The following is a 72,089-nucleotide window of genomic DNA, read 5'->3' as shown; positions in this document are numbered from 1 at the left end:
TGCGTGGCTATTGTTCACGAGGGAGCGGTAAATCAGCAACACCCCCCCTCTAACCCGGTTCCCCATCATCACTTGGACCTCAAGGGGACTGAACTCAGGAGGAGGGAGACAGAATATGCACTCGAAGGGCATGCCTTAGCTATAGGTATTTATAAAATTGGGAGGAATGAAGAAATCAAGAAACCTTCCTAGGGCTCCCACTGATACTTGGTCCTTTTAAACCAACAAAGAAGAAATTGGCACAGAAGCTGAAATATAAAAGTTACATCTTTATTAACCTCAAATGAGTCAGACTACGTCACACAGAAACCTTAGCAACTGAATGAGGCCGTCTTAGGAGTACAGAAAACTGGGGCCTTATATATGCTTAGGGTTACATAGTCAGTATAAGACCAAGGGGCAGTCCTGGCTCATGTAAGCATGCAAAATGACTAATATGGACATGCAAGATCTGCTTGATCAGCAAAGTGGGAGGAGCTAACAGTGGCTGTTTTTGGCAAACACATCCTGACATTTACATACTAGGAACAGTTGCAAGGACAGCTACAAGCTCAACTGAGCATGTGCGAAGGTGGAAGATGCTGAATATAGTTTGTTTCTAGGCAGATTATAAGAGCAGTCAACACTCAGGGAGGACAGAGCACATGGTGAGCACGTGGCAGCACATGGCAAACTAAAATGGCTGCCAGAAATACAAAATGGCTTTCAGCTCATGCTAACAAATCCGTCCAATATTTAACAGATGATCCTTTTAGCATGAGCTAAAAACATTCCGATGATCCAGTAGGAACATAGAAAATATTTGCATATTAATTTTCATAAAATTATCAATATCCTAATTCATTGCTAGATGGGCATTTTCCATTCTAAACACTTCATTAAGCGGGTATAAGCAGGAATACAAGGGGAACGGAGCATCAGGTCATAATTAACATACAGATTGCAGGAGAGAGTAATGACCACTATTACAAACAGAATTATCATCTTTCTAGTACTAAGCAAAGGCAAATCCTAAAATCATCTAGTAAACATTTTCAGGGCTCCTATGCATTGCAATGACTATCCATTTTAAAATAGCTAACAGGACATCTCTAATAAAATCATTTTCCAATTGACTGTTACATTTTCCTTTTATGAGGGCTAGAACATCAATCATATCTAAGACCAGGAGGACCACACAGGGCCATAGGAATTAGAACGAAGAGCTGCAAAGGGCTGCTCCTCCTCAAAAATGGGACGACTAAAGGGGTACATTATTGACAAGAAAAAGAAGAAGTCCTTGGGAAAATTTAAGCCGCTATACAACCATCCAGAGGGGAGTCTTCTCCCTGTGTCCGTTTGAGCCTCACAGGCAGGCTCTTGTGGTTTCCACAGTGGAGCTGCACAACTCACAACTCAAGAATCACAGCCCAGTTTCAAGGAAAAAGTCTCTTCTTTCAGGACAGGGCAGTCACCCACCAGGCAAATGCTCCTAGCGATCCTGTCAAGTGTCTCAGGCAGTGCACCAGTTTTCTTCACTTCATTCTAACAGGCACCAGAGACACAGCACTTGTACCCTAATCTCAAGTCCTTCCCTAACTCCTGTATTGCACTGCTGGAGCACTGCTCATTCGTTGGGTCAAAACAGTGCTTCCAGTGTGCTCTGGCACCTCTTGACCAACAAACAAAGGAGCAAACTTGTATTCACTTTTGGACCAGGATTCAGAGGCCTGATTTTAGGATCTCTGAAGCAACCCTTGTTTCAAAAGGGGTCACCTCAAGCAAAGCCTCCTCGCCATTCTGGTCGGTCTGTGACTCTCAGCTGGGCATGATCCATGATTTCTCCTTTCTGATTTGTGACCCCGTCTTTCGCCCAAGACAGTAGCAGGGGTACACATTTCATCACAGGGCTTCCGCCTTCACTGAGGTCCTAGTTGCCAGAAATGCCTGTGTTGGTTACCTTCACTTTGGCTTCAAGCTGGACTGATGCTGACGCTGACTCTCCAGGCTGAATCTGATGTCCAGGCCCCTCTGGAAATGGTTGTAAGGCATCAAATAACTATTGGTGGACAGAACAAAAGGTCTTTAGACAAGGCACAGAAACAGTCTATCAACAGAGAGGATAGTGTTAGAATACTTCCTGGTCTTAGGACGCCCCATATATTAGCAAGGCACCCAAGAACCACTTTCATCTTATCTATGAGAGAGTAAAAAAAAACAACAGCCTGGACCTATTGGCAAGTATAAAAGGAACTCTTTGGTGAACTAACAAGATTAATACATCACCCAATTCCAAGCAGCCAAGGAAGTCTGTATTCATTTTCTAAATTGTGAGGAAAGAGAAAAACAAAACAGACATACTCGAAATCCTTACATTGGTGTATTCCTGTAAGCTAATCTGAAAACCCTCAAAAAAAGGAAATGTTCTACACTTTTGCTCATAAAATTTACATTACTTGTACAGGACTGCAGACACTTCTAAAAAGATTCTTCTAAATAAAAGGCACCTGCATTGTACGTTTTAGGACCATGCTCTCATGTTATAGGAGCAGCAGGAAAATCTAAAACTGCTAATTTAACAGGGTTTCTTATCTATAAAACAAATTTTTCTTCAAAACATTTTTTGCTAAGGATCACATGGGCATCTTCCCTACGTTCTACTTTTCATGATCCAAACTATGCAACATCATCTCTAATAAGGACTGCCAGTTTATTTACACAGACTAGCTAATAAAAAAATTAGCAATGCCCTTGCAAACCTATGTTGCATGGAATAACATACAATAGTGGTGTTATCACCTAAGAATTTTAGAACTAAACTACCCACATCTGGCTCCCTTTAAAGGTCAAATAAGGGAACAACAATCTAGACTACTGATCCTGTCATAATTTCATCAAACAAGATGGGTAGTAACATAACATATATATTTTATTTATTTTATTAATGCTAACAATGTTTAAAACAGTATTACTGAATAGCCAATTAAGTGTCTCATTGCTATTTCACAGACAATTTAGACAGGCTAAAAAAATTGAGAAAAGGAGAGAGCAACATACATATTACCTAGCCTTAATTTGTAGAGGAGCTAGCCTCCTTCCCCCATTATAGGAGGTACATAGCACTTTTGAGGAGGTAAAGAATATGAATACCCAATCCTTTTAGCAAATGTACAAATGTTACATGAGGGCGAATGAAATCAAACTAAATCCCACTGGCTCAGCCCTAGTAAGCACCAAACTAAAAGCATTAGTGCTGTATATATGGCCAAGCTCACATATACAATTGTATTGTGGTATATTCATATGAGTGCATAAAACTTGCTTTTGCCAACAAAAAAAATAAGCACAACTCCTCCTTCTTTCCCTGCGCTGCCATCTTGTCTTTCAAAAAGTTTCAGATGTCAAAATGTCAAAGCAAACTTTACTCTGGTAGCCATGCTATGCTTCTAAATATAGAACTGACATTTAACTCTTTCCAGCTGTCCTATTCTGTGTGCAAATTTTCCATGCAGCTTTCCCTATTCAAAGTCACCCTGAAAACAGAAAACTGACCCATTACCCTGTTTGTCAGTTTAATAACTTCTGCTTATTTTTTATACATATTTTCAATTGTAAGCAGAGTGTAATATACTTGTCTAATAATATAATAGTCAGCTATTTGTATTATACCTAAATGTATGCATTTACTGAAGCCTAAAGCACTTTAAAAGCTGCTTTAAAGGGAAATAATGCTGTTTAAATAGTTAATTGTGCCCAATATCGACTTTGATATTTGGGGCCCTTAAAAATGAATATCCTATAATTTTGTTGTGTAATAGTCATCCTCAAAATTTTCTTTAGATAGCCCAGGAGTGAGAAATCAAAAATAATCATATATACAGTTATAAAAATGATTTTTTTACGCCTGCGCAGAGTGAAATTCCAAATGCAAATATCCTCATTATGCGGTACAACACAACTTAAATTTAATTTTAATGCTACAAGGTCACAGTATGAGTATTAAGCTTTATAAATATTAAAAAACGAATTTAAAAGCACTTATTTTTTAAATCATTTTTCATAATGATTTTAAAAAAAATAATGAAACCAATCATTTTTGATAATTCCACATGAAAAGCTAGCTGCATCCCTTGCCTATCATATTTAGACGCATTCATTCACAAGCCTAAGCACAGAAGCTTAACTTGAAACATGAAAATGTTTGCTCCACTTTTTTAAAAGGACAGTCATTATTTAACATCAGAACCACTAATATGCTTATAAAAAAGGCTTTAAGAAAGGAAATACTTACGTTAAACATTTTCCTGTTATCCAAAATAATGATTCAGATTTTTGTAACTTTTTAAAACAGCAGTTTGAAATGCAGGATTTTACCCCGTGTTTAACTGACAACAACCTGGCTGATTCAACATTCCTGTCTGTCCATGGCCTACAATCAAAACAACAGGTGCTGCTAAGCAGCAGTTAAAACACAGCTGGTAGAAAGCTTTTTTCAGTGTTGAAATGCAAGCACGGTGACTGTCTATTTAAAACTGAGGCATTTCAATGCATGTTCTATAATATGTGTTTAGTTCAGCAAACATTTACTCAGATGAAGTGTTTGCCTGGTAATATCTAATACAATGTATCTAAGAAAAATGCTGTAAGTTTATTTATTGCAAAACACACAATTTAGTTTTTGAGGCCTATTTTATTTCTATTGAATGTGAATTCTATTTTTATCTTTTAAGCATTGGTAGTTTGTACATGTGCATAATTGCTTACTCTTATCAATTTAATTATAACATACAGTTATTTAGCATATCATATGGTTCATTTCTGGATTTTTATTTAATTTTTATTTAATATTAATTAAATGACATTTTGCAGAACAGACTGATGACAGCAAAAAAAACACAAACACACACGTTGAGCTCATTCCAGACATATAAAGAAGGGGTCATACACTCAGAATCACATAGTACAGTGTGCTTAAGGCTAGCAATCCTTACACGAAGAGCGCAATCGCTATTTACTCACAGAAGTTGCAATGTAAAACCACGAACCACATAGACATTTAAACACACATTTAACCCACAGATCAACACTTAAGACAGAAACAAAGGACAGCCCACAGACTGTACTTAAATCAAACCATTTGTAAATACTAGTTGTAAGTCATATTAACAAGAAGCGCTTCTCAATAGTATTCCAAAAGACTGCAAACACAGCCTAACAGACTGTTTTATTTCCAAGAAGCCAAAATACACTCAATTCACTAGCTTTGGCTGGCAGAACACCAAAAAAAAAATAGCTCTGCATATCTCCATTCATAAAATTGCGCAGAAAAAGGATCCTTGTTTGTATTCTGTCCATATTTGAATTTCATGGGGATACAGAATCGCCAAGGAAGAAATATGTTTTTATACCTAACCCTATCTAGCTATTCCCTCAAGGGAGCCGACTAATTTAATTCACATCTCACTATGGTACCTCCAAAAAGCAACACATTCTTCGATGTGTGCTTGAAACAGGCATGCCAAAAATATTGCAAAATATGCAAATATTATAATCAAAGTAGAGCTTAAGGTACTCTTCGTACGTTGCGCCGTTCTAACAAAGTCAAACAGAGAAAAATCTCCTCATTACCTGCCTACATAAATTGCAATTTACATATTACATACATACTAATCAAAAGTTGGTCAACGCAAATACAAGCCACAGTAAGTGTTACTAAACTACCTTACCAATCAAAGGCATCAAAACCAACAGCAAGTGCCGCAGAACGATTCTTACCAAACAAATGGTTGTCTAAATTCTAACTGCCAAGTTCTGAATGACCTAACGGTCTTGTTTAGAATACTCACGCCAAAAAGGTTCTCAGTCAGGAGTGATATCATGTGGAAGATCAAAATCAGGAAGATTAGAAATATACTGGGCTGCAGAGACAGATAAACCCCAGAATCCCCGTGCACAGAGTACCTCCTTTATAGAATCTTGTCCTGTCCTCTTCAGTAGATTTCTGTCTCCTGACAAGATCACTCCCTCAGGTAGCCACTTCTCTGATGAGGTCCACGTTGGAGCGCCATTTGAAGAAATCAAGAAACCTTCCTAGGGGTCCCACTGATACTTGGTCCTTTAAAACCAACAAAGAAAAAATTGGCACAGAAGCTGAAATATAAAAGTTACATCTTTATTAACCTCAAATGAGTCAAACTAAGTCACACAGAAGCCTTAGCAACTGAATGAGGCAGTCTAAGGAATACAGAAAACTGGGGCCTTATATATGCTTAGTGTTACATAGTCAGTATAGGACCAAGGGGCAGTCCTGACTCATATAAGCATGCAAAATTACTAATATGGACATGCAAGATCTGCTTGCTCAGCAAAGTGGGAGGAACTAACAGTGGCTGTTTTTGGCAAACACGTCCTGACATTTACATACTAGGAACAGTTGCAAGGACAGCTACAAGCTCAACTGAGCATATGTGAAGGTGGAAGATACTGAATATAGTTTGTTTCTAGGCAGATTACAAGAGCAGTCAACACTGAGGGAGGACAGAGCACATGGTGAGCACGTGGCAGCACATGGCAAACTAAAATGGCTGCCAGAAATACAAAATGGCTTTCAGCTCATGCTAACAAATCCGTCCACTATTTAACAGAATGGAGGGAATAGCGCTGCTGTAAATCCGCAAAGGTTCTGATGTGGTCCCCAACCCAGACGTCCCCAAGAAGGGAGATCCCAATGTAGTCCCACCGACGGAAGTCCTGGAGAGACAAGGCCTCTCGCAGCCAAACACCACACCACAAATGCGTCTGTCTGGTAAGTCTCCCGTCCCATTTCGTGTGGCGCAGGGCTGTGCGCCAGGCCAAGAGCACCATCCAGGTGAAGGGGGGAGGACCTATGGTATGGGGGCCCCATACAGGTAGGCCTGGAGATGTGGGAAGTCCAATGCTCGGAGCTCTACCTGGTACGCCGGGTCGGACCAACTGCCTGTGAACCAGTCGTGAATCACAATGAGTCTTGTGGCCAGCTAGTAAAGTTGTAGGTTGGTTACCCCCATGCCCCTGTTCGTAGGGAGGTATGCAGCAGTATGCCAGGGACATTTGCGGTCTTCTGCCCCCCCCCCATAAAATCGGGTGAGGGTACTGTCAATTTCACTAAACCAGCTCCCCGGGATGTGTAAGGTTATATTTTTTAAGATATATAGAAAACAGCAGAGAACCATCATTTTAAAAAGGGCACTTCTGCCAAGGGGATTAAGAGGGAGGGATTGCTATCTCCTGAGGTCTGCCTTGGCCTTGGTAACTAAGGGCGTAATATTCAGGGCCCATTCGAGCTCTGGAAGCAGGGCGACCCATACACCCAGGTACTTGAATGACTGCCTGCGCAGGGGGATGGTCATTTGCCAATCGAAGCAAGCACGGGACGGGTGGAGGGGAACCAGAATGGGCTTCGCCGAGTTGAGACGGAGTCTTGAGACACGTTCAAAGGCAGAGAGGGCGTCCAAGCACCGTGGGCCAGAGCTCTCGGGGTCTACCAGGATAGTGGAGGAAGTCATTGGCATAGAGGGCGATCTTGTCGACCTGATAAGGGTCCCAATCTAAGCCTCGGATGTGGGGGTCCTGACGTATGAGAGAGGCCAGGAGCTCCATCGCTAAAGCGAATAAGAGAGGCGAGGGCGGACTGGCCTGGTGAGTGCCCCTCTGAATGGGGAATGTCTCCGAGAGCACACCATTAATTAAGACCCTCGCCTTAGGACTGGAGTATAAGACACGGATGAGGCGCCGAAATGGAAGGCTGAAACCCAACACCTATGGCACATCCCCTAGGTAGCTCCAGTCCACCGTATCAAATGCTTTTTCAAACTCAATGAAGAGCAAAGCCAGATACGGGTGAGACGATGACGGTGTGCAAGGGTGAGGTGGAGGCGGCGTATCCAATGACGGGTACCCCGGGGAGGCATAATACCGCATTGGTCTGGTTGGACCAAATCATGCAAATTGGGCAGAGTCGTTGAGCCACAGCAGTGGCAAAAATGTTCACCTCGGTGTTGATGAGGGAAATGGGTCAGTAATCCGCACAGGTAAGGAAAAGTGGCTGTGTCTTTGGGAGGACCACAATAGTGGCTATGTCTGTCTCTGGGGGAAAGGACCCCGTGTCCACCACATGCTTAAACAGTTCCCAACATGTCGCGATAGGTCGCATAGTATTCATGAGGATAGCTACCCGGACCTGGCGTCATACCGAAGTGCAGGAGTGAGATGGCCCCGTGTATCTCCTCCGGGGTGAAGGGGAGATCCAGAGTCTCCGAGACGTCTGGGAAAGCCGGGGCAGCTGGGTCCCAGTTTCTGGCAGCAAAGCAGCCAGGGAAGTTTTGGGAGGTCGGACCGCGTAAAGGGCAGTGTAATAGCCCGCAAAGGCTTGGGCGATAGCCCGAGAGGTAACATGGTGAACGCCCATCACATCACGGATCTGGGGAATAATGCGGTTGGCTTTGGGGTATGAAGCTAAATTATGAAGTAATTTGCCATTTTTATCACCCCAACCGTATAGGCGCGCCACCGAGGAGCGCCATAACATTTTAGCGGATTCTAGCGAGATCTGACAGATCTCTTCACGGAGCAGTGTAAGCTGCAGGGCGGAATCAGCGTTTTCAGTATACGCCTGGGCTGTCTCCAAATGTGAAGCACGGGCCTCCAGCTGTACAAGGCGGGCGGGTTGTGCTGTGCGTTTCACATGTACCATCCTCTAGCCGCCCCTCGTATAGAGGCCTTGCCGGCCTCCCACAATGTACCCTGCAAGGAGACTGAACCCGTATTATTAAAAAAATAATGCCTCAGTTCCTGCCCGAGGGATTCAATGAATTCCGCATCTTGCAGAAACCAAGCGTTCATCCGCCAAGTCGTACGAACGTCATCAGGGGAATTCCCGAGACGGAGGGAGACAGGAGAGTGCTCCAAGATGCCTCTGGGCAGGATAGTAGCCCCAGACATCAACTGACAGTTGGGGCAGGCAACAGGAGCAGGTCGCTACGAGAGTGAGTATGATGGGCCGCCGAAGTGTGAGTATATTGTTCCCGACGGGGATTCCACACCCTCCAGGCATTACAGAGACACCGGGTGGAGGACCAGTCGGATGAGCGCTTAGCAGAGGCAAGACGGAACACCGAGGTAGCACCTATTGTGTCACGGGAAGATTGCATAATGGCATTGAAGTCGCCTCCGATGACCGCCAGGCCATGAGGAAAGGAAGAAACTACGAGTGTGAGACGTCAAACGGCAGAGGACATTGTGGCGGGGGTGTGTATATATATACACAGGAGATTAAAAGGATGCCCTTCGATCTTGCCAGTCAGCACCACATAGCAGTCTTATGTGTCCATCTCAGCCTGTGCCAAAGTAAAGGGAAGCCCCTTACAAAGCAATATGGCAACCCCCCAGGAACCCCGTGCGAAACCAGAATGACAGACCCTGTCGAACCCATAACGGGCGAGGAAGGTGCAGTGAGTGCCCAGAAGGTGTGCTTGTTGTAGAAAAAGGATATCAGACGCATGGCGCTGTACATTGCGAAGAATATGCAGTCTAGTAGGCCATTGACGTTCCACGACAGAATGTGGAGGGGTCTAGTTAAGTTGCACGTCATCCGGGTGGGTAGTGTGTGGAAGGAACAGCACAAGCGCAAGCGGACCTGGGTCCCAGGGGAGGTAACATCCCATAGCCATGGCCTGTGGGTAAAAAATGTGCGGTCTGTTAAGTCTCATGTCGTCATCGACGGCATGTGTGCATAGAAGGCTACCAAGAAAAACAAAGAATAGCGACCAGTAGGCAGCTAAAAACAATAAACAAATGTGAGACAACGGTCTGCCCACCCTCCCACACCCCCAACACCCTACACTTCTGAAAATGAAGCATCTGTCGGCCTGAAAAGGAAACACCTTAAAACAACAACACATAAATGAGTCTGAGTGCTAAGCTAAAACGATTAGCAGAACATGAACGTGGCAGAGAAGGACCTCTCCATGTATTCAGATAGGAGATTCGTTAACAGCTGCAATTACCTTTGGAACAGTTTAGCAACAGAGGAATACAAGTATGTCTAGGAGCTAAGATAAGAAACAGATAGCGGATTGTGGTTTCTGTGGAGATGGCCCGCACTGATGTATGGATATGGTAGCAACCTCAGCTGCAGGAGCAATTTGGGAAACAGAATACGGACCCCTTGCCTTGGGCACTGAGTTCAAACTCCCTCGTTGTCTCCAGTTCCACGAAGCGCGGGGCTCCTCAACAAGTCAGAGTCAGATATGGCAGGGCGGAGTGTCTCGGATGGGCCTGGGATATGGCTCAAGTAAATCAGGGAGCCGGTCGAGCTGGGAGTTGCAGACCTCAGAGATAAAGCACTGCACCCGGCGAGCGGGAAGCTTCACCGCGGTGGTCAGCCTTCTTGCGGGACCTAGTCCGGCATCTCTGGGGTTTAGGCAGGGTTGGATGAGGCTGCGTAGGGTCTCTTTGGGCAGGGGAGGAGACCAGTCGGTTCAGGAGGGGGCACTCTTCCATGAGCCAGGTCCAGGCCGCCTGGGGACTATCAAAGAATAGTGCCTAGTCTTGAAAAACAACTCTGAGACCGTTGCGAAGACCCAGGTTACGGAACTTCTGCTTAACATCATCGTAGGTTCGACGTTTGGGCCTGCACCTCCCTGGTGTAGTCTGGGAAGTCCATGATCTTGTTGTTTTGGAACGTCAGAGGACCCTGCTCCTTAGCCGCTTTGAGGATGGGATCCCTGTCTGGGAAGTTGACGACCCTCAGGATAATTGGTCGGGCGGGAGCCCCAGGTAGAGGTCGGGGGCAGGGAGCGATGGGCACGCTCTAATGCAAACCAGGGTGAGAGGGACTCTTTGGGTATCCAGGATCGCACCCAAGTCTCCACAAATGTGTCTGCATGACCTTGTTCAACCCCCTCGGGAAATCCTATGAGGCGTAGGTTGTTTCTCCTCAACCTGTTTTCGGCGTCCTCAGCCTGACGGTGGAGTTCCAAGGTCAGAGTCTGGAGACGAGCCACCAGGGTCTTGAGTTGGCTTACGTTATCCTCGGCCATGGAGATACGCGATTCCGCTTCTGTAATCCGTGCCGTGGCATTGCGCAGATCTTGGTGTATAAGGGCCATATCTACCTTCACCTCGCCATTCTTATTTTAAACTGAAGCCTGTGATGTGCCTATCGCCTAAAGGATAGTGGAGAGATCACCCCCAGCTGGGGTAGAGTATTGGATGCCCCTCTTCCAGGATCCCGGTCATTCGTGGTGTATTGGCCCATTTTGGTTTGGGTTTGAGGGTTAGGGGTCTGCAGGGTGAGAGTCCTGCCCATCGCCACCAAGGGTGAAGTCCGTTCACTGCACGGGCAAGGGGGAGATCAGCAATCCCAGAGAGGAGAGGGGGCCCCCGACACCAAGACCGTCGATACTCTGGCCCGGGCGTTCAGGTCTGCCCCCTCCGGTCCCCGTGAACCTCCGGGATGTACCAAGACACATCCAAGGCCCCCGGGCCGTTGGCAAGCCCGTAAGGATCAGGAGACTCCACTGGGGAGCGGCCAGGCAGAGACAGACAGGCAGCAGCAGTGGATGGCCAACAGCTCGTTCCACCGCCTGACAATGGCGGTCGAAGACAGGCCCATAGCAGTAGGATGTCCTCAGCCAACGGATGGGGGTGCAGGGTGAAGAGGAGGGGTCCAACCACACAGTGCCAGGTAAGGACAGTCGGGCGGGCCCTCACACTCACATCGGCCAGCATTCGTCCAAAGGGGCACCACCAGAGATTCAAGCTGAACCAATGTCTCCCTCACAGCTACCAGACACTGGTAGCTGGGGTCAACACTTCTTAAGGAGATGTCCATGGTGGGCCCCCCCAGGCCGGGACCACCTACCAGTTGCAGGTAAGCGTGGAGGCGCAGAGCGAAGCTATGTGGGAGGGGGGCCTCAGCCATTACCTCAACCCCCTGCACCAGCCCCCAGATGGTCCAAAGACTCACTCCCCATTCACCGGAGGTCCAACGGCGAAGGTCGAACTAGGATTTGCCGCCTCTCCATAGGTCGACAGCCCTCGAGGGCCGAAACAAGGCTTCGGTGTCACCGCAGTGCAAGGCGGCCAACACAGGAGATGGTGCAACAGCAAATGGTGGCAGAGGCCCCTCAGGGGTGCAGAGCCTCGGGCGATCTCCGGCGACCCCCGGCAGGCCAGAGTAAGAGGTACCAGGGCGCAGTCCCCAGCAGGCCCAGTCACATAAAGGGGGCAGGCTAGGCCAGGCCACAGAGGGAGAAGTCGGCTTAGACACACAAAGGGGGCGTGAGAAGCCGGGCTGCCGGGGAGGGAAGAGTTAAGGCCCGCCCCACCTCGCCTTGCCCTTGCCCGACAATGGCAGCCGATCTTGGCAGATCAGGCCAATCAGGGTCCCGACAGTCTAGAACCCAAGGCGCCGGACCACGGCTGCCAACCGGCTCAGGGAATCCCCACCTCCAGCACTTGCAGGGGTGGAACAGGCCGGGACCGCAAGTAGGGAAGCAGGCCCCGGTCCGTCACACCACGCCACTGCCCGACAGCAGCAGCCGAGCCCCCAGACCCCGCAGACTCACTGCCAGGGCGATCCAGGCCCACTCCGGAGGTCAGCAGGCAGGAGCAGGCAGCCGGGTGGGAACTCCACCCATGGTCCTCCGCATAAAGGGCTGGCCTCGACCCGTGGCCCCGAGTCACAGCACTCCTTCACCCCACACCGACCTCAGGCAGCACCGAAAAGCAGGTGGGCACGGCTGCCACCTGGAGTTGCAAAGGGGGCCCGAGGGACGGATCGGTGGAGCCAAGGCCGCTCCACTCAGGAGTAGACCGCCGAGGGGGCCGCCATTTTACAGCTCACAGCCGCAGGGCAAAGGGGCAAAAACAAGGCAATAGGGGCTCCAATCTGCCCAGAAACTAGACCGGAGCACAGAGAAAGGGACAGGGGACCTCCTCCAGTGGCAAGCAGGGTGTGATGGCAGCTAGTAACGGGCGGATGCAAGGTGGATGATGGAGGGGGTCCTGAGCACTCTTAGAGTGCAACCGCCATCTTGACGCCTCAGGCCACCCCCCTATCAACTCACCTTAGATGGTTCCTTGGGGTCCCAGCGATTCTACATGCTCCAGACCTTGTCTCGACCCGAGTTGTGGTTGTTATACCACTATTTTAGTATATAATTTGCTCTCTCCTGGAGCCCGCTGTTGTAAATTGACAGCAATGGGTTAGCATTAGCAGAAGCCATCTTGTATTTAGAAGTTATCCTCTTTGTGAAAGCCATTTTGTATTTCTGGCAGCCATTTTGTTTGCCTTGTGCTCGCCATGTGCTCTGTCCTACCTTTCTGTTAACTGCTCTTGAAATCTGCCTAGAGACAAACTATATTCAGCATCTTCCACCTTCGCACATGCCCAGAAGGGCCTGGCTAGTAGAATGCACCTGCTTCTCTGGTATAACTGTCAGGCTATTTTTGCTGCTTTATGGAGAAGTAACACTCCTCCCACTTTGCAGATCTTGTATGTCCATCTTAGTAATTTTTGCATGCTTACATGAGCCAGGACTGCCCCTTGGTCTTATGCTGAGTATGTGACCCTAAGCATATAGAAGGCCTCTGTTTTCTGCACTCCTCAGACTGCCTCATTCAGTTGCTAAAGCTTCTGTGTGACGTAGTCTCACTCATTTGAGGTTAATAAAGATGCTCTTTTATATTTCAGCTTCTGTGCCAATCTCTTCTTTGTTGGTTTAAAAGGACCAAGTATCAGTGGGACCCCTAAGAAGGTTAATTGATTTCTTCAGTTGGCGCTCCAACATGGACCTCATCAGAGAAGTGGCTATCTGAGGGAGTGATCTTTTCAGGAGACAGAAATCTACTGAGGAGGACAGGACAGGATTCTACTAAGTAGGTATTCTGTGCTCAGAGATTCTGGGGATTCTCTGTCTCTGCAGCCCAGTATATTTCTGATCTTCCTCATTTTGATCCTCCACATGATGTCACCCCTGACTGAGAACCTTTTTGCCGTGAGTATTCTAAAAAATACCCTAAGGACATTCAGAACTTGGCAGTTAGAATTTGGACAACCATTTGTTTGGTAAGAGGCATTCTGCGGCACTTGCTGTTGGTTTTGATGCCTTTGATTAGTAAGGTAGTTTAGTAACATTTACTGTGGCTTAGATTTGTGTCGGCCAACTTTGGATTTGTATGAGATAGATATGTAAATTGCAATTCATGTAGGCAGGTAATGAGATTTTTCTCGGTTTGACTTTTGTTTGAACGGCGCAACGTAAGAAGAGTACCTTAAGCGCTACTTTGATTATATCATATTTGCATATTTTGCAATATTTTTGGCATGCCTGTTTCAAGCACACATCGAAGAATGTGTTGCTTTTTGGAGGTACCATAGTGAGATGTGAATTAAATTAGCCGTCTCGCTTGAGGGAATAGCTAGGTATAAAAAAATATTTCTTCCTTGGTTATTCTGTATCCCCATGGAATTCAAATATGGACAGAATACAAACAAGGATTCTTTTTTCTGCATAATTTTATGAAAGGAGATATGCAGATCGATTTTTTGGTGTTCTGCCAGTCAAAGCTAGTGAATTGAGTGTATTTTGGCTTCTTGGAAATAAAATAGTTTGTTGGGCTGTTTTTTTTTTGCAGTCTTTTGGAATATTATTGAGAAGCTCTTCTTGTAAATATGACTTACAACTAGTATTTACAAATGGTTTGGTTTCAGTACAGTCTGTGGGCTGTCCTTTGTTTCTGTCTTAAGTGTTGATCTGTGGGTTAAATGTGTGTTTAAATGTGTATGTGGTTCGTGGTTTTACATTGCATCTTCTGTAAGTAAATAGCAATTGCACTCTTTGTGTAAGGATTGCTAGCCTTAAGCGCGCTGTATTATGTGTCCTGAGTGTTTGACCCCTTCTGTATATGTCTAAAATGAGCTCAATGCGTGTGTTTACGTTTTTTCTTGTTGTCATCAGTCTGTTATGGAAAAATTTCATTTAATTAATATTGAATAAAAATTAAATAAAAAATCCAGAAATGAACCATATGATATGCTAAATAATTATGTTACTATTTAATTTATAGAGTAAGCAATTATGCACATGTACAAACTGCCAATGCTTAAAAGATAAAATTAGAATTCACATTCAATAGGAATAAAATAGGCCTCAAAAACGAAATTGTGTGTTTTGCAATAAATAACCTTACCGCATTTTTCTTAGATACATTGTATTAGATATTAACAGGCAAACACATCATTTGAGTACATTTTTGTTGAACTAAAACGCATATTACAAAACATGCATTGAAAGGCCTCAGTTTTAAATAGACAGTCACTGGGCTTCCATTTCAACACTAAAAAAAGCTTAGCAGCAGCTGTTATTTTGATTGTAGGCCACGGAGAAACAGGAATGTTTACTCAGCCAGGACTTTGTCAGTTAAACACGGGGTAAAATCCTGCATTTCAGAATGCTGTTTTAAAAATTGACAAAAATCAGGTTCATTGTTTTAGATACCAAGAAATCATTTCAATTAAGGATTTCCTTTTCTTAAACCTTTTTTTATAAGCATTTTCATGGTTCTGATGCTAAATAATGACTGTCCTTTTAAAAAAAAAAGTGGTGCAAAACTTTTCATGTTTCAAGTTAGGTTTCTGTGCTTAGGCTTGTGAATGAATGCGTCTAAATATGATAGGCAAGAGATGCAGCTTGCTTTTCCTATGTGGAATTATCAAAATGATTGGTTTTAATTATGCAATTATTATTATTTTTATTAATTATGAAAAATTATTTAAAAAATAAGTGCTTTTAAATTTGTTTTTTGAAATTGATAAAGATTAATACTCATAATGTGACCTCCTAGCATTAAAATTTAATTTAAGTTGTGTTGTGCCGCATAATGAGGATATTTGCATATGGAATTTCACTCTGCGCAGGCGTAAAAAACTCATTTTTATAAAGGTATATATGATTATTTTCAATTTCTAACTCCTGGGCTATGTAATGAACATTCTGATAATGAATAGTATGCAAAAGAAATATAGGATATTCATTTTTAAGTGCCCCAAATATCAAAGTCGAAATTGGGTAAAATGCACTATTTAAACAGCATTATTTCCATTTACAGTAGCTTTTAAAATGCCTTAGGCTTCAGTAAATGCATACATTTAGGTATAAAACAAATAGCTGACCTTTATATTGCTATGTATACTGCACACTGCTTATAGTTGAAAATATGTATTAAAAAACACCAGCAGAAGTTATTGAACTGACAAACAGGGGAATGGGTCAGTTTTCTGCTTTAACAGTGACTTTGAATTAGGGAAAGCTGCATTCGCACACAGAATAGGACAGCTGGGAAGAGTTAAATGTCAGCTCTATATTTAGAAGCATAGCATGGCTCTCAGAGCAAGGTCTGCGTTGCCATTTTGACCTCTGAATTTTTTTTAAAGAAGACAGGGAAAAAAAGAGAAGCTTTACTTTTTTTTGGAAACAAAAACCAAGCACTTTATGCACTCATGTGAGAGAAAATGATATAATGGTATATGTGAACTTTGATTCACAGATAAGCTTTGCCATATTTATACAGCACTAATGCTTAAAAGCTGAGGCAATGAAATTTGTACATTTGCTAAAAGGATTTTTAGCCCTCTCAAAAGTGCTCTGTACCTCCTATAACTTTGATTATGCCCAGTTGCTCCAAATAGGGGTTGATAGTGTTGACAGAAGTGAAATCTGTTTCAGGTTTCCTACTATCAAAATGGTCGGAAGGAGGCTAGCTCCTCTACAAATTAAGGCTAGGTAATATGTATGCTGCTCTCTCCTTTTCTCAATTTTTTTTAGCCTGTCTAAACTGTCTGTGAAATAGCAATGAGACATTTAATTGGCTATTCAGTAATACTGTTTAAACATTGTTAGCATTAATACAATGAATAAATATATGTTTTGTTACTGCCCATCCTGTTTGATGAAATTATGACAGGATCAGTTGTCTAGATAGCTGTTCCCTTATTTTGACCTTTAAGGGGAATTAGATGTGGGTAGTTTTGTTCTACAAATCTTAGGTGATGACACTATTATTGTAGTTTTGCAAGGGCATTGCTAGTTTTTTTATTAGCTAGTCTGTGTAAATAAACTGACAGTCCTTATTAGAGCTGATGTTGCATAGTTTGGATCATAAAAAGTAGAACGTGGAGAGAATATGCCCATGTTATCCTTAGCAAAAAATGTTTTGAAGGAAATATTGTTTTATAGATAAGAGCCCCTGTGAAATTAGCAGTTTTAGATTTTCCTGCTGCTCCTATAACATGAGACCATGGTCCTAAGCGTACAATGTAGGTATGTAGGTGCTTTTATTAAGAAGAATCATTTTAGAAGTGTCTATAGTCCTGCACAAATAATGTAAAGTTTATGAGCAAAAGTGTAGAACATTTCCTTTTTTGAGGGTTTTCAGATTAGTACACAGGAATACACCAACGTGAGGATTTAGAGTACGTCTGTGTTGTTTTTCTCTTTTCCTCTGAGTTTAGTAAATTAATGTAGACTTCCTTGGCTGCTTGGGATTGGGCGATGTATTACTTTTGTTCATCAAAGAGTTCCTTTTATACCTGCCAATAGGTCCAGGATGTTTTTTTTTTTTTACTCTCACATAGATAGATGGAAGCTTGGGTGCCTTGCTAATGTATGGAGCGTCCCAAGACTAGGAAGTATTTTCTAACTCTCCTCTCTGTTGATAGCCTGTTTCTCTGCCTTGTCTAAAGACCTTTTGTTCTGTCCACCAATAGGTATTTGCTGCTGTACAACCACTACCAGAGGGGCCTGGACATCAGATTCAGCCTGGAGAGTCAGCGTCAGCACCAGTCCAGTTGAAGCCAAAGTGAAGGTAACCAGCACAGGCAACTAGGACCTCAGTGAAGGCGGAAGCCCTGGAATTAATTGTGTACCCCTGCCACTGTCTTAAGCGAAAGACGGAGTCACAAATCAGAAAGGAGAAATTGTGGTTGATGCCCAGCTGAGAGTCACAGACCGACCAGAATGGCGAGGAAGCTTTGCTTGAGGTGACCCCTTTGGAAACACGGGTTGTTTCAGAGATCCTAGCATCAGGCCTTTCAATTCTGGTCCCAAAGTGAATACAAGTTTGCACCTTTGTTTGTTGGTCAAGAGGTTCCTGAACACACCAGATGCAATGTTTTGCCCCAACGAATGAGCAGTGCGCCAGCAGAGCAATACAGGAGTTAGGGAAGGACTTGAGAATAGGGTACAGGTGCTGTGTCTCTGATGCCTGTTAGTTTGAAGTGAAGAAAACTGGTGCACTGCCTGAGACACTGGACAGGATCGCTATGAGCATTTGTCTGGTGGGTGACTGCCCTATCCTGAAAGAAGAGACTTTTTCCTTGAAACTGGAAAGTGATTTTTGAGTTGCGAGCTGTGCAGCTTCACCGTGGAAACAACAAGAGCCTGCCTGTGAGGCTCAAACGGACACAGGGAGAAGACTCCCCTCTGGTTGGTTATACAGCGGCTTCAATTTCCCCAAGGACTTCTTCTTTTTCTCGTCAATGATGTGCCCCTTTAGTAGTCTCATTTTTGAGGAGGAGCAGCCCTTTGCAGCTCTTCGTCCTAATTCCTATGGCCCTGTGTGGTCCTCCTGGTCCCTTGGAGCTAGGATTGTTTTTGTAATAATTTGTTCAGTAGCTTTAATATTTGCATTAGTTATACTTATTATGCACGAAAAACATTTTTCTGAGCAATTGAAAAATTTAACTTTGCCCTTTCCTTGAATGTATTAAATTGATGTTCTAGCCCTTATAAAAGGAAAATGTAACAGTCAATTGGAAAACATTTTTATTAGAGATGTCCTGTTAGCTATTCTGAAATTTAAAATGAATAGTCACTGAAATGCATAGGAGCCCTGAAAATGTTTACTAGATGGTTTTAGGGTTTGCTTTTGCTTAGGACTAGAAAGATTATAATTCTGTTTATAATAGTGGTCATTACTCTCTCCTGTTAATTATGACCCAATGCTTCGTTCTCTTTGTATTCCTGCTTATAGCTCACATATACCCGCTTAATGAAATGTTTAGAATGGAAAATGCCCACCTAGCAGTCAATTAGGATATTGATACATTTATGAAAAATTAATGTGAAAATATGTTCTATGATCCTACTGGATCATAGGAATGTCTTCAGCTACTGCTAAAACGACTGTCTGTTGTAAATTGACAGCAATGGGTTAGCATTAGCAGAAGCCATCTTGTATTTAGAAGTTATCTTATCCGCTTTGTGAAAGCCATTTTGTATTTCTGGCAGCCATTTTATTTGCCATGTGCTCACCATGTGCTCTGTGCTACCTTTTTGTTAACTACTCTTGAAATCTGCCTAGAGAGTGAGACAAGCTATATTCAGCATCTTCCACCTTCGCACATGCCCAGAAGGGCCTAGCTAGTAGAATGCACCTGCTTCTCTAGTATAACTGTGAGGCTATTTTTGCTGCTGTATGGAGAAGTAACTCTCCTCCCACTTTGTTGAGCAAGCAGATCTTGTATGTCCATCTTAGTCATTTTTGCATGCTTACATGAGCCAGGACTGCCCTTTGGTCTTATGCTGAGTATGTACCCCTAAGCATATAAAAGGCCTCTGTTTTCTGCACTCATCAGACTGCCTCATTCAGGTGCTAAAGCTTCTGTGTGACATAGTCTCACTCATTTGAGGTTAATAAAGATGCTCTTTTATATTTTAGCTTCTGTGCCAATTTCTTCTTTGTTGGTTTAAAAAGACCAAGTATCAGTGGGACCCCTAAGAAGGTTAATTGATTTCTTCACCGCTACTTACAACTGTTCTATTGATCTCCTATTGTGTTCTATCCTCGTGTAGAGGATAGTAGAGAATGTTATATTATTAAATTCATATTTTTATATAACTGCTGTGTGGTTCTCATTTCATCAGCGCTTGGACGCCCATTGGGCAGCAACCGCGCTATATAAATAACAATACAATACAATACAATTTGATAAATTCAGGAGGTGATATTCTGGTAAAACAAGCTGCTTTACATTCCTTCAAGATTAAGCCTGAAGGCTGCTCTCCACAGCTACCACTAGGATAGCTTTCTAAAGGTTATCTTTGACCTCATACATCGTCATTTTGACCGGTGCAAGGTGCACACTTTAATTAGTACAAATAAGAAAAATTGATGGACAAAATGCATAACAATGTCATACATTCACCCCAGTACAGAAATCTGGGCCTATATACATCGTTTTTTTGCTCACCATGCCATTCCAGTTTGGACCCAGCCATATGCAAATCAGTCTTGACCCTGCACCCAATGGGAACAGTCAAGCCCAAACTGCCAGGGCAAGTCCCCTGGACAAGAAACAAGCATCCTAGGACTGGTTTCGGGCTTTCAGCCCTCATCAGGCAGGATAAGGGGCGTGGCTTGGACGCCGATGTAGGTGGCAGCGGACTCCAGAGCTCCTCCGCGGCCGCCCTTCTCCCATAATCATCCTGCACTCGATTCCGGGTCCCCAACCCCAGAATATACTCCTCTGAGCATCGTGCCCTTCTTGGCAAGGGGGGCACGAGACACCGGGACCCACAAGCGGCGTGGGAACACTTTTTACCGCGCTCGGTGAAGTCCGAGCATCTCCCCCACAAAATGGCGGCCGGAGCTAAAGAGGGGAGCACCTGACCGAGGCTCCCTCCTTTGACAAGAGACGGCTTCAACGGGCCAGCTACGTGAGCGGAAGGCACCGGACCCTTGCCCACACAGGCACGATAGGTGAGGAGTCGGTGGCATTGTCCGGCGAGTCTCTGCGAAGGATCAGGCAGAGTGTTGCCTGACCCTAAGATGGCGGCGCCCGCGCTATGCATCGGGGCACCTCGCAGCAGTAATTAAGAGGCAGTATCTCGGCCCCGAAGGAGAGATAACTGGATGGAAGCAAGGTTGCACATCCTGGCACTGGGGGAGGAAGACGGGCACTGACTCTGGCGACACTGTACCGCCTGAGAGCTTAACCTGGGGCCCTGCGCTGCACAGACACATGGAGCAGATCCGAACACTGGGTCCTAAAAGCGCTGGTCTATTGAGGGCCCACTGAGACCCCCCCCTGGAGCTGGACGAGGGGAGCGATTGGAGGAGCTGGGCTGCAGAGGAGCCTTGACTTGCTGGAGCGAGTCCTGTCATCGGGCGGCTGCGACTGACGATAACCACGGGGCTCCTCGTCGGTGTTCCCTGGGGAGCTGGGACCGGCCCGCGAAGGTGACAAAGAAGTGCAGGGCGCTGGTTCTACGAGGCACTAGGCTTAGGCACCTTAATATTCAAAAGGGGCTTCCCCGTGGTCTGCTCTGACTACTACCCCAGAGACTCCGGAAGGGTGCTCATACAGATTTGGCCGAGTCTGCGAGAAGGCCCTGCGCAGTGAGTGGGAAGGCGCTGGGAGGCCGGACAATCACTAATATACCCAGGATGGGCAGGGTGACCAAGAAGAAAGGTTTTCAGGCACTATGACTTGACGACCCGGGTCACGCCATGGAAGACAAGGAATCTGCGCCTGGGAGTAAAGATTCCACGCAGCTACGGGACCCTTCTCTGGGCGACATCATGCAGACTATCATGGCCTCGAGAGAGGCCTTGGAAAAAAGAATGGACTCCATCGGATCCGACCTCTCCCTACTAAAAGATGACCACCGGAAACTTAGGGAATGAGTGGCGTCACAAGAGACAACCATGAAAGACATTCCAGACACGGTTGATGCCTTGCGGAAAACGCTGAATGAGGTGGTGCAGAAGGTCCGCGTGCTGGAGGTATGGGCAGAGGACAGCGAAGGGTGCTCCAGACGCAATAATCTACGTATAGTGGGGATTCTGGAGCGAGAGGAGGGGTCCGACGCCGTTCAGTACTTGGAGACGTGGATAAAAGCGGAGGTGGCGCCTGAAGGTCTCTCCCCCTTCTACGCGCTGGAGCGAACGCACAGAGTTCTGACATGACCACCAAAGCCTGGGGCCCAGCCGCGCCCGATGGTGGTGAGACTTCTACACTACCGAGATCGCGACCACATCCTACAGAAAGCCAGGGAGCTGCCGAATTTACAAATTGGTAATAGTAAAATAATGATCTTCCCGGATTACACCAGGGAAGTGCAGCGCCAAAGAGCTTCCTTCTTAGCGGTGAAGCAGAAATTGAGGACCCTACACCTTCCTTACGCAATGCTGTTCCCGGCCAGGTTGGGGGTCACTGCTGACGGGGGAGCACACTTTTTCGTCACCCCGCAGGCCGCCTGGGACTGGCTGGAAACCCGTGGAGAGCCTGGCGAGCGCTCACCACCTGCGGTCTATCCTCGACATCGCTCCCCTGCCACATTGCCGGTGCAACGGCTGGGCTTTCCTGCGGATTGGCGCCAAGAACGAGACAGGGCGGTTTTGGCGGTGGTGGCCATCAGTCAAGGAGATCTCAGCCCAACCAGCGACACTTCAGAGCGCACGAAGAGCGGAGAGCAGAGCCCCGGTTCCTCCAGCAGCGCCCACGGGCTCTCGGAGACTGATTTACCAGTGGTCACTCCACAAACAGCGGATGGGGTATTTGGCTGACAAAACGCTAAGCACGTTATGACTGCCTTCACGAGGTACCTGAGTTGCCTGTTGGGCCTTGGGATCTGGAACCAAGTGGGGGGGGGGGTGATCTGAGCGTGCTGTGGGAATTTTGAGGGGGGGGACTGGGGTAGACAGTTGAACCCATGGGAGAGGGGGTGGGTGGGGGGGGTATCTGGGCTTATTGAATCGAGGTTCCAAGCAGCCTGAACTGATTAGACTTTCTCAGCGCATTTTCATTGTTTGGATGGGGATGCCGCGATGGATGCATGTCCTGGGGAGGGGAAGTTGGGGAGGTTTAATTGTTCTATTTGTGGGGTTTGGTTCGGGGGTCCTGGGCGTGTCGGGGGGGAGGATGACCTGGAACATTATCTAGATCAATGTCAGCAATTGGACCCGCCTTAGGATACACATGTCTCACATGGAATGTAAGGGGTATGCATACTATGCATAGGCGCCACAAGATATACTCCTTCTTGACACGTAGAGGTATTCATATCGCATTCCTCCAGGAGACCCACCTCCTTGCAAAGGAAGGGAAGGCTATTCAGTGTCGCTGGAGGGGTCAAGTTTATTACACTACATTTTCGGCGTATGCGAGGGGGGGTCTTAATTTGGGTAAGAGCTGGAGTCCCCTTTCAGTGCACAACATAATTGATTGACCAAGAGGGTGATACAGGGGAAATTAGATGGTAGAGATCTAACAGTGGGTTGTCTATATGCACCTAATGTGGACCAACCCGCCTTCTTCTCTTTACTGTCCTGCAAATTGACGTCAGTCTTAGTAGGGCCGCTATTACTTGGGGGCGATTTTAATTGTGTTACAGACATTGACCTGAATCGCTCACACCCCCCATTACCAAATGCACCAGCGGGCAAACTGGCAGTGGCGCAAACTACCTCGCAGCAGACTTGGGGGTTAATTGATACTTGGAGGGTTCAGCACCCATTGGTTAGGGATTACTCCTTTTTCTCGGCCCTCCACGAATTACATGTCCGTCTGGACGCATTTCTATGCTCCCCTGATGTGCACGGTGAAATTTGCAATAGCGAATATCTCACTCGCACTATTTCTGACCATAACTCGCTGATGGCCCAGCTGCGGTGGTCGCGGGCGCGCCCAAGAATCCCTACCTGGAGGTTGCGTCCGGAAGCGCTTGAGGATCAGGTCTTCTGAACCACTATAGCCACGGCCATTGAAGACTACTTTCAGCTTAATGAGGGGACTGCGGGGGTCGGTGAATGTTGAATGGGACGCCTATAAAACAGTTGTGCGCGGGAGGTGTATTTCGGCAGTGTCTCGGACCCGGAAGGCTCTATTGCAAGACATCCAACGGGATGATGAGCGACTGTGTGCTTTGGAAATAGAGCGCCCTGAGCGGCCAGATAAGCAGGATGGCTTATTGGAAGCCAGGGAAGCAGTTGCAGCAAATGTAGAACACCTACGGTGTTTTGATTACAAAGCCTATGTCACGCGGGCGCACTCAGAGCGAGATAAAACGGGAGCCCTTTTGGCCTGGCTAACTAATCCCACGCGTCGCGGCTCAATCATACTAGAGTTGAGGGACCAGATGGGAGTGGCCCGCTTTGATCAACAAGGGATTAATGAGCTGTTTTTTGACTACTATACGGAGCTTTACCGTAGTAGGGTGCTTCCGTCGGAGGCAGACTTACAGGACTTTATGGGGGGTCTGAACTTACCGGAGTTGTAGGATGGAGATGCAAAACAGTTGGGTAGGAACATCGAGGTGAGAGAAGTGCGGGTAGCCATCAAAAGTATGGCACGGAATAAAACGCCGGGGTCAGATGGCTTTCCGGCGGAATTCTATCTCACTTACATCAACCTCCTTGCTCCTCGTCTGACGTGGCTCTACAACGAAGCCAAGAAGTTGGGAAAGTTGCGGGGTCCACCAGGGAGGCGATCATTATCCCGTTGCTGAAACCGGGTAAGCATCCCTGGGATAGAACGGCATACCGCCCATTATCTATACTCAACCTGGATTACAAAATCCTGAGCAAAATCCTAGCGACTCGACTGCTTCCCCACATCCCCGCCTGCAACACAGCGCTTAATATACGACGGCTCCTACATATTCTGGAAGCAGATACTTATGAGGTGGATACCGCAGCAGTGTTTGCTGTTGACATCGAAAAAGCATTCGATAGTTTGGAGTGGGACTACCCCTTTCATGTGATGCGTCGGATGGTGTTGGGTCAGGATTTTGTGAGCTGGACGGCTTTGCTGTACAAAGATGCCATGGCCAGAGTTCGAACTGGGGGTGATCTCCGAGGCATGTGAGGTGGGGAGGGGCACGCGTCAGGGCTATCCCCTCTCAACGTTGTTGTTTGCTATGGCGGTGGAACCCCTCGCGGCGCACGATTGGTTAGGGCGAGCATATCAGGGGTCAGACGTATATGGGCAGGTCCACCATATCACACTTTATGCGGATGATCTATTAATGTTTTTGGCAGACACGGGAGACTCTCTGCGGGGAGCAAAATCTCTGTTGCGAGCCCTTAGTGTAGTGGCAGGGTTAAAAGTCAACTGGATGAAGTTGTGCCTATTCCCGGCTCGGGGAGGTAGAGAGTGCCCACGAACTACTGAGGAGGCGTCCTGGGAGGAGAGACGTCTTCCCTACTTGGGCACGGTGATTGATCACGACCGGGGAGACATACTTGAAGGAAACGCGGGGAAGGCGATCAGGGGCGCCAAAGCTAATTTTGAGTTCTGGAGCACACTCCCTTTATCCGTAGAGGGACGAGTGGCATTACTCAAGATGGTGACCCTCCCGCGATTACTCTACTTCTTTAGGACCCTCCTGATCTGGATCCTGGTGAGCTACTTTCGGAGACTTAAGGCGATGATCAGCTCCTTTCTGTGGGGTCCGGGCAGGCACAGGGTGGCGCTCAGGACGCGCATGAGACCCCAAACAGAGGGGGCACTAGCGATCCCAGACTATGAGACGAACTACATAGCAGCCCAACTTCAATGGCTCACGCAGTGGGTAGCGAGGGCCACGAGGGAAGGAGGAGAGTCAGGTGAGCCGGCGGGTCCCTTACTGGTGTTGTCTCGTATTCTGCGCCTCCCGACCGGAGACATGCAGCTTACTCAGGAGTTTGCCACAGCCCGAAAATGTTGGAATAGATACCTACGAAGGGGGGGTATAGAGATCCCTTACGCACCTGAGATCCCGCTAAAAATATGCAGGGCACTGCCACATGGAGGAACGTGGCGGAGGTTGGAGGACTGGGAACAACAGGGATTAGCGACAATAGGCGACCTGTGTGAGGACGGCACCCTGCTGCCTTTTGATGTCCTCATGGACGGATTTGAACTACCAGTGGGTGACTTTCTGGTGCATTCTGCGCTCACAGCAGCGGTCCACAAACACTGGAAATCGGGCATGGCAGAATCGCCTACATCTTTGGGGTGCCAATACGTTGTGGTTGCAGCGGGCACAGTCAAGGCGGTCACATGCTTGTACAAGCGCATGACTCAGGAAGGGGGCGTGGCTTGGACGCCGATGGCGATGGTCGCCTGAGAGCTCGGCTCCGGGACTGAGCCCACATTTATCCTGCAGATCCGGGACCACGGGGCACCCCGACCCCCACAAACCGAAGATCGGGTCAGAGGGGACCTGCTGGGACACCCGGAGACACTCGAAACCCAGTTGCTCCGACGAAAAAGCGAAGTTGTGAGGAATGCGGAGCGGAGTCCAAGATGGCGCCCGGACCTTCTCGATGGCTTTGCCGAGACCCCGGACCCGTGGACGCCTAGCAGAGCTACATGCATCTTCTCCGCATCCTATCTTTCCGAGAAACAATTGTCTGGTTGATGGTTTGGAAGAGTCTGGGCACCGTGGCCATCCCTGGAAGGATTGTTAGTCGAATTTTTTGGCGCAGGCAGATCGTGGATGGGCGGAGGCCCTGAGCGGAACGACGATGCCACGAGAAACGTCCGGCTGCCCCCCACTGCGTGCCTGAACTCGCCGGAGCCCCGAGCACTTTATGGGCAGCACGGCGACCTGGCGCCATAGAGTCTCCGGCAGCACTGGTGATTCTCATTCGAGGTCTTCCTCGACCCAACGGGCCTACCCGGATTGGCGCCGATCGCCCCCGCCTCCCCCTCGTTGGCCTCCAGTGACACGGCGGTGGCACGTCCCGAAGAGCCGGAGGAGTGGTAGGCCTTGGCGAAGACGATCGAAGGCCCTCTTCACAATGGCCACGTACCAGGAGTGCCATAGTCGACGCCCACACTTGGTAGTGACTCTGCCGAACTTTCCCCCACGAGACTCATCCGCCATGGGGAAACCAAGGGGACCCAAAGGGACCACCCCGGCCGCCTCGGACACGGAGGCGCCGGATAAGGACGATCGAGTTGACCCAGAGAGCTCTGGTGGTCCCCACCTACAACAACAATTCGACCGGGTCCTGGAGGCGATCGCAAATACGCGGTCAGCCCTGCAGCAAGACATCGCCCAGGTTGCGACGAGTTTGGGCCTCCTCAGAGCGGACCACGGCAAGCTCTCGGACAGAGTTAAGGAGGTAGAGAGCTCAGTGAAGGTTCTGGAGCCAGCACAGAAGACTCTGGCCGCGACAATGAAGGATGCCCTGTCCCGGATCGATGCCTTGGAAAAACGGGCGGAGGACGCTGAAGGGCGTAACAGACGGAACAATATTCGGGTGGTGGGCCTGCCGGAAAAGATCGAAGATGGCGACATGGTGGCCTACCTAGAAGCTTGGCTCCGGGACACGGTAGCTCCAGAGGGTCTGTCCTCCTTCTACACCCTGGAACGAGCACATAGGGTGCCGGCGAGGCCGCCGCAACAAGGTCGCTCCCCACGTCCGGTGGTGGCGCGTTTATTGCATTTTCGGGACAGGGACCTGCTCCTCAACGCCGCCAGGCATAATGGCCCTTATCAGGTGGAGAATAGCCAGGTGAACATTTTCCCGGACTATACGTATGAGACCCAACGAAAACGGACCTCTTTCCTGGCGGTCAAGCGTGAGCTCCGGAGCGAGGGTATCCAGTACTCACTCCTCTTCCCTGCAAGGCTCCGTATTATCATTGACGACAAGACCCAGTACTTTGATACCCCGGAGGAAGTCTGTAATTGGCTCGAACTATATAGGGCTGGCAAAGATGGTTTCGGCTCATCATCCCAGTTGGCTATGGAACCTGGACAACAACGTCGTTCCAAGAGACTCCGAAGCCGCCGCGGCAAACCAGGCAAGCCTTCGACTGTGGAGACTATGGCGGAGCGGCGGGGAGTACTGGAGATGGTTTTTAATCTGTCTGGTTCACAAGGCGGCCCCATTGTTGAAGAATCGGAGCCCGGTGGCGAAGGGGCGCAAACGGACACAGAGGAGTCAGAGACCGATAGTGTTCACTTGCCAGTGGTTACTCCAGGCTCGGCTGAGGGCATGCTGGACGGGCAGGGATGACTGGGTGAGCTACTTCCATTTGGGCGGGGGTTTGCAGCGGGGGTTGTAGGGGATGCGATTAATGCCATGATCCGCTGGGGGGGTTGGGGGGCCCCGATCGGGCTGACGCCTTTTTTGACTTAGGGCTCGAATTAGTCTCGGTAGTCCGAGACTCGAAGGCCCATTACTGGCGCCCGGCCCGCACCTAGCCCTTAAGGCTTCCCTGCGGTGGCGACCGCAGGATTAGTCGGGGATCGGGGGGTTGCTGGGGACACGGTTTGGATGGGAACTAGATGGAGCTATTTGGGTCCTGTTCTGGGGTGGATGGGATGGGGTTTGTTTCAGACGGGTGTTGGGTTTTTGTTGGGGAAGATGGCCGCCATCAGTGTTGACTTGACTGTAGCTTGTTTTTTGTTTGAGCATTGGTGGGAAGACCCGGGACAGACAATGCGGGACAATGGCTGAGATCGCTACTGTGAAATGCATCACTTGGAATGTACGGGGGCTTCACACTATGTCCAGACGTCACAAGGTTCACGCTTATCTAGTGCGTAGAGGGGTGCAGATAGCGCTGCTGCAGGAGACCCATCTCACCAAGGCGGAAGGGGCGGCGCTGCAACGTAGATGGAGAGGGCAGGTCTACTACACTTCATACTCAGCTTACGCGAGGGGGGCGCTAATATGGATAAGGGCTGGGGTTCCCTTGCAGGTTACAAAATCGGTGGTGGATCCGGAGGGTCGCTATGTAGCTATCTCCGGCACACTGGGGGGTAGGGACCTGAATATTTGTTGTGTTTATGCACCTAATGTGGACCAGCTTGCCTTCCTCTCCGGGTTGTCGGGCTCATTGGCCCACTTTCTCTCGGGAACCCTCTTGCTAGGTGGTGATTTTAACTCAGTGGTGGACGTGGAGGCCGACCGCTCTCACCTCCCCCTCCCGGACTCTCCAGTCCGCCGAGTGGCTAAAGGGAGGAAGGAATGGCAGACGCACTGGGGGCTCACGGACATCTGGCGAGCGCAGCACCCCGACTCTAGAGACTATTCCTATTTTTCTGGCCTACACGAATTGCACGTGCGACTAGATGGGTTTCTGGGATCGGCGGAGTTGGTGTCCGCAGCGGTGCGCTCTGAATATTTGACTAGGACCATCTCGGACCACAACCCCCTCCTAGCGGACTTCCGTTGGTTTCCCGGGATCCCTAGTGTGCCCACCTGGAAATTGCGCCCGGAGATCTTAGAGGACATGGTCTTTAGGGCGGACCTGGAGGACAAAATCTCTGATTATTTTGCGACCAATGGGGGCACCGCTGGATCGAGAGCGTCAGAATGGGACGCGTTTAAGGTAGTGGTCAGGGGCTATTGTATTTCTAAGAAGGTGGGTATGAGACGTGTCATCCTTGATGACTTGACCACGGCTGATCGGAAGCTCCGTGAGTTGGAACTTCGCCGCCCCGGCCATCCTGAACTCCAGGAGCGTACGGCGGCGGCGAGGGAGGCGGTGGCGGCGGAAGTGGAAAGACTGCGCTGCTTCGATTATAAGGCCTACACCACTAGGTCGCTCACGGAGGGGGATAAGTCGGGCGCGCTGCTAGCATGGTTGGCCAATCCCACGCGCCGGACCTCTCTGACGACGTCCATGCGCACGGCGGAGGGGTTTGAGGTGCACACCCAACCGGAGATATTAGGCTGTTACCAGCGCTACTATGAACGGCTATATCCCAGTAACCCGACCAGAGACCCCGCCCTGATTGATGAGTATTTGCAACCCTTAGAGATGCCAGCGCTGGAGCCCGATGTGGCGAAGGCCCTGGGCTCCGACATCGAACTAGGGGAAATCCGTAGCGCCATTAAGGGAATGGCGAGGAATAAGACCCCGGGCCTTGACGGACTTCCGGTCGAATTCTACTCCACCTACGTAGACCTATTGGCGCCCCGACTGTTGATAGTCTACAGAGAGGCGAAGCGTTTGGGACGTCTCCCCGGCTCGATGTGTGAGGCCTTAGTAGTTCTCCTCCTCAAACCTGGTAGAGAGTCAACAGACCCGGCGTCTTACCGACCGTTATCAATGTTAACGGTCGATTATAAAATCCTAAGCAGCATATTGGCATCGAGGCTGCTAGAACACATGCGCTCTTTAGTGCACGAGGATCAGGCAGGATTCATACCCAAGCGTAACACGACCATGAATATTCGCAGGTTGTTTCGTTTGTTGGGGGAACCGCACACGGAGGCCCTGTGCCCGATGGTCCTTTCGGTTGATCTGGAAAAGGCCTTCGATAGTTTGGAATGGGATTACATGCGCAGAGTGTTTCTGCGCTTTGGTCTAGGGGAGGGCTTTGTCAGGTGGACCACGGTGCTTTATGCCTCGGCGTCGGCCAGGGTGAGAGTAGGCCCGCTGATCTCCCAACAATATCCAGTAGAACGTGGCACGAGGCAGGGATGCTCACTGTCCCCATTGCTCTTCGCGCTAGCGGTGGAGCCACTGGCGCTGTCGATCCGGTCCGGAGTTTCTTTCGGCGGTTTGCAGACCTTATCTGGCCAGCATTATATCTCGCTGTATGCTGATGACCTGCTGCTCTTCCTCGAGGATTCGAATACCGCTTTGAATGGGGCTGCTGCGGCACTGACGTCTTTCGGGGAGGTCTCGGGCCTTCGGGTGAATTGGGCCAAGACTTGTCTGTTCCCGGTTCGCAGGGGAACGCCCGGACCTGACATCAGCAGAGAGATTAGGTGGGAACCCAGCTGCCTCAAGTACCTGGGGGTATACATATACCATGACCCCACCGACCTCCTGGATGGCAACATAGCCCACTGTACTCGCGCGTTGCGTGGTAGTATGGAATTTTGGGCTACCCTGCCGCTTTCGGTGGTAGGGCGGATTGCACTACTGAAAATGGTGGCACTTCCCCGGTTGCTATACTACTTGCGAGCGCTTCCGATTTGGATCCCGCCGGCCACCTTTCGGCTATTGCGATCCATGGTGGTGGGGTTCCTCTGGGGTTCGGGCCGCCGGAGAGTGGCTCTCAAGACGCTGATGAGACCAAAATCAGAGGGAGGCCTTGCAGTGCCGGATTTTGAGAAATATTATCTGGCAGCTCAATTGCAGACCTTCACCCAGGAAGTAGCGAGGAAGTTTCGTGGCCCGGAGATTGGGAGGGGTACGGGAATGCCTAGGCATGTTATTTCCTTCATCGCACTGCGCCAGCGTCTGGCCCTGCAGGACCTGACGCTCGAAGAAAAGACCATTAGATTATGCTGGAATCGCGCCCACGCCCGGGGACAGCTGAGGCTTCCGTATGCACCAGAAATACCGCTGGGGATGCTGACGGCCCTGCCTCACGGGGGAGACTGGTCACGCCTGGGACAGTGGGAAGAAGCGGGATTGCAATTGGTGGGGGACCTTTATGAGGACGGGGTGTTACTGCCCTTCCAAGAGATTCTTGACCGTTTCGATGTTCCCCGAGGCGACTTCCTCTTGCACACGGCTCTGGTCCGAGCGATTCAGACGTACTGGAAAAAAGGGCTAGAGGAACCGCCTACGTCTCCGGTGTGCCAGTACGTTATGATGTCCGCGGGGACGGTCAAGGCAGTCACGTGCCTGTATAACAGATTGATTAACGAGGGATTGCCCCCCCTCACCACACTGCGGAATCGTTGGGAGGCCGACATAGGGAAAGAGATACCGGAGACGACCTGGTCACAACTCATGCGCCAAGCCTGGAAGGGAGCACGCCATGCCCGGTTCCAACTGGTTCATTTTTACATACTCCACAGGGCCTATTTGACCCCAGCGAAGATTCAGCAGTACTTCGCCACGGATTCAGCAGATTGCCCCAGATGCCGAGCGCATGAGGCAGACCTCCTTCATATGTTGTGGTCCTGCCCGGCGCTGTCCTCATATTGGCTTTTGGTCGAGGATACTCTAAATAGGATAACGGGGAGAACTTTGTCGGTTGACGCGGCGGTGGGGCTCTTACACTGGTTCCCGCATACCCCTAAAAATAAAATTTCGAGTACATTTATTGATTTAGGGCTTGTCCTCGCTAAACGGGAGATAACCAGGAATTGGAAGGCAAGAGTTGGTCCGACAGGAGCTAAATGGCACAACGAACTTCTGAAGTGGGCTGCGGGGGAGAGCACTCTGCGATACCAACTGGCGAGGCGGCAGCACAACGAGAGAGCGCTAGAATCAGCACTGGAATGGGAGACAATAGTGCAGGCCCTTAGAGATTACTGCGCTTCCAGTGATTCCGAGGGTGATGAAGCAGCACAACCTGAGTCCCGATAGACGTCTACGATACGGATATAAATACAGTCATCTGGGGTTTTTCCCATAAGCTCTTCCTACATATACCACTACACACTGATGGCGGGGTTGGGTGGGGGGAGGGAGTTGAATCATTGAGCTGTTGGGGGGGATTTTTTTTCTGTTAGGTTGATCTAGAAAAGCAGATGAAGCCCGTGGGATTATCCGGATCAGCTTCGACGTTCTACCAGATCCCCACCTGTGTTCTCTATAAGAAGACGCCGCCCGACCCTTGGGTTGTGGGCTGAATGGCTGTGTACACATGATGTTTTCTCACGGGGATCGGTTGTATCTACCCTTTTATTCCTGCAAATGTGTTGCTGATCCGACATGTAACTTTGGCTAATTCCTGCAATAAAAATATATTAAAAAAAAAAAAAAAAAAAATGACTCAGGAAGCTCTAACCCCACTGATAACTTTGAAGACGAAATGGGAAGCGGACATCGGATGGATATACCAGATACGGCATGGGGTGGGATAGTGGAGAGGGCCTGGAAGAGTACGCGTAATGCGCGGTTTCAGCTGGTGCATTTTCACATCCTACATAGGGCATACCTAACCCCAGTCCGACTACATAAATACTTTCCAGCCCAGTCTGCGGCCTGTCCACGATGTGCAGTGGAGGACGCCGATTTTAAACATATGATGTGGGCCTGTCCAGCGCTCGACTCCTTTTGGCAAGAGGTGACGGCACTACTGAGAGATGTCACTGAAAGGGACCTACAATCCACCATGGCGCATTGCATCCTTCATTGGTTTCCCCACACCTCAAAGAACAAAATCACTAGTAAATTTATTGACCTGGGGTTCCTCCTAGCCAAAAGAACCATAACCTCTCAGTGGAAGGCGAACAAAGGTCCAAGTGTAGATAAATGGAAAAATGAATTTAGTAAGTGGGCTCGATGTGAGGGGGAGATCCGCCTCCAAATGGTGCATAGAACAGGTAATGAACAGACATTACAGAGGGTGAGAGCCTGGGAAAGATTAGTCATGGAACTCACGCTCCCCGCAGACGAGGAAGAAGGGACCCCTGCACATAGCCCTAGATCACACCGCCATAGAATTTTGAGATGAAAGTAATCACTTTGCATAGTTCGGCTGCAAACTGCTGCCCCTTCCTGAGAAGTGAGACGACTCAAACCACATAGTTTTCATTGGTTCAACTGCTAGGTACGACCAGAGAGGTCACTCCATTTCCGTCCCAATGGGGGCCGCACTACGACACGCCTGGGGGAGGGGGGGGTGGGGTGAATTGAATGAGTGAGGGGGCATATAGTTGGGGTAGAGTGTAGATGGTGGGGGGAGGGGACACTTAGGGGGTTTTGTTACATCATCCGCATTAGGTTGCTCTGCCATTACTGCCAAGAACATAAGGGATAGGTATACACATTTTCCTGTTGAATAAGGTTCTTCACTGAATACTTGACTTGTACTATTATGATGATTATGGCGGATATGCGGTCCTAATGTAATGGCTTTCTGTGCGGTAAACTTAATAAAAATTGTTTAAAAAAAAATCAGTCAGGATAACTTGACTCCAGTGGCATGGAGAGCACAGGACCCACACCTGGGCAGACCTATCCCACTCGGGTGACAAATGCAAAAAGAACAATTGATGGACAGAATTCAGAACAATGTCATACATTCACCCCAGTACAGAGATCTGGGCCTAAATTTATCACATGGGAACATCCAATGGGAACAGTCCAGGCCGAACTGCCAGGCCAGGTCCTGGACTATTCCAATGAGGCACAGGGTCAAGACTGATTTGCATATGGCTGGGTATAATCTGGGGTGGTATGGTGAGCAAAAGAACAATGGATTTAACCCAGATCTCTTGACTGGGGATGAATGTATGATTTATTCAGCATTCCGTCCATCAAGGCTATTTACCTTGGTTAACTATTGCATGTGCAGGTCTAGTCCCTTCGGTCATAGTCAGCGGCTTATCTGTTTATGCTGTCCTTTTGATCATCTACAATCTGCTTCTCTGGTTTTGGTATTGCTTTTTTCAGTGATGTTTACTATTTTGCTATTTTGAATTCTCGCCTCTTTTTGTGTTTACATGAATGAAGTACTGTATTCCTGCTCACGATTTTGTAAAGCGCTCTGATACCTTCAGGTCTAGATAGCGCTATATAAAACTTATAAACAAATAAATCAATACATTTGTTTGCGTATCACTTTAATTAGGGGACATCATATACCAGGCCAACTTCTCACACATGCCGTCTCCCATACATTGCAAAATATCCACACAGCGTGTCTTTGCAGGTTCCAAACTCGGCTGATTTGCAAATGTGGGCCACATTTTTTTGCTATCTCGGATCACTAATGCAGGTGCCTGAGCCTATTTTTTGTCTCAATCCAACCCTGACTCTACCAACGCAATACAAACATGGAATTATTGGAACATCAGTAAAAGAAAAGTTAAATATATTTAAAGAAAATATCCGACTGTCACCCAGATAATGGTGGAACATTTTTAAGACCCTTGGTTATAATGCAGCCGGCAGAGGAAGGTCAATGAGCAGCAGCATAGAAGTTCCTTTGAGGCAACAAATAGGTTAACTGGGAATCATGAGCAGTGTGTGCGCTGTATATTATTTGTAAAGTGTTGGGGCCCTAGACCCTCATCCGGTAATAGTAACGACACAGACACCTGAATATAGTTACTGGAACTGGCCCTGGTACGTGTGCCGGCCCCTTTAATTAGTAGGATTACATGTCCTGGGACATCTGTGTTGGATGGGTGTGGGGTGGAGTGTAAGCCAGCCTGCGGCAAGTGGCTGGCACAACAAACACTACAGCAGTGTCCAGCGGTCACTTCATTATTCTGACATTCGTGTGTTGTTCTCATCAGATTATAAAGAGAATCGAAGGGGACTGTTATCATCATATGAAACATTAAAAATGAATGTTTGGTAAGGAAAGTTTCAACTGAGTTTAATATCCCCTCGGTTTTCTTGAGGACTGATTCAAGGAGAGAGATTACATTTTTACGAGTCAGGTGGTCCTCAATATATCGAACAAGGTAAGTAACAAATGAGAAATAGGAAATAAAATCCCATCAGCACCTCTTTGTTGATCCTCGGAAAAATGATCACTCTCCTCAGGTGGACCAGAATAGAAATTCGAACCTGAACTGCTCTTCTCATAGCAGCGCGCTGCCTCGATGACTAAAACGTCTGCATTATAGTTATTACGTTTGCAAACATCTGATGCTACATCCAAACGTTTTTCGTTATTTGCAATTTCATCTTTAAGAGCTCCTCCAGTTTTAGCCATATCATTGATCAACTATGGGGACAATTAGATGTTCTTACCGTGGCACAGTGGGAGGTGCGGCTGCCTTTCTTTTGCTTATAAGTGTTGAAAGATAAAATTATGGACGTGTCACAGTATAATCAAAATTTGAGGGGGGTTACTGGACCTGGATTTGTCTCAGTGCAGTCCACGTTGCTGAGTTTCTGACGCTTTTTATACCGCTACAGCCTCCTCCATCTTCCATTCGCCTCCGTCACGGGGGAGCTCGGAAGATGAAGTCTCTGAAGGTCAAAATCTTGCAAAGGGGGGCGTGGCTTACGCGCCGGCAGCAGAGGACGTCTTCTCCGTGAGCTCCGCTTCGGACGAACCTGCAGATGCCGTGAGGACCCGTTTTACCGTCTTTTGGGAGGATTTCCGGATGTGTAACGGTGTCGGAAGGTGGGCAGCATACGATGAAGCGCTTTTGCACCAAAAACGAGCGCTAGTTTATTGACAATTTATATCGGCAATTTTCTCTTCAATCTGTAACGCGAACGGCCGCCATTTTGTCTGCCGCTGAAGAGAATGCTAATTTGCGCACCAGCCGCATTCACCCTTCCGTTTTGTCATTAGCTTGCTTTGGAAACAGAGTATGATGCTGGGTCATTTACAGACTGTTGTGAGTTCTTTTCTAATTTATGCATTTTATGCATTTTATCTATTTTGCATCTAATGCGTAGCTTATTCTCTGTGGTGAAACGACCGCCATTTTGAATTCCTGAATGCCATGATTTTTACTGCTACATCAAGGCAATGTGGTGACTGCCACACCGTCGTTTCAAGACTTTTGCTCTTCTAATATTCCACGGCCACCTGCCTCCTGCATTCTCTCATTACCCTGTTAATACCAGCGTGATTGTGTTTTGGCTTTTCTCTTTTTTTTTCTCATCTAGCCTTGCACTTTCTATTGGCACGAATTTCTACTACCATGTTCATATGCTCCTCTTTGTGGATGCTCCTTCTCTGGTGATGTGTGGCTTTTAGTGTATCTTCGCACTGATAAATAGTGCGCTACTACGCAACTCCTTTACTCATCGGCTTCTATTTGCCACACTGTGTGCCCCTATCATCTTTGTGCATCCACACTCTAGTTCGTATTCAACAACTTTATTGGTCATATCTCCCTTTTGCTGTCCTGCACCATGGCAAATGTTTCTACTTCACCGAAGCTGACGCAGACTGGAACAAAACCTAAAAGACCTAAAAATGACCCGCCATCCCCCATTAACTCTTCTACTAATCCAGTACTGGATTCCATCCTTGAAGAGGTGCGTGGTCTTCAGCCTTTTATGTCTGCAACCAATGCTAAACTTCAGCAGATTGAGGAGCGATGGGTGGTTATGGAAAATAAAGTTTTGAACCTAGAACAACGTGTAAGCGATGTCCAAGACCTCTCAACTCGGATTCCATTATTGGAACAAGAAATCCACAAACTCAAACTCCATACCGAGGATTTGGAAAATCGCAATAGACGCAACAACCTACGCGTTTATGGTGTTCCGGAAAATTTGGAGGGGTCTGACATGGTCTCTTTTATTCGAAAATTTCTCCAGGAACTTTTGGAACTCCCACCATCGACTCATCCTCTCAACATACAACGAGCACACCGTCTTGGCCGCCTCAACTCCAATGCCGCCAAACCTCGTGGAATCATCATGTTATTCTTGGAGTTCACAGAATTAATGGCTGTATTGAAGGCCGCCAGGGCCAAACGTCGTCTCCAGTGGTCTGGTCACAACATCTTCATTTCCCAAGACCTCTCTTCTGCTGCAAATGCTCGACGTAAGGAATTCCTGAACCTTCGGCCTACGATGAGACAACTCAACATTCAGTATGGAATTCTCCATCCCTGCTTCTGCAAGATCACACACAATGGTCGTACCAGGTCCTATGATGATCCCCAGAAACTTCGCGACTTTCTGCTAAGTGTCTCGCCTTCCACCATGGACACCGCTAGCTAATGCTTTTTTTGTTTTTTCTTTGTTTTCTCGATATACATCCACTACTCTAACCTATCTAACTTTTCTTAACTTATCTTCCTTCTTTATCTTCGTTTTAATATTTTCCTCACATCCTTGTGTTTTTTTTTTCTTCTTCATAATGTCCGTATCCTGTGTGCTCGTGGGACATGTCCTCTCTCTGGTGTACCCTCGTCTCACATGTTTCGGTTACTACCTTCTTCTCAGATCAAGCCCTTGCGCCTTGATCTGTTTCCTTTTTCTCTTTCTCTATTTATGTATCTTTCCTCTCTCTCTCTTTTCTATCTTTTTCTTTGCTTTCTTCTTCTTAAGTGGCCTCTACTGTTTTCTTTGTTTGTTCAATTATTCTTTCCTCATTTTTCGATTATTCTTCGTTTTCTTAAATTGAGCGTTCTACGATTCTACTGTTTAACTGTTACTTTTTGTCTTCCCCTCTGTAGTGATCTCCTCGCCTTGTGTCGCCTCCATTTGTCGCCCATCCTCCCCTCCTCCAAACATGTGTAATTTTGTCTCTTGGAATGTTCGAGGTCTTGGTCACCCTGTCAAGCGTCAGAAGGTATTGTCTCACTTAACCAAATTTCATTCACAGGTTGTTTTCCTTCAAGAAACGCATTGCTCTGATACTGAATCACTTAAACTGAAGAGACATTGGGTGGGTCAGGTTGTGTTTTCTCCTGCTGTTAACAAAAAAGGAGGGGTTGCTATATTATTTCATAAGGCTTTAAATGCGCAAATTATTTCCTCTCAGAATGATGATGAAGGTCGTTGGGCAATGGCAAAGGTTGTTATACACAACAAGACGATGGTTTTATTAAATATATATGGCCCTGTTCGTCCAGATCCCAAATTTTGGAAAGACATTAAATTGCTCATTGCATCTATAGATTGCCCTGATTTTATAGTAGCTGGTGATTTTAACCAATGGTTAGACCCTTTTTCAGATCGGTTGTCTTCGAGTAAATTTCAACCTGACAAATCTCATAAGAGTTTTCAATCTGCCATTGCCTCACGTCCCATATATGATTCGTGGAAAGTGTGTAATCCTGATTTATTGGAATATACTTTTTTTTCTAATGTCCATCATACACGTTCGAGGATTGATTATATTATGATTAGTAAGTCTCTTCTTCCCTCCATTCAAAAATCTGTTATTGGTTCTATTTTTATCTCTGACCATGCCCCTGTCTATACTACCCTTGATCTTTCCCTTAGTCCCTCTAAATTTAGCCGTTGGAAGTTTAATTCTTTTCTTTTATCTGATGCCACTTTTATGACAAAATGTACTGCGTTTTTTAATGAATATTTTTCCTTAAATAATCCCGCTGATACCTCCATTCCTAACACCTGGGATGCTTTTAAAGCTTCTTTTCGAGCTTTTACGATTTCCTATGTTTCTGCTAAAAAGAAGCTTAATAAGCAAAAGTATGAAGATCAACTTAAACAGATTAAAACTCTCGAACACATCTATTTCACCTCCAAATCCCCATCTGCCCTTCAAGATTTGATTCTTGCCAAAACAACACTTAATAAAATTATCACTAATGAAGCCTGTCACGCCCTCCTTAAAATAAAATCCAAATTTCATGGGGGTCAGAATAAAGCAGGGAAAATGTTGGCCAATTATTTGAAAATTAAGTCTGAGCGCAAGGCTGTCGGCCCAATTTTGAATGATTCATTAAACAAACTAGTTACCTCCGACGAAGACATTGCTGAAGTATTTCACAACTATTATCAAGCCCTATATACAGATGACACACACCCTTCTGATGCAAACTTAACAACATTTTTTGAAGGCCTTCCCTCTCCTCCATCCCTCCCTATTGACTTTTCGCATTTAGAACGTGAAATTACTCTCCAGGAAATCACCACGGCCATTCATTCCCTCAAGAAATCAAAAGCCCCTGGCCCTGATGGTCTGCCGGTTGAATTTTACTCCTCCTTCCATTCCTTTTTTGCTCCTAAACTCCTTCAGTTATTTAACTCTTTTATTTTGGAAGCTAAAGCCTCTGGGTCCTTTTTGGATGCCCTCATTGTAATTATTCCAAAACCTGATAAGGATCATTCCCAATGCAAAAACTACCGCCCCATATCCTTAATTAATTATGATTGTAAAATTTTTGCTAAAATCCTTGCCTCTCGCCTTGATTCCATTATCCCTCGCTTAATCAACACAGACCAGGTGGGTTTTGTTAAGGGCAGACTAGCTGCTGATAATGCTCGTCTTTTTTCCAATGTCCTTGCTCACAGTAAAAATGTTAAAACCCCGTTGGCAGCCCTCTCCCTAGATGCTGAAAAAGCTTTTGATCGTATTAATTGGCAATATATGTTCCGTACCCTTACTTGGTTTGGTTTTGGCCATAATTTTATATCGTTAGTTAAACTCCTTTATTCATCTCCCCGTGCAAGTATTTTTGTTAACAACCAATTTTCCAGATTCTTTTCTTTAACCAGAGGCACGAGACAAGGTTGTCCCCTTTCCCCTTTATTATTTATTTTATGTCTTGAACCCTTTCTACAGCGCATTCGTTCCAACCCCCATATCACAGGTATAAAATTTCCCTCTGTCGAAACTAAATTGTCAGCGTATGCTGATGATGTACTCATCCACATGTCCAACCCCGAAACATCCCTCCCACCATTTTTAAATGAAGTTCAGTTGTATTCCTCAATATCAGGATATAAGCTTAATTTATCCAAAACGGAAGTGCTTCCCCTTAACTCATTGTGTTTTCAATACATGTTTAATAATACTGATTTTGCATGGTGCCCATCTAAAATTAAGTACCTTGGTATATGGTTTTCTTCTTCTCTAAAAGATACCCTTAAAATAACCTTTGATTCGTTGACTAATAAAATTCAATCCCTTCTGCAGATTTGGTCCCCCCTATTTCTCTCTTGGTGGGGTAGATTAGACACCATCAAAATGATGATCACCCCTCATGTTTTGTATACAGTTTCTATGCTCCCTTTCAAAATTCCTAAATCCTATTTTTCTCGTATTAATTCTGTATGCACAAAATTTTTGTGGAATAATAGACATCCCCGCATTGGGTTACATAAGTTGATTCGACCTAAAAATGAAGGTGGTGTTCGTTTCCCTGATTTTGGCTCATATCACTCTGCCTTCTTGATCAAACAATCCTTCTCCTTGGCCTACAACTTCCTTGATACTCCTGTCCCTAAATGAGTTCTTCTGGAACGCTCTTTTTTAAAAGATTTCTCCTTTCAACATGTTACTTTTATGTCGAATTGTACCTTTGTATCTAAATATCCCATTCTGAAGTATTCCCAATCTACATTGCAAAATGTTTTCTACTCTACTCTTTCCCCTCTACAATGTTTTTTATCCTCTGTAGTTTGGTACAACAAATTTCTTAGATATAAGGGTAAATCATTCTATTTTAAACACTGGAAAGAAAAGGACATAATGTTTGTTCATCAGTTTTTCCTTGATTCCACTCTTCTTTCTTTTCCAGCTTTACAAAACATGTTTCATTTACCTCCCTCATTTCTCGCTGAATATTCTATTATAACATCTGCTATTCAATCTTACTTATCCTCTTTATCTTCTTCCTCCGAATCCTTTTCTTCTTTCACTCCTGTCACTCTACTTTATCCTCTCTTTTCTACTCAACAACCTAAAGCTGCTCTTGTATATTCACTTTTACTGTCCAACTCTTCTGTTCGCTCTAAATCTAAAGTAGAGACTGCTTGGGAAACCGATCTTGCTGTCTCTTTTGACATTGCATTATGGGATCGTTTATGGTCCAGAATCTTCAAAGTCTCTGTTGCTGCACGCATTACCCAATCCTTGCTTTTTATTTACCATAGAGTTGTTATTACCCCGGTTACTATTCATAAATTTTCTCCAACCTCTTCTCCTTTATGTTGGTCTTGTTCCAAAGTTACAGGTACTCTACAACACCAACTATACCATTGTTCCCCTGTTTTATCTTTTTGGAATGATGTTTGGAATATATGTATGAAAATGTTATCTCTTTCTTCACAATTATCTTTTTTACGCATATTTTTAGGTTCTTTATCTGATGATATTGATATTGTTACACCCTCTTCTGCTAAGTTGTTAGACCTATTTATTGCACTTGCATTTAAAGTTATTTTATCGTGTTGGAAAGACAATTCAAAAATCACGGTCCATACATGGTGGAATTATATTTGTGATGAACACAGAATTTCTATAGCCTCTTCTACCTCTGTTCCCTTGAAAATCAAATCTGATTTATTATGGCTTCCCTTCACTTCCTATCTTTCATCTAACCCCTCTCCCTTAACGCGTGCTCCTTGTCCCCTATGATCCCTCTGTTTACTTCCTTCTTCTCCTCTTTCTCCCCTCTACTCTTTCCTTCCCTTCTGCTTTCCTTTCTTTCTTTCTTTTTCCTTCCTTCCTCTCTCTATTTCTTTCTACCCCTCTTTTTCATATATAAATTCCTCTGGATTGATGTCATTTATTTGTATACTCATATGTTCTTTTTCTAATTTTTCATGACATGCTTCTTGTATCACTTTTCAATGCTTAATAAAAATTTCTTAAACAAAAAAAAAAAAAATCTTGCAAAGCCCTAAATATGCTTCTGGCCCAATCACTAGGTCCAGCCGTGGAGCTCGCTCCACCCCCGCACCCCAGAGAAATCTCCCCCTTACCTCGGGCGCCAGAGGCCATCAAGTGGAGTCGGGTCCAGCACCTGCTGTGCTCGCAGAGTGGATATATGTTCCTAGTACATATTGCACCCGGTTCGGTAAAATAAAACACAGGCATTCGGGATAGGGCATAGAAGTCTAACACATTTTTTATGCAAAAATAGCCGAGGCCATTCAAAACTAGGCAATTGCCTAACGAGCGAACCAAAGCTTTGCCTCCTTTCTAAAATGCTAAAATCTACACATATGCGTGCTACAGTTGAACACTTTTCCTGAATGCAAGTGAATGAGAGCAGGGACTTCTGATAACACAGAAACCAACAGGTATGCGCTAATGAGCACGTGCCAAGCACATCTCATGGGAAGAATGCAAAAAGGCCTTGGGAAGGAGGTACATGTATGCCCAACATGATCTGGCACATGCTATTTCCTACAGTCCTCGCTTGGGTGGGGTAGCTTTAGAACCAGGCTATGCGTCCCAGAGTAATTAAGCTAAAATATGCAGTCTGCGGGATTCCAAAATGGAAACCCATTAAAAGGTGTGTAAGTGGTCAATAATGCTAAGCTTAGTGGGTTTTAGGAGACATAAAAACGAAGTTACAATTGATTATTAAAACATACTAGGACACCCTACTACATGCGAATTTGTATTTTCTTAGTATAAAAGCAATTCGTGAGGCTTATAAGTGAGTGAATCATATTCTCAGGTGGCTGCCACTTGACTATAGATTCACCATTACTTACACAGCTTTAGGAACAAGATGAAGTACAATAAAAAAGTTAACATCAACAGTATGTGCTTGCCTTAATTATTCTATATTGTTTATTTTCCTAGATAGTGATGACGAGAAAATAACTGCATCACTCAATTTGAAGATGCTGATTTCTCTGGCCTAGTGTCTGACATGAACTGGATCCGATATTTTGAGGCGCATTATTCCGTGTCTGAGGGATATTTTCAACTTCACTGTATTATTCTTTCTTGGAAAACATTATTTATGATAGTATTATTTTATTATTATTCATTCATTCATTTATTGTTCGATGTAGTGCATTTGTGGAGGGCTTTAGTTCAACGGCTTGATAGTTCCGACACAGTTTGTCTGTCACACAAACATTTTTCAGTACTGCATTATTGGTTCTGAAGGAGCACATCAATTAAGTGGTGAACATATACATGATTTTTGAGCTGGAGATATCTACTAGTTGGCGCTGTTGAACATTGTGAAGTATTAAATTAATTCCAGGGGTGACAATCAAACTATCTTAAGTTGCGAAAAAATATGAAAACACTGATCTTAAGCCAATGGCAATCTGAGGTGGGTCTACACTGTTTCTTGTGATGCATTAGAACCAAACACTGTTTCCATAAAGAATGTGTCACACTTACATGCAAATGACCAACTGGCTAAATAGAGCTCAGTCAGCATGTTTTCGTAGAGTATTCCAACTGCCAAACTCGACTTCTCATGTCCAAATCCGAAAGGAATTCTCCCTGTTTTCCCAACACTGGATTATGAGTGCAAGATTTATCGCTTATAGTCTAAAAACAAAACTAGCCAGTTCTCACACTTTAAAGAGCTGCATATGGTCATTGTTCAGCAATCCCGACACATCCTGGAATAAATACTTGACTTTTTGCTTGGAAACTCTAAAGGCTCAGGATATATGGTCAATATCTCTACCCATAGAGGCGAAATCCAAACTTCTGAATAAACAAGCAAAAATTCTTTCCTATGAACATGACACACAATCAGTGTTAAAGCTCTCTCACGGCAGCTGGGCCTCTAAACTCTACGCTCCAAAAACATTACTGCTCTACCTTTCATCGCCCATGAAACCTTACGCAAAACACTAACTAATGAGACTATGTTTTGGCTTAATCCCATTGATGGCATATAAGTTTGGTCAAGGATACAAGAAAGCTGCCCCCACACAATGCCGCTTCTGTAAACAAGAGGAGGAAAATTTAATTCACATCTTGTGCATTTGCAGTCGTTTACTAGTCCAACAAACTTTTTGACTTCGTCCGATTTGGCTTTCTCTAACACCAGGACATGCCAAGAAGCACTGGAAGTATGCCTGAGGGGCGATTCACCCCAGATGGCGACTCGCTTTGTAAAATTTATGTCTGAAATTAAATCTTTGCTGCCATCAGATGACCAAGAATGAACTTTAATTCCCAAAAACAATTTTCTCTTTCCTATGTGCTTACTGTTTTTATTGGTATCTGACTAGTGTTTTTTTTTCTTAAACTTTTAATCAGTGTCTGTATAAATTGCAATGATTTTAATTAATTATGCAAATAATACTCCTACTTACTTACTTACTTACTTACTTACTTACATGCAAGTTTTAGGAACATAAGAATCCAATGACACTATTTGTGCAAAATGTCCGTAAGAAGCCCCCACTCGATTGTGCAGAAGGAGGTTGTGATCATTAGTGAATCTAGCTTTTTTATCGATCCAACTGTAATTGGCAAATAACAAGAAATTATTTGTGCCGATGCTGGGCAGCACCCCTAAAAGTTGTTCCAGCACCACTGCATAACTGTGGGTCAAGTAAACCCTGCCATTTATTCAACCTAACTAACTACACAGATACAGAGTCTCTTTACATAATTAAGGTAAGTGACTCATATTACGGGAGCTGCACAGAACTTTAACCTGAGGGAATCTGAGCCACTCAAGGGGTAAAGGTTGAAATACCTGTGCTACTGCACTGTTTATTTGCTGCTACTACATCCTCCGTCAATACACAGCCTGGGGTGATTAGGCAGTAACTGTTAAATGACAGCTGCAACCTATTTAGTGCTATTCTTGCATGAACCCTACCAAATATGGTTTCTAAACTACTGCGTAACAAACAATTGAAGGAGTAAACCTTGAGGACAGAAACTGTCCATGTGGTCTATGGGAAGATACACAAAAAGGGAAAAGTTTCTCCTTTTTAAGAAGACCCCTCACTCACCAACCTAGTTGGTGACATGCTTCATCATTGGGGTCCCACCCGAATAGCTGAATGCTATCCGGGTGTGCTTTAACACCTGATTACAGTGTAGCAGGTTTTGATTGCAACAGTGGTGCAGGTGAATGAAAACAAGTGAGTTAAAAATTGTCCCAATTTAACTCCCTAGAATACTTTAATATGGAGCAACAGAACAATATTAAAAAGCAGTGTAAGATAGTGTTAGGTTAATTTGGCCTCTGGTATCTTCGTGATAATATAACATGATAGTGGTCTACATGTTTCAACCTATCAGCGATATTACCAGGTTTTCTTCAGGACCTAGCTATGTGACCCAGGCGGTATACATGCACTAAGGTGTACCCAACCCTTGATCACTTTGTAACCACACTGTGTACTCCCTGTATGGCGACCTCTCATCAATTGCTTAAAGGAAAAATCTGAAAGAGAAATAAACAATAGCACGTAATTCAAATAGATTGCGAGTGTCTTGACCTTTAGGTAATAGTAGTGTACCTTCTGTATGGCTCAGAGTTTGAGTCGTTTTGATAAATGTGGTGCGCACAGTGATTCTGGCATTCCATGCACGGCGTAGCTTACAGTGAGAAATAAATGAATGGTAATTGCCAGTCATCCATCCACTTGGGGTTGGTAGTCTACCCATTTCAGTAAATTCACTCCACCACATATTTAGCAGTTGTTGTCTTAATGCTCGATTCAAGGAATGAGCGTTTTTTCACAAAAGAAAGATATATTAAAAAATCATGCATGCTTGTTGTGCGCTTAAATAGATGGCCAAATTGGACAGGGAACATGTTAGGCTTACTAGAGGCTCAATACGGTCGTGCCTCATGGAAGCCGGGGTTAAGGCGCTGGCTCTAGTCACACTCTGGGGAGAAAAACGAGACGTGAGAAGCCAGCGTGAATTCAGCACATACCTTGTTGTTGGTCCTTGCAGTAGTGGAGCCCACCTGCATGGTACCTGGTTTACTTACTCCGTCAAACCATGCCGCCCGCTTATCTGACTATTTTCAGAACCCTTTACGGCGACCCGATGAACACTGAGTGTGCACCTCCTCGGCGTTTTAACCCGGACCGGTTACCGCGTCCTTCTGGGTACGTCATGTGTAGTGTGACTACGTGGTCACGTCAGAATGTGACTATGCCACTGAGGGGCGTGGTTGGGCGTTAGAAGCAAAAGTATCGTAAAGCCAACAAATCAAATGCCCATGTGGTGTAAAAAGAGATAAGGCAAGGGGCATTTAAAATCAATCGTACTGCAAGGTATAAAATTCATTAACACAGGTGCTTGGTAAAGGGTGCACAAGGATTCGTGAGCGGGGCTGCGTGCAAAGCACTTTACATATCTATCCACAGATCTCTATCAGCATCAGGGTGTGCACATCAAGGTCTGCAGTGCTAACAAGTGATGCAATAGCACTGATACATGCGGAAAGACAGGGGGATTCACTATTCGGCAAGCAAAGACAAACATGTGTCTAGCCCAAAGGTTATTGTTTAAAATGAACCAGAAATTTACGGTATGGTGTTGTGTATCTGAAAGAAATAGAATGATACGAGTAATAAAAAGTGTTAAAAAAGTGTGGTCCCACTAAAGGACCATAGGTACGTGTCGTGTGTCAGTAACTATCCTGAGCATGTAGTGGGTAGCTTGTTGCGTTCTCCCCCCCCCCACCCAGTATTTTTCCTCCCCATCCCCACTCTGATACTTCCCCGGCCACCTGCATCCTCCTTCTCTGTCATCCATTGCTTTTTCTACACACCCTCATTGCTTTTGCCACCCTCCATGTCGCATTCTCACACCTTTGCCATTCCTGATGCTCCCCCCCCCCCATGGCACTTTCTGTGTTTCTCCCACCTACACACGCTTCAAAAAGGTGATTTCGTTTATTCTTTTTCTTTTTTAGTTACTGATCCAACTCTAATGGGCCAAACAAAAAGAAAAGAAGTGGCCATGTCATTTGGTAGACAAATTGGCTGATTGCATCGTAGGCATTTTTTCAGATTTAACCATGCAAAGTCAATAGGTCTTAAAGGCGAGACCTATTGGTTTTGCCAATGTCTGTTAACATTAGAGGTTGTCATATGTCATATTTGTTACAGTATGGCCCGTCACAATATGTAACACATGTGTTATTTTCAATTAACGCCATGGGATGTGGCACCCTTCTCAAAATTGTTTTATGTGTTCTAAAAAAAAGCTTCTTGTTCATAATACACTTCTTGGTATGTGGCAAGTAACTAGAATTCCAAACTGCTTAGTGTATGAATCTATTCTCAAAAAGTACATTGTTACTAGTTTGTCATCAAAACACATTTACTATCCAGAATAGCATGATTTATCGACCCCTAGATCTATTGTAGTCCGCTTGTTTCCTTTTGTGATTGTCAGAAGTAACTACTGGCATTCAAGCTGTCACTTATCCCTCAACCTCTGAATTTATTCATTTATTTATCCTGTAGTTTTCTCTTAATAGTGTTTTGCTTCATTTCCCACTATTTTCAAGTCTCTATACGATTTACAGCACTCGAAACCGCTATTGACTAATATTGTTGGCTTCATTGGAATGCGTGGTTACAGATGGATTTTTCTTTTGTTTGTAGTGATACAGCTTTTGTGCTCAGATAGGGGAACTTTGATTTGCCATTCCCTTTTGGCAACATAAAAATATCAACGAGAACAGTTTTTAATGCATAAACACAGAATGTTTAGTCACACGTTGCAAACTCTCTAAAACATAATTTTTATCTTGTTTGTGGATGCATTACAGAATTGCCTTTGAGTACACTGCAAGCATATCAGACCTGGAAAAGTACATTTCTGTTGATTTTTGAGTGTTGACAGTCTAATCCTCCCTTCCATACTGCCATTGGGTAATTGGTTTTGCAAGGAGTAGAAATAAAAAATATGAATGAAAGCAAACATAGGATGTTCTGTGAACATTAGATTTAATTCTTGATGCATTGTAATCAACCATTGTTTATTGTTAATCCATATAATCTGTTTGTTTCGGACAAAGTATTTTTTCATGACGACTGGGCAATTCCTTTTCAAATTAATTTTTTTATGTAAACGGGTTGATCTAGAACAGTGATACTCAAAGTACGGCCCTGGGGCTGCTTGCGTCCCTCTTGACCTTTACATGTGGTTCCCTTTGAAAACAGCAGCACGAGCTGCTGTTTAGTTGCTGAGCACTATCATTTAGAATTTTTTTTAAACAAACAGGCAAGCATTTATTAACCTGCAAAAAAATGCTTGCCTGTTTATTTAAACATTTTTAGACCTCCTCACACACTCCCTGAACCACCCAGACCCCCTACCGCCACACTGGTGGCATCAATGCAGCCCTTGATCACACCACAGACTGTACTTTGTGGCCCCTGGGTAAATGTTTGTGGGTACCCATGCTCTAGAAAAACAACTTGCTTATGGTATTTTCCAGGTGCACTTTACTGCAACTTCACTGTGCATTTATTCGCCACCCGTTTATATTCTTGCCCTAATCTTAATCACAAACTTTGTGTGCTAATGATACAATTTTCAAAAAGGGATGTTTTTGTAAGGAATCTGAGTGAAAACTAATTGCATGTAGTAAGTTTCTATCCTTTTCTTTGGTGGATTGATTAGTTACTAGTTCACTCCCTCGGACTGGTTGGCACTCCAATCTTCTAAGCTTACATTGGTATATTGGTTATCTTGTATATTGTCATAATTCATTCATGTGTTCCATTTGTTATACTTTCCAAAGTGTTTTTTTCTCTTCCTAACCAAAAGAATGTTATCCATAAATTATGAAAAACGCTTTCAAATGTTTCCACTTTAAAGTACTGAACAGCTGTCGAAGTGCAGAAATAAGTAGGAAAACTCTGATCCTGATCACTATAGGAGTGGGGTCAGTGAGTGTGGGGAAAGGATCAACTGTATAATTAAAACTTATACCATATACTTTAACTGTATTGTTGGACCTTTACCTAGAGGTAACAGCATCTAAAACAAAAAGCATACAGCTTAAATTAAAAACAAATCAAAGTTAAACTCATCATCACAGTGCTTGGTGCCTTCTCCTTTCCGTCCAACATGAGACAGCTCATAGTCATCATTTACCACACGGAAATAGTTATTTTTTGCCTAGAATTAGAAGAACTTTTTTGATAAGAAAAATTACAATCATATCTATTTCTTATAGTTTCCACCTATTTGACTAATCCATCCATTCTGTCTGTATTCTAACTATGCCTTATGGTCATGAAAATGGCCTGGGCCAGTCCTTCTAATTCGATTTTGGTCAATAGACCGTTTTAGTAGCATAAGAGGAAAAGGGGTTAACAACAATTTAGATCTTAAGGTACAATGTGATCATGAGGACCACACAATAAAAGACCTAAGGCCAGATGTACGATGGCCAAAATAGCGCCTCTCAAATTGCGAGTCATTATGGATGTACAACAGTGTGTTTCACAATGGAGTCGCAAATTGCGAGGCTCAAGAATATTAATGAGCATCTCGCAATTCTCAAGCCCATTGTGAATGACAGGTCCTCCCAGGGATGGTGGCCTGCTGGACTCAGCAGACCACCATGTCTGGAACTGCTTTTTTAATAAAGCAGTATTTTTTTAAATACATTAAAAAAGAAAAATGAAACTTTTCAGTTTCTTTCTTTTAAGGGCAGGCAGTGGTCTCTGGAACCACAACCTGCTCTTGTTTCCAACATACTCAAAAAGGAGAAGGGGTCCTCTGGTGACCCCTTTCCCTTCGCGAGTGGTTTACCACCTACTTGAAGTAGGTGGTAAACTGCGAGTGTTTTGCGGTCGCAAAACACTAGTACATAGCAAATTGACTCGTTAACAGGAAGGAACACCCCTTCCCAATTGCGAGAGTCACAAATGCTATTTTGCGAGTCAGTGGCTCGCAAAATAGCATTTGTACATGCTATTACCCTTTTTTGCGGCCGCAAACGGGAGGTTCTCCCATTTGCGTCTGCAAAAAAAGGTCGTACATCTGTCCCTCAGTCAATATCTTGAAGATAAAAGTTTTATGACAAACTTAAAGCCAGACTGATATAGATCAATCCCAAAAATATAGTATAATGGTTTAAGATAACCAGACAGACCAACGTGTCTTACAGTATTTGCTTTCAACAGCAAAGAACATATAAGAATTTCAGTGGCAGAGATACAAAACATTAGTAAAAGGATTTGATGACTAGACAAATGGTTTTAATCCTTCTCCCCATACATGAAAAAGAATCACACCATCTACTAAACCCTACACTAAACTAAGGATAGGGAAAACCCTAATGAATCATGGCAGCAAGAAAGTTGTCACTATCGGAACCTCTGTGGAAGTACTTTTAGTGAAGAGTGATGTATAACATGAAGACACACAATCAAAGATGTCAAGAGAGGTCTGTACCTCCCCTTGTCTAAAAGGAAATCTGAATAACCCAAGTTAGGTTTACTAATTGAAATTCACAAAGAACATTCCAGAAACATGATCACATACACATCACAATACTTTTCCAGTTGCTAAGAAAGAACTTGGCGCTTTAAACACTACTCACATATTCCCATCTCTGCTTCCAAAGTTTCCCTTGATGCCTCCCTTTGTCTGATAATACCAACTGGTAACACTTTCTTTGTTCTTCAGAAAAAACATTTAACTTTGCCACTTCTTCCTCGCCTCACTATCTCTGAAATACAGTGTGCTTTTCACTAACTAATGAATGCAGTTGGTCTCCACATGCAGGGAGAAAAACATGCAGAAAAACAACTTTCATGTTGGTATTAAATGTCTCATCTGTAAACTTAAGGCCCACAATCAAGCTAACTTAACTACTTTCTTTAAATGCATTTTAATTCTACAGCCTACATATACATGATACTGTACTCTTATATGTGGCAAAATAAACAATTTCATGTATTGTTAAACAGAAACAGCACCTGGTCATAATTCATAAAGAAAGCATTAAACACACAAACGATTCATTCTCACCAATCCCTGGAGAACGCACTGCATGAAGTGTATTTTAGCATTCCATGTTCCAATCTAAAACTATAGAAGATTAGTATCGGCAATCCAAATGTTTCTGAAAAGGAAACACTTCAATATGCACACACACACATATATATCAAAACACATAATAGATGCACTTTCTATACCTTTAGTGCACCTTATTTATTTAGTATTATTGCATCAATTGACTGCATAAGGCCAAATGTAAATATATATGTGGCTATACCAACGGAAATGAATGGATCCAAAACTATGCTAATCCAATCACCCCTCTGATGGCGATCAAACCATCACAATTACAATCAGGTCATTATCAAACTAAACCATCAAAATCTAGTGGATTTGAGAATCTTTTATGTAGACTCCTCTAGACACTTTATACCATCATCATATCTGCTTCTTACTCCACATCTCTCTTTCTCTTCATTCCCTGTCTAATTTGTGGATGCTGATCAGAAATAGGAATATTGCACAAAGAGCAATTATCAAAAGAGGTTTCAAAATGGTGCCATAATTCCACTTCCCAAGCTTCTAAACCATCTACCTATCAAAGCAAACCCATTTCCAAGAGCTTACCAAAAGCCTGTTGCTACCAACTCTTTAAAATCCTTCATCACCCAGATATATAGTTAATATATTTCTCCTGGTCCTTACTTTTGACCCTACCATAGGAACAGAATTGCTGAACTTTCAACATCCTGCAGACTCCGCCATCCTTTGCATGTAAAGAGTCTAATACAAATCGGTTCTGCAAGACCCTAGTCCTTATCTTAATAATCTCAGTATTTACAAGTGATAAGGAATGTGCGGTACTGGCAACCAATTTGTTCACTATTGCAGATAACTTTCTAATATTCAGGTCATTCAGAATCCCACCTACAGAGGAGATTATAGTGCCAAAAGTACCTCCTACTACTTCTGCTGCACAAACACCTTGTTTGATTCTGGATTTCTCTTCCCACACAGGATCATTATATTCATAATAATAATTTGTATATGTAAAGTGCAAACATATCACCCATAAGGGTTTCAAGGCGCTCGGGCCATCAGGAGATTAAATTAGCTATTTCCCAGAGTCACATGATTCTGAGCTGAGCTGCGCCGGTGATTGAACCGCGAGCCTCATGGTCCAGAATTAGCTGCTGTGGCCGCTGCGCTACACCTTTCCCATTCATCAAAATGTTCTCCATGATAAATCTTCGGGAAAATGATGTCAAGATAACCAGGGCCATGAAATATGCATTTTGTCCTCAAATAAAATTCAGGATCCTGTCCCTCCAGGAAATAAGAGTTTTTCCCTCTTGCTTCAAAAGTATGTTCACATTCACTCTCCCTTAAAAACAGTATACCTTTATAACTTTGATCAACATGTATAAACAATTCCTTTGTCTTTCCAACCTAAAATTTAGGTAGGTAAATTTCCTTTTTCCTGATATTCAATTTCTTTACTACTCCACTTGAGATTTTTAAAATCCTTATCAGTTTCAATTTGAGATTTTAAGTCTCTCCATCTGTCCTCCACCAAATCCCCATAATTATTTTCCACATTTGACATCAAGCAAGTAAAATTATGTCTGTGTACATAATTCTTATCTAATGATTTAGGGGATATAACAACTTTCCTGCAATCTCTACACCTTTAAAATAAAGATTCCTATTTAAATGTTTGAAAAGGAACTTGTGAAAGAACTACATTATAATTCAAAAAATAATATTAAAAGCTACATTCTCCATAAAAGATATTTAATGGGAAACCACAAGAAATACCATATGTCAGAGGGAGATGGTGATACGTCATTTCCTCTGAAGCAGAATTGCGCAACTGAGTACAAACAGAACATCTTCTAGCATTCATCGTGCCTATATACTCATAAAGTAACCTAAAATAAATATTTGAGGTATAATCCCCTCTTGATACAGCTGTAAGTAATTTATTAACCCCCCACAACTGCACGTTACTATCAGAAGAATGTGGCGTGGTAGGGGCAACATTAGACCTACATTTCACTGAGCTATCTGTAGCCGAGTATAACCATACAAGCACTATAACTAATACTACCATAAAAGACATTAGTGTGCCAACTATGACTTATCTATGCCTATTAGTATTAAGATTGGTTTAAATTACTTCACTACAATCTCAACCTTGGTTGGAACGTAACAGCTTCAGAGACCTTCTCTGTCTATTTCCACCTGTGCAAACAGCAAAACGTAATATCAAACTATACACAACCAAATATTTACAGAAATCTACATAAATCTTCCTTAGCCATTCTCAGTATTCTTCTAAAAGACAACCTTAGGCTCCTTTGAATCCGTTGAGCCTCTATACTTTTCATTCTTCCCTACAGTCTATAAAATGTTGTTAATAATAAATGATTCTAATTGATTCACTATTAGTCCCAGCATAAATACTAGCACAGGAAACATGTTTTGATCCAAAAAGGGAAATTAAGCCACATCTAAGATAAGATATCTCAAAGCACTCCCTCTCAAAGGAAATTCAAAGGTAGGATCAAACTGGAGATCAAATTCCCAAAGTTTCAATTGAACTTTCACAGTGATCCCAAAATTCCCAGAACTTGTTCTCCCTGTTATTTGCATGAAATTACGTCCACTCAGGGGATGAGTACCTGTGGCAGGGTACTCTAGAATACATTGATCTTTTGACTATTGTCTCTTCTCCTCCTTCACTCAGGTTCGAAACCTAAATATCCTCTGGGATATCTGGGAGATTGCTTTCTTCTTGTGGAACCAGTCTCCCTCTGTCTTGCCTTCTCAGCCAATGTTCTTCAGAATGTCCCTCATGGTTCTATAGCAATAGGCTCTTTTTCAGGGTCCAAGTCTATCTCTGTTACAACCACTCACCTAGCCTCTCCTTCACCAGTTTTGTCAACCAACTCCCCAGAATCCTCCTCAGGCTGATCAAGTTCTATTTCAGTTTCTGACTGTTCACCTACAGCTTGACTGAAATGCTCCGGTGATCTCTCAACCACCACTGGCTCTTCTGAGAAAGGTGCTGTTATTTCATCAAGGGGACATGGAACCCTGCGAATATGTGCAGCATGGATCCAAGTGGGATGAGCTCTCACTTCATAGCAGTTGCAGACACAAGTATGGCTTGATATGACCCTCTCCAACGAGGCTCCAAGCACAACTTCTGTGCATGCTTCTTCACCACCACCAAGTCTCCAGGACTTATGTTAAGGCACTGCTCCTGGTGTGGTAGGGCTGCAGAATCTTCAACTTGATGAGACATAGAATGCACCATGTCAGGCAATATTTAGCAGTAATCTAGTATCAGATCATCAGTAATGTTCACAAGTGTGTTTCCAGGTACAGCTGGCAATCTCATTGTCCATCCCATGATGATCGCATGGGGAGACAGTCTAGTTCTATGATTGGGTGTGCTGCGCAGATTCATCAACACCAACAGCCAAGCATCTGGCCATTTCAAAGACATAGAAGCACACACTTTGGCAAGTCTTGATTTCAGCGCCCTATTGACTTGCTCCGCCAGACTTGAAGCCTCAGGTCTGTAACTACAATGTAGTCTCTGTTCACCTGTAAAGCAGCACTCCATATTCTCAGTACTTCAGTATTAAAGTGCATGCCTCTGTTAAATTCCAGAGAAGTCGGGAAGCCGAACCTTGGTATCAACTCCTTCAACAACAACTTTGTTACTGTGAGACTATAATTGTGGGATATGCCTCAACCCATTGTGAAAAGATGCATACAACGACCAACATGAATCTCAGCCATTTGCACACAGGTATCTCAATACAGTCCATCTGCGTCTTGTTGAAGGGACCACCTGACCTCCGTAAGTGGCTTAATGTCACGGCAGTGCTTTTCCCTACATTGTTCTGTTGGCACACAACACATCTGTGACATAAGCTTCCGCCATCAACCTGAACTTTGGATTACACAATGTTTGGGGAAACAATCTGACCCTCCCTATATGAGTTGGACCATGGTAATGTCTAGTCATTGGTGGGAGCAAACTATTTGGCAACACAGTCTGACTATCTCCTGAAACCCATATTTCATCCTTATCTCTTTTAGCACAACCTGCGGTCACTCAACTCTATTGTTCTGCTTCTGCCACCTCTTCCTGTAACCTCTTCACTTCCTCCCAAGTATCCGCTGCTGTAAGCAAAAGCTTACAATTGGTCTCATCTGCTCCTTCATTTACATACTTGCAATTAAATGTACAATCATTGTAAGCTCAAACCTTGCAACTTTGTCAGCATATCTGTTGCGAACAGTCACAGTTATCTCCCTTGCAATGTGTGGAATGTTCTACAACTTGTGCAAGTAATTGCAAAGCCTCAAACAGTTTTCTCACCTGCTCACCGTTGTGAATAGGGGATTCTGATGATGTCATAAAACCCTCTGGGACCATATCTGTCTGAAGTTGTGCACCACACTAAACCCGGACTGACTATCCGTAAATATAGACACCTGTAGTCGATCTGAAACATAGTATGCTCGGGTAAGAGCAATCAACTCAGCCCCTTGTGCTGGGATTAGCCCTTGAAGCCAAGCAGCTTCTTCTACTCCTGAAACAGTACATACTGCATACGCAGCTCTTCTTTGTGATCTTATAAACACAAGCCATCCACAAATAGTATGTAATCAGATTCAGGTAGTGGTTTGTCTTGTATGTCTATCTGGTCTTGGCTTGTTGCATAGTTCAGTGATATCAAGACAGTCATGCTCCACTTCACCATCATTACTGTCATTCTCAGGACGGAGTAGCAAAGTGTTAGGAGACAAAACAGAACACCTTTATAGGGATAAGTTCTCACCCACCAGTATGAATCGCTCATACTGGGGCAGGCAGCTGTTTGTTAGATGCTGTGTCTTTGTTAACAGAATTTTGACATAATGAGGAACATTCACAGTCAAGGGATGACCCAGTATTATACTTTCGCTCCTTTATTGCTGAGACCTGCCACTGACACCGCTTTAAGGCAGCCAGGCTGAGTTGCAGTCACTGGATCTACTGTGGCTGAGAAATGGGCAACTGGTCTTTGGGCACCTCTGTGGTTCTGTATTAACACTGAAATATCACAGCCCTCTCTATCACTGCAGGAAAGCAAAAACACTTTGCTGTAATCAGCCATTCCTGTTTTTGGGGCGCAGCAGAGGTTTCCGCTCAACAATAGGAAAGCAACCAAGCAGTCATTGTCCCAAGCACAGGATCCGACACATCCAGATGTGTCGGCCTTTGTAATGGCTTACCCACTAGGGAAAAGTGGGGTATCCACTGGCGACAGTAGCCTACCATCCTCCAAAACATCCTGACTTTTAACTGTGTTGTTGGTGGATTCATTTGCATTATCGCCAACATTCTCTCTTGTGACACCCTTCCTGCACCTTTTGCAATATGATGACCAAGATATAGGACTTCTCTCAAACAGTAATGTATCTTATTCAGGGACACCTTATGTCCATTCTCAGCCAAGTGGTTTAGCAATGCAATAACATCAGTTTTACATGCTTCCCAAGTATTTGACACAACCAGCAGGTCCTCAATATGCTTGACCAGGACATAACCAAAGACTCCCAACTCTTCTATAACCTCGTGGGCTCAGCATCATGCCAAAATCCAATCCTGAGCCTAAAGGCAAAGCGGAAGTGACTGTCTTCATGTAAGGGTTTAGAGAATAATGTCTGGCACCAATCAATAATAGTAGACCACTCAGCCTCACATGGAATTTGAAGCAATATTACAGCAGGATTCTGTACCACAGGACAACAAGGCATCATGATATTATTGATTTTGCGAAGGTCTGGCACTATGCAGTACTTACCGCCAGGCTTGTGGAGGTCCATAATGGATGAGTTAAATGAACTCCCCATAATTTCCTTCTGTATACCTTGTTGAATCATTGTCTCAATCGCCGGAGTTATTCCAGCAGTCATTTCAAGAGTCACATTATACTGTGGTGTTCTGGGATATTCCACATTCAGTTTTATATGTATACGACAGTCGAAACTCCTTTGATGAGTCCAATGTCCTTTCCTGAAAAATCCAGAAATTTTGGTCTCACTGAATCTCTAAGATCTAAAGGCAAATCTTCTTCATCATCATTGGATACATTCCAATAATTAGATTCTGATTTTCCAACTTAAAGACAATATTCTCATCATGAGTTTGCAGTTCCATTCCTTTCAGGGTACACTATATAGTGCAATTTAGTTTGGACTACAAATAGTGTCATAACAAACTCACAGGACTCAAATCACAAACCACAAATTGATGTTTATCTTCAAAACGTCCTATCTTTACAAGGATATCCTCAGAAATAAGGTTTGACATGTGTTGATTAGCAAACCTATCAACTTGGCTAGTTCTTCCCGAAAGGGGTAGGCTTGGAACTTCTACTGATATCACAGTAGAACGGGTAGCACCAGTATCAACAAAAAATGATACGTCATAGCCATTTACCTCAGCATCTACAATGGACCACTCTGGTCTTCCTCCAAGACTGCCATGCACTCGTTCTTCCTCCCCCCTCAGGCACCGCCAGGAGGACTGATCCATGCCGAAATTTTTACTTGTCTCAAACATGGAAATTGTTAGTAAGAATTATTTGTCTGGAAAGCATTCAGATTCGAATTCGGAGCCTGATTTGAAGAAAATCTGGGAACATTAGCAGCTTGCTGTGTCATTAGAGGTTGAGGAGCATGCATCACTGGTGCTTGTGGCACATAAAAATTCTGAGATCTATTACTGGGTACATTCTGTTACTTCATGGAATTACTCTTCTGAGGTGGTACATACCATGAACATTGACCCTGATTTGCAGGATTAAGACAACATTCTCACTTCTAATGCCCCAGCCTATTAGAGTAGCAACATGAATTATACTTCTTCAATGTAGCTACATCAATTCTGGTACTTGGATAAATAGGGACACCCCAACCTCTACCTTGTGACTGAAATGTAACTCCACCTTGCCTTGGCGGAGCTCCCTGTTGATACATACCCTGCATTAGCGGGGCATTCCCTACAAACAGTGGATTGTGAATCTCTCTCTGAGCAGCTTTCAATTGTACCATCATCAATGTTTACTTTAATTTCTTTGGTCACATTTCAATCTCATCATTGCAATATTTAGCATATCGCAAAATCTCACCAACTTACTTATTCTGCCAACAAATCAAGTGCTTTTGAATCATCATACTAATGTCAGGCCTCAATCCTGTCATAAACCTGGACACAAAATGCCCCAAATATTTAGACTCTCATGTTTCTAGTCCGCTATACTGTTTGAATGCCTGTAACAATTTCTCACAGTACTCATGAATTGTCTCTTTCATATCCTGGGTCGTTTGATCGATCTTGACCCAGTCAATATTTTGGGATGGCACCTTAGGCTAGAACCATGTCATCACCTCATCGTACTTCCTCATCACTATAGCTGAACGACCATTAGTCACATGATCTCTTGTCAGCTCTCTCTGGCAACTCTAGGCTATTTTGGATGCCATCCACAAATCACTTGGGACCACAATATCAAACAAGGTATTCAAATCAGTCCACAAAACCTTTGAAATTTCACAAATTGCTTATAACACTATACAAGCTTCTCTCCTAATTTGGGGAATTCATTTGTAAATGGTGAGAGATCACTCCTACTCCAAGATTCATATATGTAACCTCAATTAGGTACCTCTTGTAAAGAAATGTTTGAAGCTCCCGGCTCCACCCCTCCGGGAGGAGGCTGCTCTACCATCATTCTCTTGGGAGTTGTCCTTTTGACTATTTAACTTTCTACTTCTTTAATTCACTCCAAATTCAGATGCTGTGGATTAATTCCTAAATTTGCATCTTCATCCCTGGTGTTTTCCTATGTTCTAGGTCCTGATTGCTAAAAGCGAATAGGTGACTCTTCTGTAAAGCCTTTGTCCTCTCCAAATCTACCTCATATATCTGAACTAATTCATATAATTTGTCATGGGCTGGTCTTGCACTCCTAGTAACAACCTTGCACATGAACAAAAGTTCACTCTGCTGATAAGTTTCTATTTAATCCAATGCAAGACAATTTATAATTTAATCTAATTCCAACTTCAATTGTCCCACATCCACCAAGTTTAATTTCAAAATGGGCTGAAGAGTTTCCCGACTCACTTCCTCACTCCCCCTCTTATTTGATGTAGCATTAAGAACTTTCAAAAAGTCGTGCATTGCCTGGACATTAGGAAAGGATGTACCTTAGCAGTTTTACTTACTGCCTTTACTTCAGGTGTTCTGCTATACATATTTATGGTTTAAATCTTTTATTGAGATTTCAAAAAGGCCAAAACAATAGGACCTCAAACTTTCCATCAAGCGTAGCAGGGTAAGCTCTGATGTAATAAAGACAAGCATACTCGGTGCCGTAAGGAGCTGAGCAACAATGCAGGTCACAAATAACACCCTTAAACAAAGCAACGTGGCCCTCCCCCCTCTGTCCACAAATCAAAAGGATAACCCCACTATGAGAAAAAAGGAAAGAAAGTGAAAGAGTCATCAGTGCGTGGCTTTTTGTTAGCGAGTGGGTGCCTTCTTGTCCAGAGTTGGGGTATCTGCCAGACGCAGAAGGCGCAGATAGCGGGGACAGCTCAGTTCATGGAATTCCCCTGTGAGCAGTGTCAAAAAGGGCCGCCATCACTCGGGGAATTCCACCCCCCTGCCATCCCGTGCTAGGGACAGTTTCTCCATGCCGAGCACCATCCACAACCTATGCAACCAGCCTGTGTGTGGGGGGGCTTGTGGAGTCCTCCAGTGTGCCAAAATGTTTTGCGTGGCCGCCCCTAGAGCGATAGCGATGAGGCGGCCTCTCCTTGATTTCAAGGGATACATCAAGGCATTGGGCAGCCCCAGCAGAATGTAAGCAGGGAATCGGGGGAGTTGGGTGTCTAAATGGTAATCTATGTCATCGAGTATTGTGCCCCAGTGCCCCTGCAGGCGGTCTCAACTCCTTAGCAAATGTTCTAGCGTGCCTTTCCCCCCACACCCTCTCCAGCAGCGGTCACTAATGCGGGGAGCAAATTGATGAAGGCGCTCGGGCGTATGGTACCAGTAAGTGGCCACTTTGATCAGAGTTTCAGTCAGGCTCGCATGATATGCGGAGTGTCTAGCTCTGGGGTAGATGCCGCTCCATTCTTGTGTGTAAGGACCCTCCCTAGCTCCCGCTCCCACCGACACCTACCAGTGCTGTGTGTGTAAATGTTCATGAGGAGGAGATGTTGGTACAGGTCAGAAATAAATTTTTTATCGGAAGTGCGAGTGACTAGCCACTTCTCATAGGAAGTAAGATGTTGCTGCGCTCCTGGTCTAACCTCTGGATGAAGCGCCCAGTGCCGCACCTGCATATATGGTAGCCTATCACCCTCTGCGATGCCATAGTCCTCTCTCATCTGCGGGGGTGCTGCTCCCAGCTTGGTCCCCAGCAGATCCTGCTGCTGCTGCAGGCGTACTTTTTTTTTGCTCCCAAAAAACGTGGCGGGCGGCACACCGGCCTCCTTGGTAACTTGCTTCTTCTGCTCCTTACTAGCAACTTTCTTGCTAGAGGAGCTACGGAGACCTTTTTTTGGGGCCATCTTCTTCAGAGCAGGTCAGACAGCTGGCCGCAGTTGCACGAATTGTAGAGTTGTCTGAGGCCAGACGTGACGTCGCGTGACGTTATGCTGCACGCACACACCGCTGCAGGACTTCTTCCTGGCACTGGTGGTTCTCTTGAGTCTTGTGCACCTAAAAGCAATGGAAGACAGAGGAACATCAGTTCAGTTATACACCCCAAAAAAATCGAGAAAAAAAAGCAGAAAAATCAGCACAATCCCATTCCATCCATGCCCTCCATGATGTTTAAGTTCAAGACACCCCACAGAAAGACTAGGCCCATGCAAGACTCAATACCCCTGGTGAAAAGGCCACAAGTACAGCCCCCAAAAACGAAAATGACTGAAAAATCAGCACAATCCAATTCCATCCATGCCCTCCATGATGTTTAAGTTCGAGACACCCCACAGAAAGACTAGGCCCATGCAAGACTCAATACCCCTGGTGAAAAGGCCACAAGTACAGCCCCAAAAAACGAAAATCACTGAAAAATCAGCACAATCCCATTCCATCCATGCCCTCCATGATGTTTAAATTCAAGACACCCCACAGAAAGACTAGGCCCATGCAAGACTCACTACCCCTGGGCATAAAGGTTGAAAAGTAGGCAAAATGGTTGCAGCAGGCCTAACAACAATGCCTGCATTCAAAATGGCCACTTGCCTCCCAGCACATGGCCAGGGCCTGTAGCAGCACTCAAAATGGCCCCCAGCCACATGGCCTGTCCCTCCCCATGAACACCCCCAAAAAACGAAAATCACTGAAAAATCAGCACAATCCCATTCCATCAATGCCCTCCATGATGTTTAAGTTCAAGACACCCCACAGAAAGACTAGGCCCATGCTAGACTCAATACCCCTGGTGAAAAGGCCACAAGCACAGCCCCAAAAAACGAAAATCACTGAAAAATCAGCACAATCCCATTCCATCCATGCCCTCCATGATGTTTAAATTCAAGACACCCCACAGAAAGACTAGGCCCATGCAAGACTCACTAACCCTGGGCATAAAGGTTGAAAACTAGGCAAAATGGTTGCAGGCCTAACAACAATGCCTGCATTCAAAATGGCCACTTGCCTCCCAGCACATGGCCAGGGCCTGTAGCAGCACTCAAAATGGCACCCAGCCACATGGACTGTTCCTCCCCATGAACACCCCCAAAAATCGAAAAACACTGAAAATTCAGCACAATCCCATTCCATCCATGCCCTCCATGATGTTTAAGTTCAAGACACCCCACAGAAAGACTAGGCCCATGCTAGACTCAATACCCCTGGTGAAAAGGCCACAAGTACAGCCCCAAAAAACGAAAATCACTGAAAAATCAGCACAATCCCATTCCATCCATGCCCTCCATGATGTTTAAATTCAAGACACCCCACAGAAAGACTAGGCCCATGCAAGACTCACTACCCCTGTGCATAAAGGTTGAAAAGTAGGCAAAATGGTTGCAGGCCTAACAACAATGCCTGCATTCAAAATGGCTACTTGCCTCCCAGCACATGGCCAGGGCCTGTAGCAGCACTCAAAATGGCCCCCAGCCACATGGACTGTCCCTCCCCATGAACACCCCCAAAAATCGAAAAACACTGAAAAATCAGCACAATCCCATTCCATCCATGTCCTCCATGATGTTTAAGTTCAAGACACCCCACAGAAAGACTAGGCCCATGCTAGACTCAATACCCCTGGTGAAAAGGCCACAAGTACAGCCCCAAAAAACGAAAATCACTGAAAAATCAGCACAATCCCATTCCATCCATGCCCTCCATGATGTTTAAATTCAAGACACCCCACAGAAAGATTAGGCCCATGCAAGACTCACTACCCCTGGGCATAACGGTTGAAAAGTAGGCAAAATGGTTGCAGGCCTAACAACAATGCCTGCATTCAAAATGGCCACTTGCCTCCCAGCACATGGCCAGGGCCTGTAGCAGCACTCAAAATGGCCCCCAGCCACATGGCCTGTCCCTCCCCATGAACACCCCCAAAAATCGAAAAACACTTAAAATTCAGCACAATCCCATTCCATCCATGCCCTCCATGATGTTTAAGTTCAAGACACCCCACAGAAAGACTAGGCCCATGCTAGACTCAATACCCCTGGTGAAAAGGCCACAAGTACAGCCCCAAAAAACGAAAATCACTGAAAAATCAGCACAATCCCATTCCATCCATGCCCTCCATGATGTTTAAATTCAAGACACCCCACAGAAAGACTAGGCCCATGCAAGACTCACTACCCCTGGGCATAAAGGTTGAAAAGTAGGCAAAATGGTTGCAGGCCTAACAACAATGCCTGCATTCAAAATGGCCACTTGCCTCCCAGCACATGGCCAGGGCCTGTAGCAGCACTCAAAATGGCCCCCAGCCACATGGCCTGCCCCTCCCCATGAACACCCCCGAAAAATCGAAAAACACTGAAAAATCAGCACAATCCCATTCCATCCAAGCCCTCCATGATGTTTAAGTTCAAGACACCCCACAGAAAGACTAGGCCCATGCTAGACTCAATACCCCTGGTGAAAAGGCCACAAGTACAGCCCCAAAAAACGAAAATCACTGAAAAATCAGCACAATCCCATTCCATCCATGCCCTCCATGATGTTTAAGTTCCAGACACCCCACAGAAAGACTAGGCCCATGCAAGACTCAATACCCCTGGTGAAAAGGCCACAAGTACAGCCCCAAAAAACGAAAATCACTGAAAAATCAGCACAATCCCATTCCATCCATGCCCTCCATGATGTTTAAGTTCAAGACACCCCACAGAAAGACTAGGCCCATGCTAGACTCACTACCCCTGGTGAAAAGGCCACAAGTACAGCCCCAAAAAACGAAAATCACTGAAAAATCAGCACAATCCCATTCCATCCATGCCCTCCATGATGTTTAAGTTCAAGACACCCCACAGAAAGACTCAGTCCACCCACCACTGAGTACCCCTGGGCAAAAGGCCCCAAAACAGCCCAAAAATCGAAAATTCCAAAATTGTAGTTGCAGCAACTGTAATGCCCCAAACAAACTTACTTGTGAAATTTCTAATCCAAAAGTGATCCAAAGAAAGTCAAAAAGGCCTCAAATCCAAATATCCGGCAGCATCCACAAAAAGTAATCCTTCCAGCTCCAGATCCAAATGAAAAGTGACCAGGAGATGGACAAAGCACTGGGAGGAGCCTGCTGGACAATAACAGGAAGTTGAAGACTGTGGGGCACTTCCTTCCTCCCACCCCCCCCCCCTCCCCAAAATGGACTCCTCGCAAAAAAAGTGCAGGCAAATGTCAACCTAAGGAGTTATTCAGATAAAAATCATCATTTCAAGAAGGTTTATGCTGCTTACTGGTGGATTTCTTGTGCAGAATTGCAAATTTTATATTTTCGCGTCTGCGAGATTGTTGCTGCTCGCCGCATCTCAAAGCTCGCAATTGCGAAGTACCGCGATACGTGATCACGGCGTACTCGCGTTAGTTGGCAAGCCGCGATTATGTAATCGCGCTTGCCAAATTCCCGCGGGATCCCGCAGCAAGATCCAAAATGGCGCAGCACTCGCAAAATATCAAGAAAAATAACTCGGCAAACGATGATAAACGCTGCGCGCCGCAAAATTGTATCACCAAGAAAAAAAAAAATCCGCTGCGTGCGAATTTGCGGATTTTGCGGGAAATTCGCAAATCTCGCGGATTGCGAATTTACCGAAAATCCGCAAAATCCGCGAGCGTAACGGATTTTCCGCCCATACTTATTCTACATGATATTGTCAATCTGGATAAAACCAAAGACATCAAGTGGCTGGCATATGTTAAACATATGCTCTCCAAAATAGGACGGCCAGAGCTATTTGATTACCCTGAAAAGATTTGTAAGGAGGATTTAAAGTGGGTCAAAATTAATTTTTTAAACATTTTAAAGTTGGAACGGGAAGAGCAGGAGCTGCTGAAACCATCAGATCGGGCTCATTGCTTGACTAAAACCACTCTGCTAATTGAACCTTATCTGATAACGGTGACTAAACCCTTCCACCGTTGGCTCCTGACTAGGTTCTGCTTCAATCTGATTCACTTTTCGTTGGGTGTCTTCCATGGTTGGGGTAAACCAGAGGAGGCAGAACCCTGCCTTTGTGATAACTTCTCCGTCCAGAACACTTTACATTTTATGATGTTCTGTGATTATTACAACGATATTAGGAGGAAGTTTTTAATACCTTTATTGAGAGGTAAGGGCTTTGTACAAGTCAAACCAGTTTTACTTTACCTTCAAATGTTGAGTAATCTAATGGATATTTTTAATGTTGCCTGCTTTCTAGTTGCTGCTGTCCGATCTAAGAAGAAAAGGAAGTTCCGTTCTATACAGTGTATAAACTACAATGGTACTGTTTTTATGAATTTGTAACATAGGTGCACTGTTTTTTTAAATTATTACCCAGCTATGGTACTATAGAGATTATTTTTATGTTTGGTTTTTAATCTATGTGTTTTTGTATCAGTGTTGTGTACTTTTATGATTAAAAAAAAAAAAACTAATAAAGTGTATTGATGATGATGATGCCGATAACAAAACATTATTTCGAAATCTGGTGTGCTTTCCAATGTTTCACTATTAGAAAATGCAGCAGATTTTTCCAAATCAGACAACATGTTATTTACAGTTACAAACTCACAATCATCGGATAAGGTACTTGAGGTATTGACATCACTCAATGATATTTTAAATAAATGAGGAATTCTTAAAAGTTCAGTCGGACCAAATATATCAACATCAATCTGGTCCCTTACTATACCATCAGGTATAGAAACTGCTGTAATGTTCACTGATGACAAGTCTCTTTGTTCTTGATGAGATGATTGGTGTAGTTTCAAAATTAAATTCACCTTTTGGGCTGCAGAGCTTTGTCAAAGGTATTTTCCACTAACAAGCATGCTAAATGCTATTACCAAGTCTAACCAGAAAAGAAAGAAAAGTATCCTGGTGATTACCCATAGTTCTACCCCAGGTGACACCAGGTAAGTCTTTTTACAAAATTCAGAAATTCTTTAACTTGCTGGTTGCATGATTGTTGGGCTGGCATCGTTTCAGGTTCACTTGGTTCCAAAGAAAACAAATCAAAGTTTATGAAGTAGCCAGAAGCAGTTCGATCAATTTTTGGTATTGCATCAGGATTTGTAGAAATTGTAGTTTGCTTTAGTTGAGACATGTTAATGTAGACATCTGTATTTGGTGAAATTTATATTTACTTTCACTTTGACTCTGAATTTGAACTTCAGGTTCAAGAGGAACAAATTCCAAAGCCTTATTGCATAGTCCATCATTCCGTGCCGGGGACTCTTCGAACGTGATTCTTTCCATTGGAACTTATTGAATTGTAGCGAGAGGAGGGCGTCTGCTACTTTGGAGTCCACGTGGCCTACTACTCAGTATCGGCCACATAGTGTGGTTTGATTAGGTCGATTGAGACACATCTTTTCTCTTTTTTCCAGCAAGAGGCAGTAGAAGTACAATTCTTGTTCCTTTAACTGCTAGGACCTGTACAGGCTTTCTGTATGATGGCCCAAATTCTTTCTTGTCCGCTATTTTCTCTCTGACCAGATCCCCGACTTTTGGGATCCATACTGGTCTAGATGTGACTGATTTCATTTCCCCAGTGGTGTTCTGCTTCAGATGGACATTACTTTGTTGTGTCCTGGATTCATTTAGATCCTGTAAAAACAGCCAAACGATCATGGATGTCAAAAGGCTTTTCATCCGTCACTGCACCTTCACAGTCAAGATCAGACACACACATTCTTGTCCCAAATAGGACATCATATAGAGAACTTCTTGGCATTTTATTCAATGCTCGCTGCACTCCATACAATTGTTTTACCCAGCTCTCACCCATGCCTAATACTCTAGCTGTTAAAGACTGATTTAAGTCTTGCTTTTTCCACTCCATGACTGAATTTCCCTCAGGTTGGTAGGGAGAGGAATAACGCAATGCTACACCAATTCCTCGCATGGCTCCTTGTAAACCCAAAAGCTAAACGCAGGCCCCTGGTCAGAATGTAATGTGCCGATTGCGTATTTCCCTGTAAAGACTAGCAAATCTTTTATAACAGTTGAGTGTCAGCTGAGCATCAGCGCTATACCCATAGGAATCTTGAGCAGGAATCCACTGCCACCATAATATACCTGTAAGCCCCATCTCTTTGTAAGGGGCCGCAGCTGTCTAAGTAAACACACGCCAGTGGTTTGTCAGATATTAATATTGGTGGGTACGCTGGACATGTGATGGCGGAACCTTTCATCTGCTGGCAAATGTGACATTTCAAGACATAGTCTTAAATCTGCTTTGTTAATCCAGGCCAACAATAGAGTTGTTTCAATAAAGAAACAGTCGCCGTAACTCCTGCATGTGCAGAACCTATCCCTTTGTCTGCTGCTAGAATTAAAACTAACCTACGATCCATGTTTGGAATTACTCTATCCCCCACTCCAGGAATCTGAGCAAATGGAATGTTATTGGCATCAAACTTGTAGGAGTACTTGAGTGGAAATCTTTTTGATACTGCCTTGCTGTTTTTTGCACAAAACAATGACAGCCACCATAATCTTACAGTCTATTCTTGTTTTAGAACGAGTGATTGGAGCTACGGACGCCGTGCATACAGCCCCCATTGCGGCTTCATCAGCCAATGAATTCCTTTCAACGTGAATGCCATCACACCGATGATTCAGTGTATGTATAACGTGAGCTCTCGGTAGTTCGTTTTTTCCAACTACACTACCTGTTCCTATAGCATTTTGCGCCTAACCCATCCCATGCTCATGACAAGCTCAGCTCATCATGAGTCACAGTAGAGCTGTGCTCATGACGAGCTGAGCTCGTCATAATGGATGCGGCCCGCCTACGTGTGGCTAATTCCCTGCCTGTGCGGGAGAATTATTCAGTGGGCGGGTCTGTGACAAGCTCAGCTCTGTCTATTTCTGTTTTGCGTCAGATCGCCCCACCCTTGATCAACTATGTTCTCAACCTACTTAATACCTCCTTACTGACTTATACTGTTCCTCTAAGTTGTAAGCATGCAATGGTGGTCCCACTGTTAAAAAAAACCAACGCAGACCCTGATCTTCCTTCTAACTTTCGTCATATCTCTCTTTTACCAGTTTTTTCTAAAGTCTTGGAGAGACATATAAATGGCCATTTGTCTAAATTTATTGAAACAAATGGGCTGCTTCACCCCACTCAATCTGGCTTCAGGAATGGTTATTCTACCGAGTCCACTCTACTCGGAGTCACAGAAGCTCTTCGTCATAACATCGACAAGGATAAGACCATGGCCTTAGTGCTCCTCTATCTGAGCGCGGCTTTTGATACGGTCTTGCATACCGTACTCCTTAAGGCCCTTCAGTGCTCCGGTGTCACAGGGACAGCCTTGAGCTGGCTTAGCTCGTTCCTTTCCAATCGAGCTTTGCAGGTTTTTTCATCTACCACTAAATCCAAATCCCATCCCTTGCCTTTTGGGGTTCCCCAGGGCTCAATTCTCAGCCCTTTGCTGTTCAATATTTATATCCGACCACTTGCTGTCTTAGTGGAAGAATCTGGCCTGTCGCTTTTTTCATACGCTGACGACACCCAGATTCTTTTCTCTTTGACATCCGATAAACCATCCGAGCCCTCTGCACTTAGAGCTGGCCTCAGTAAAGTTATGACATGGATGAACGCCAATTTTCTAAAACTCAATTGCGATAAGACTGAGATTCTGATCCTTGGCAAGGACCGCAGCCTCTGGGGCCCCAAACATTGGCCTCCAGAAATGGGTTCGCTTCCTCAACCGGCTACTCAGGTACGTAACCTGGGTTTTATTATAGATGAGTTTCTCTCTATGCGGCAGCAAGCGACCAGGGTTGCGGCCACCTGCTTCACCATTTTGAAATGGTTAAGGAAAATAGTGTGGATGCTCCCTCCCCACACTCAGCGCACCGTTGTCCAGGCTCTGGTTACATTCAGGCTGGATTATGGTAATATCCTCTATCTGGGTATCAACGAGGAAATAACCCGCAAACTTCAGCGAGTTCAAAATTCTGCTGCGAGACTACTCTGCCGAGTTCCTAAAACAGTTTCGGCATCCAAGTCACTGGCTGATCTCCACTGGCTTTCAGTGGGAACCGCGTAAAATTCAAAGCCCTCACGTATATGTTCTGCATCAAGCATGCCAAGGCCCCCGAATATGTATAACAGCTTGCCACCCTTTATGTTCCCACCCGCACACTCAGATCCTCTACTCAAGCGAAATTCCAAGTTCCGACAATTAAACTGTCTCGCATGGGAGGCCGCTCCTTCGCCCATATTGGCCCTACTCTCTGGGATTCGCTCCGTAGATCCATCAAAACTTGGCTTTTTAGCCAATAGTTTTTATTTATTTTTTCATCCTGCTTCCTCTGTCAGCGCCGGGAAACCCTTTGGGGTAGCTGTGCGCTGTTATATAAATTTAAACAAATAAAATAAATAAATACATGAGCACAGCTCCACTGTGAGTCGAACAGCGGCGCCGCAGACCCCCCTCCCCCCGCGCCGTGGGGGAATTACCTCAGCAGCCAAGGGGTTAATTGTGCCACCTTTTGCATCTTTGAACCGGTTTTGAATCCAGTGCTGCAAATATTCATTATATGACTGCACTCAGTAAAAGGAATCACACACAATTAGTGTGGGGAATTCCTGATCCGCATTTACCAGTGCCAGTATCAAGGCTTTTAACTCTGCCAGCTGTGCTGTGCAGTCTCCTAGAGATTGCCTTTTTGTGCTACTTGGGTAGAACTTTCCATCCCACATGTGACCTTTAACGATTGCTCATGCCGCGCTATTAATTAATTAACTGTGGGTTTCTAACGCGCTAGAATCGACTCCTGAAGGAGTATCTCTGTGCAATAGACCGCTGGGGAACCCGTCCTGGCTTTCCCTGTGAGATGGTCCCTACTGGGTATCTCCAAGGTAAAACCAGGCATCCCCGGCGTATGTAGGGGGCCGTTGTGGTGATGAGGCAAGCTAATGCCCAGAGTTGCCGAGTGTGATCCCTGGTTAGAGTAGGCACCGAGGTGAGAATAATAGAGTCCACTGACCCTGGTCCACGACCCTGCCGCGTCGGGAACTGAACCCTGGTCCCGGGCCGTCCTCTGCTCCCTGGTCTGCCGCCTCTAACCAGTGAGCCCCACCACTCTATACTGTTGCTTACTTCCTATGGCCGGTTGAGCAGATTCATCAGTCTAAATTATATATTCATACTGATCTAGAGGCATTTTTTCATTTGGTAGAGGATATTCATATTCGTATTGCAGAAATGCTTGTGTGTTTAGATTTGGGTTGTACCTGTATTCTACATCTGTTGCAGTGAGAGAATTAGCCTATTGTATCCATCATGGATGTAAGGCTTTAGCGTTAGGAAAGCTTGCCTTTGTTGCAACCTCTAAGGCTGGAACTGGGGTCACTACTATTATTAATTTTCCCTGTGCCAGTGCTCTTTCTCTCACTACAGCAGTCTGTACTGCTGTCAGAATCTTTTCTGCAGATGGGAAGCGCATCTCAGCATTTGTGTGCAAATGTGATTTGTATGCAATTGGTACTGTTTCACCTTCATCATATGTCAGATAGGTGTACTCTGACCTGCAATTATACGGATCACCAGGTTGAGTACGTTTCCACGTTTCTGTAAGTGTTTGGAAGCTATCATGTCAGCTTGTAATAACAAAGTGTATCTGTGTGTTCCTGTGCCCATTGTATTACTGAAAAATCAGGTTTTATTAAGTCGTAGAAAGGGTTTACTCTTTCTGCGTAATCCAAAATGTATGTTCTACTAAAATGTAAGAATCCCAGTATTGATTGTAAATATTTCAATGATTTTGGGGGTTGGAGCAGCGCACATTTTTCCCAACTATTGACTGCCAGGCTTTTTCCTTCACTTGATATCTCATATCCTAAAAAGAAGACAGTGAGGTGGGCAATTTTAGATTTTTTTTAAGTTGAATTGTAGCCCTCAGATGCAAATTCCAAAATTATGCTATTCACTCTGTTCAAGTGCTCCTAAGGGACATTGTCTATCATATAAATATCATCCACATAGGACAATGCCTCTTCATCCAAATATGAGATAACTCAGTTACTCTGCCGAAAACAACCCCGGGCTGTTCTTATACCCTTGGGGGAGATGACAAAATTGCCTCTGAGACTCCAGCGCTGAGAATGCCGTTAGATACCTGCTTTCAGGTACTATATTTTGTCTGAAAAATCCATTTGAGATATCAAGTGTTGTTTACATTTTTTCTGCACAATATTATTCCCTGTGTGCATTTTGGACTGCAAATGTCTTAGTGCAAGTGTTCAGATGTCTATATTCTAAATCTAAACAATACTAATTGTCAGGTTTCATGACCAGAAACAAAGGATTATTCATCGATAAGGAGCAATTCTTCAATCACCCCTTAGTATTCAAGTTGATCTAAGATCTCCCTGACCTGTTTTTTAGCTTCTTGCTTTATTGGATACTGCTTCTGTGAAGTTGGAGTATTTTTAAAGGAATTATGTGGTGAGTTGATTCCTCATCCCATCCAACATGGTTTTTGTATAATGCTGGCGCTTGGGCTACTGCCCACTCCAGCGCATTTGTGTGTTTTAAGTGCCTGGAAATATGGTCTAAGAATGCCGGTAGAATTACTGTTTCCCCTTTAGGGCAATCCATGACGAATGCTGGAGGCAAATCTCGTTCAGCTAACAAAATGTCATAGCCAAGCATCAGGTTCTCCTAAAAGAGACCTCTTACTGTTCTACAATCGTCCCCCTCCATCTGAAGAGTTATTTCATATACTTTATATGGGACACTTACCCTAGTATCTAGTGTTTCTACTGTGATATAATCATTTAAGTCTGCTATCAGCAGAAATTCCATCAGGTTCTGGCGAGCTATTGTTACATCTGCCGCACTGTTTAGCATAGTCAGAGCCCATACCTAGTTTAGTAGTCGAGTCCTCAGAATTCTGGGCATGGCTGATCTTTAGACCTGCAACCTTCTTCTTTTTGAACTGTGGCTTTTGCTTTGGTTTCTCTTCTTTTCTAGAAGTGTAATCTTGATGTGCTGCTTGTCTCTAGACTTTGTATGCTCGTCTTATCTGTCTGACCGCCCTTCCCGCTCAGAGTTTTTCGATGAACCCTGAAAGGAACAAGAGGAACGTGTAT

This window comes from Lissotriton vulgaris, chromosome 11, assembly GCF_964263255.1.
Source record: "Lissotriton vulgaris chromosome 11, aLisVul1.2, whole genome shotgun sequence".
Lineage (NCBI taxonomy): Eukaryota > Metazoa > Chordata > Amphibia > Caudata > Salamandridae > Lissotriton > Lissotriton vulgaris.
Note: the sequence above shows the minus strand (reverse complement) of the source record.